At 39.9% G+C, this 72,089-nt stretch overlaps 1 protein-coding gene and 1 long non-coding RNA gene across 2 annotated transcripts; both read right to left on the bottom strand.

The window, feature by feature from the left end:
- Positions 1–28,212: 28,212 nt before the first annotated feature.
- On the bottom strand, positions 28,213–35,812 carry LOC131219106 (cysteine proteinase mucunain-like). Its single transcript, XM_058214104.1, has 5 exons — positions 35,175–35,812; positions 29,997–30,232; positions 29,738–29,878; positions 28,588–29,040; positions 28,213–28,474 (listed from the first exon to the last, which is right to left on the bottom strand). Exons 1-5 carry the CDS (start codon positions 35,632–35,634, stop codon positions 28,385–28,387), a joined length of 1,380 nt encoding a protein of 459 aa, XP_058070087.1. The 5' UTR covers positions 35,635–35,812; the 3' UTR covers positions 28,213–28,384.
- On the bottom strand, positions 33,526–35,168 carry LOC131219107 (uncharacterized). The gene is made up of 2 exons (XR_009157996.1): positions 34,454–35,168; positions 33,526–34,019 (listed from the first exon to the last, which is right to left on the bottom strand). It is a non-coding gene; the product is annotated as an uncharacterized LOC131219107 (long non-coding RNA).
- Positions 35,813–72,089: the final 36,277 nt, after the last annotated feature.

Genomic DNA, 72,089 nt, shown 5'->3' with positions numbered 1-72,089 from the left:
AGCTAAAAAACATGGATGAGACTTTTAACGATGAAAATTTTCATCGCTAAAGGCTTTAAACAAATTTTCAAAAAAATCTAATGGTTTACTTTTAGCTATGAAAATTTTTTTAGCTAAAAAACGAATATGAGACTTTTTGCGATGAAAATTTTTGTCGCTAAAGGCTGTAAACAAATTTTCAAAAAAATCGAAAGGTTTACTTTTAGCTACAAAAATTTTCGTAGCTAAAAAACATGGATAAGACTTTTAGCGACGAAAACTTTCATCGCTAAAGGCTGTAAACAAATTTTTTTGTCAAAAGGTTAACTTTTAGCTACGAAAACTTTCGTAGCTAAAAAAAAACATGGATTAGACTTTTAGCGACGAAAATTTTCGTCGCTAAAGCCTTTAATCAAATTTACAAAAAAAATCTAATGGTTTACTTTTAGCTACGAAAATTTTCTTAGCTAAAAAACGTGGATGAGACTTTTAGTGACGAAAATTTTTGTCGCTAAAGGTTGTAAACAAATTTTCAAAAAAATCGAAAGGTTAACTTTTAGCTACGAAAACTTTCATAGCTAAAAAACATGCATGAGACTTTTAGCGACGAAAATTTTGGTCGCTAAAGGCTTTAAATAAATTTACAAAAAAATCTAATGGTTTACTTTTAGCTACAAAAATTTTCATAGCTAAAAATGTAACGCCTTGAAAATTGGGGGTTGTGCATACGCTCGGCTCCCAAGTTCCCGGGTGTCACTTATAACCAATTTTACTAATTTGCGTTTAATCATGCTTAAAATGCGCAGCGTGGAATTCCTTAGAACATGAAGTATAATCAAAACTAGTCTACTAAAATGAAAGAGGTCAACATATACAGGTCCAAAAGAATTTAAATGGGTCATTACAAAAATATGTCCAAAAAGAATGATAAGCTGAGTTCACCACTAAAAGATCCACAATAGGCTGCTAATCTATGGTGAACCGCCCATCAGCTAGAAGTAGAACAGCTCATCCTCCTCGAACTCATTGCTACCTACAACTACTAAAGATTCTGGTTGATGTTTTAAAACACCGTTCTAGAGTGGGAGTGAGTGATCAACTCAGTAGGTGTTATTAGTCTTAAGTCGTAACAAACATCAATTATATTATGAATTTAATGAAAGACACTCATCCAGAAACACCTAACTAATCTTGTTAATGCATATGCATGATAGATGATATGATGCATGCCCTCGCCACAATACTCCCTCGAGCGACTCCGTCTAACGATCGTGTATGACCAACACTCCCTTAGAGCGACCTCGACTGCCGAGTCGCCAACCTAGCTAGTGCGATGCAATGATCATGTTAACCAAGTTCTTAATTAATTCCATTCATCCAGCAGTTTGGGGAATCTGATACACCCTACGTATCAATGCCCTAAACTGGTTACAAGGTCAAGGCCCCCTAACATGTGAGGCCGAGACCCCATGATCCTTGATCCCGTTGGGTTTTCCCCATCCCTAACTTCAAACACATGGGGGGTGCTGAAATGTAGGATCGCTCATGGTCACTACGGGGAGACACGTCACCCCAGCGTAGGCCAACAGCTCAGACACAGTGTCCCATTCCACCATGCCTGGCTCATGAGACTGTAGATCAATATTTTATTCATTACCGATGGGCTACAACGGTGGTAGGGTGTTCCAGATTTCATACATAAGTGAGCAAACATGGTTAACAAATAGGGTTAGACAGTAAATAGGCTAGACCGCACGGGTCAACCGAGCACATGACGGACGACATCGAGTGCAAGAGGCTCATGTAGTCGAACTACTGCTGCCCATGCGCACCCGCCCAAACCCATGGGTTTAGCCCGAGGTAGCCCTACCAATAGGGTTGTCGTCTCTCCTCATGTTTCCTAACCACTCAAGGGTTTGAGAACGAATCATAACATGCCCTCCATCAAAGTTATCAACTAGCATAACAGTATCATGTTCACAGACATCTCAACATATGATTCAAACACTCCTAACAAGCAAGATACAACATCATGAACAAGGTGCATGTGGGTGGTGTGGATTAGGGAGAAAGTTAAGCACTTCCTACACCTCAACGAATCAAATACACGAGTAATGAATCATACACACTATGAAGCAACACATATGAGAAGAAATCAAATAAACATGAGCATGTAATCATCCATATACTAAATCATATGAGGGGCAAGATCAACATAAAATGAGAACTAAACATGTAATCCATACAATTCCAACAAGCATACCATTCTTAGGTTTGCTATAGATTCTTCATTTCAACATCTCAAACAAACAAAATCATTAAACTCCTACTATAATTGGTGCTAGGCCACCTAAGGTAATAGTCTGCACCTATGGATCATTGAAGACTTGAAAAACGACCCAGGAATGAGGAATTTGGGGTCGATCGGCCGGAATCCCTAAAGTACACATTTGCATGTTAGAAATTTATGCCAATCCCTTCTCAACACAAGGGTTTTAAGAAAAAAGGATAAGGAATCTTACCTAAACGATCAACGGAATGATTCTTGTGGTTGTGGTGTAGGGTTTTCCTTTGAAGAAGGGATAAGGAGTTGCAAGATTGAGTTCCCTTGGGCCCTATCTCGGTCTAGGGTCCACCTTTCTCACCTTCACTCTCTCTTTCTTCTCCTTTCTCCTCTTCCTCTTCTCCCTTTCTCTCTTTTCTCTCTTCTCTCTTTCCTTTCTCTAGGGCAAATTCGTATAGGGAGAGGGGTGCCCCAAAGAAGGCCCTTTTATAATGCTAGATTTGGTGCAAATGGCCCCAAGTGCTAGGTTTTTACTATACTAGACCTATGAGAGGGTCTTTCTAAGCTCTAGGGCCCACTATGGGGCGTAGGAATCGACACCCACCATTGGATAATTGGCCCTAATGATGATCTACGTATGTATATGATCGGCCCGCCATTTGGATGTGCCGATCGATAGATATGATTAAAAGTCAGTTCAATGGTCACCGATAGTCGGTCAGGGCTACACCTATATGGATATGAGCAGGGAAATATTCTTACTCCATGGGTAAAGTTTGGTCGCAAATCGACGGTCCGAAATCCTCAACTTTGTATAAGAGTGGACGACTTAATTCACTTAAGTTCCAACTCCTTCTTTTAGGGTATTTGCACTTCTCATACACTCATCCTTTGGCTCAAGTTGAGCGGTTCTGGATGGTACTCCGGTCCGACTCCCGTGATGGTCATCAAGCCCAGTAAGATGGACATTATTCTATAGTTTTGGAACTAGTGGCCCACCAACGAGCGGTCTAGAGCTTGTTTGGAGAATCAGGGCAGTTCTGGTGGCCCTCTAGCCATGAAACTTATAAGATAGGTGCTCCATGGCCCGATGAAGGGCCATGTAAAATTTAGGGATGATCAGATATGGGGTTTGGTCGCACGGGTCTGATTTGCGATCAACAGTCACTGTGCCATAATCGGGACCTAGATTTTGTGGGCGGGCGTAGACAAATACATTAGACCTTTACCGTAAATTTGAAAGAAATCTGACGGCTGAAATGTCTGAAATCCCAGTTTTATTTACCAGTGCCAGATTCTAATTCTGGCATTGGTGGGTTGCATTTGACAAATGCAGTTGGGACGGCCTGAATAGTTTATTTATAGGTGACCACTGGGTCCGTGGTCCATGATGGACTACAAGCCCAGTGAGATCTATGCTTTCTCAAATTTTTAGATTTTTCTGACCTTCCTCGACTGCTGCACGCCCTACTCAAGCTGTCGCTGAGTACAAACCGATCATCTGACTTGATGGCCTGCACACGGTCTGATCGTAACCAGACTGGACCACTCGTGTATAAGCTAACGTTGAGTGCTAACAATCAGTAAGTGATAATATAAGTTAATTAAAAAAATTTCAAGGATTTTGTAAAATCCAAAATAATGAAAATCCAGGATGCTACAATCTACCCCCCTTAAAAACAATTTCGTCCCTGAAATTGCCTTAGGGTAATAAATAAAGATATCATCGGTTCATGTGCTTAAGTTTTGTTGGTTTCAGGTTTATATATGTTTTAGGGTATATAATAAATACGCTACCCTAGCTCATTGTGATCTACCCCCCTTAAAACTTTTTCACCCTGATGGTTTACTAAATTTTATTTATTTACCTATTTTTTTTAAGATTTAGATTCATGGTGATAGCTTCCCTCTATCTAGAGTGAAATATTTATTTTCAATGTTAGACCAATACGGAGAGACGGTTGTAGTGGGCTTGAACCCGATACGTCGATCATCTACCTGACCAGGGTAAAAAGCTCATCGTATCCCTTCTTCGCCCTGGTGGATTTCGGTCTTCTGCTCGGTCAAAGCAGTGAGTCCATTGGTATTCGCCCAGGATTGAGAATTGGGTTAGGCCACGAATACTTCGCAAATATATGGTTCCATAATTCCATAGTCTGATTATTTTTAACATTTAGAAGATATTAAAATTTATTTAAAAGTTCAAGTTTCTCATTTATAATATTTTAGTGGGTGGTGAGTTTCCCACAATGCTTATGATCAAACGACTATCCTAGAAAGGTTTCCAGGAACTTAAGGTTCCTCTTGACATTACCATTTTGATTCTATGGTTAGTGAATTATGGGCAAATCACGCTTTGATTTCATAAATTTTAACAGGAAAGGAAGAATCGAAAGTTTTAAGGTATTCTGGTAGTTTAGAGTGCTAATGACGCTAATATGGACGTAGTAAGGCAACTATTCATAAAAGCATTTACAAGACAACGAGAAAATTCCAAAACAATCCATATATTCATATTAAATTCAAAATGTCATTAATATGGCCAGTTATATCCTACAGTATGGATTTACATATATTACTAAATACTCTAAACATAAAGAAAAAGCAGACAAATCAAGCAGGAGTTTTAACTATCTTCAATACATGGTAGTAGTCCTAACTAACTCAAAACAACTACTAGTTTCCATAAAGTTAAGCTATTATTCTTCTGGGTCGGATGAGGACGGGGGTGCCTCCTCCCCTTGCTACAGCAATTAAGGCCCAGGAAGTGATGAGGGTGATTTGGAGAGAGCTATTGGAGTCAATCAAGACTCAACTTCTACTATGTCTCTAATAGGACAACAAAGGTAACTTATCGGATGGAATACTTAGCCCAAGCTATTGAAGGATCAGCTCACACCATCCAGGTCAATGTTTTGGACCCTAGAGGCAACTTAAATCTTGTTGATTATGTGAAATACATAGCATCCTTAGCAGCTTTTTTTATTTGGAATGCTTTGGAGAATGGAAAGAAATTAAGGTTTGTGGCCACAAAACTCAAAGGGTGTGCTCGTTTAGAGGCAACAATACCAATTGACCTATGAAAGGAAAGGAATGGAAAAGATTAATAATTGAGCTAAAATGAAGTTGAAAATGAACAGTAAATTGTTGCCTCTTGATTATTATCAAACCTTATATAAAAATTTCCAATTGCAACAATCTAATGATCAATCTATGCCAAAGTATATAAAAATCAATTCTTTTACAAATCATTGGGTTTTGTCAATGAGCTTATGGGAGTGAATAAGTGGATGGTTTTGAATAGGTTTTGTTGAAGAGGAAGTGTTGAGAATGGATTTGGTGAATGGGTTTGAGATGGTGTTGAGAATGGATTTGGTGATGGGTTTGTGAAGAAGGAGAAGATAGGTTTAGAGATGTTGAGTGAGATGAATTTGGAAATGAGTTTAAGAAAATAGATTTGAGGGATGGAATTTGAGAAGTGATTAGGAATGACTTGAAGAAATGAGATTGAGAAAATTTTGGAAAGGGCTTGAGGGAATGAGGAGTGAGATGGGTTAGAGTGAAGAAGAAGATGGTGGGTTTGGGGATTGGGTTTTAATATTGGGAGAGTGAGAATTTTCTCTAGGGTTTAGAAGGGATGGTGGAGGGTAATGGGATTAGTAGAGATATGTTTTATGGACTCTAGATAGTCCTTAATAGCAAGGGAAATGGGCCCTACTTGTGTATACATTGAAAGGGAGGATGGGACCCATCTTGTAACGTTTCTTATATTTTTAGTAATTGGATTATTTTTAAAATTTTTATAATGATTTAAAATCAAGTTTTAAGTCATCTAACAAAATTTCATATCAATTGGAGTTGTAAATAATTTATTAAAATTCTACGAGCAACAACTACCTGAAATTAAAAAATTTTAGATAGTTGGTAAAACATCTTAATTTTAACTATATTGAGATTTTTATTTTTATTTTTTATTATTTTTATATAATACTAGACTCATCAAGCTTCAATCTGAATTTTGAATCACCTAAATCAGAGTTGTAACGAAGGAGATATGAATTTTTGAAGTGGACCCAAATTTACAGAAAATTCCAGCGGGGGCAACGTGGGTCGGCGGGGAACGCGAGCCGATGGGGGCCATGTGGGCCTCTGGCTTCCCGGGTGGTCGATATCTTCCAACAGGCATATCTCGCCAAATGAAATGAGTTATTTGATATGCCATATATGAATTTGGGGTAGGAGAAGCTGATCTACGCAATGAGCCTACTGGTTTTGTGAGATTCCCCCTGTTTAGCAGTAAAAATCTGATTTTTCTACATTTTTACTAATTTCAGTAAATTTTCATTCACCTCTATGTCTTCATCCCCGAATGTGTTGGAATGACCAATTTTGGTCCGGTATTAGCTCATTTGGACTTGGACAGTGGTCTTGACCGTTTAATCTTTCGATTTTCGGCTCGTTCCTAACAATGTACTGGAGAAGTTTAAGAATAAAGTGATGGCAGGTGAATATCTTAAGGAGATATTGGAAAGAGGGATTTCAATTTAGGCATGTTCGGCTAGTGGCATTAAGCTGTACTAAATGGGATTGCAATGCTAACCCCAACCCAAGATTTGGGAATGGCATGTCTGGAATGAGTGTGGGATGAGATTTAAAACTAATTTCATAGGCTTTGCAGAATAAGCCTTGTGTTGGAAGGTGTAATATGGGATTTCCAAATCCCATGATGATGAATTTCCAAGTGTAATTTGAAAGGAAACCCTAGGATTTACCTTTAATTGAATACATTCTAAACAGGTATTGTAAACCATGGGATACACTCATTCCAGGGGCGATACCATACACATGGATTTCTTATTACTCTTACAATTCATTTCACCCTAATCCCACATATTTCAGTTGGCCTAACGGGCCCTAGGAATTAGGTGGACTGGACTAGCTAAATTTTCTAATTAGTCAAATCGAGTCTTGCCTTATGTCTACGACTAACGATTCAGGGATTGGGGTGGTTCCTAGCATTTTGTGTTCTCTATCGCATTTCCTCTTAAGGCAGCGGACGCATTAGTGAGCTCATGACCCATGGCCTAATTGATTCTAAACTATTGCTCTGATACCATCTTGTAACGCCCTGAAAATTGGGGGTCGTGCATACGCTCAGCTCCCAAGTTCTCGGGTGTCACTTATAACTAATTTTACTAATTTCATTTAATCAGGCTTAAAATGTGCAGCATGAAATTCCTTGGAACATGAAGTATAATCATAACTAGTCTACTAAAATGAAAGAGGTCAACATATACAGGTCCAAAAGAATATAAATGGGTCGCACAAGGCGTTGCCCAACAGAATTACAAAAATATGTCCAAAAAGAATGATAAGCTGAGTTCACCACTCAGTGATCCATAATAGGCTGCTAATTTATGGAAAACTGCCCATCAGCTGGAAGTAGAACAGCTCGTCCTCCTCGAACTCATCGCTACCTACAGCTACTAAAGAGTCAGGATGGTGTTTTAAAACACCGTCACAAAGTGGGAGTGAGTAATCAACTCAGTGGGTGCTATTAGTCTTAAGTCGTAACAAACATCAATTATATTATGAATTTAATGAAAGACAATCATTCAAAAACACCTAACTAATCTTGTTAATGCATATGCATGATAGATGATATGATGCATGCCCTTGCCACAACACTCTCTCGAGTGACTCCGTCTAACGATCGCGTATGACCAACACTCCCTCGGAGCGACCTCGACTGTCGAGTCGCCAACCTAGCTAGTGCGATCCAATGATCATGCTAGCCAAGTTCTTAGTTAATTCTATTCATCCAGCAGGTTGGGAAATCTGATACACCCAACGTATCAATGCCCTAAACTAGTTACGAGGCCAAGGCCCCCCAACATGTGAGGCCGGGATCCCATGATCCTTGATCCCGTCGGGTTTCCCCCATCCCTGACTTCAAACACATGGGGTTTGCTGAAATGTGGGATCGCTCGCGGTCACTACGAGGAGGCACGTCACCCCAGCGTAGGCTGACAGCTCGGACACATTGTCCCATTCCACCATGCCCGGCTCACGAGACTGTGAATCAATATTTTATTCGTTACCAATGGGCTACAATGGTGGTAGGGTGTTCCAGATTTCATACATAAGTGAGCAAACATGGTTAATAAACAGCGTTGGACAGTAAATAGGCTAGACCGCACGGGTCAAGCGAGCAAGTGACGGATGACATTAAGCGCAAGAGGCCCATGTAGTCAAACTACTGCCGCTCATGCGCACCCGCCCAAACCCATGGGTTTAGCCCGGGGTAGCCCTACCAATGGGGCTGTAGTCTCTCCTCATGTTTCCTAACCACCCAAGGGTTTGAGAACGAATCATAACATGCCCTCCATCAAAGTTATCAACTAGCATAATAGTATCATGTTCACAGACATCTCAACATATGATTCAAACACTCCTAACAAGCAAGATACAACATCATGAATAAGGTGCATGTGGGTGGTGTGGATTAGGGAGAAAGTTAAGCACTTCCTACACCTCAACGGATCAAATACACAAGAGTAATGAATCATGCACACTGTGAAGCAACACATATGAGAAGAAATCAAACAAACTTGAGCATGTAATCATCCATATAATAAATCATATGAGGGGCAAGATCAACATCAAATGGGAACTAAACATGTAATCCATACAATTCCAACAAACATACCATTCCTAGATTTATAATAGATTCTTCATTTCAACATCCCAAACAAACAAAATCATTAAACTCCTACTATAATTGGTGCTAGGCCACCTAAGGATAATAGTCCGTACCTATGGATCATTGAAGACTTGAAAAACGATCTAGGAATGAGGAATTTGGGGTCGATTGGCCGGAATCCCTAAAGCACACATTTGCATATTAGAAATCCATGCCAATCCCTTCTCAACACAAGGGTTTTAAGAAAAAAAGGATGAGGAATCTTACCTAAACGATCAACGGAATGATTCTTATGGTTGTGGTGTAGGGTTTTCCTTTGGAGAATGGATAAGGAGTTGCAAGATTGAGTTCCCTTGAGCCCTATCTCGGTCTAGGGTCCACCTTTCTCACCTTCACTCTCTCTTTCTTCTCCTTTCTCCTCTTCCTCTTCTCCCTTTCTCTCTTTTCTCTCTTCTCTCTTTCTTTTCTATAGGGCAAATTCGTATGGGGAGAGGGGTGCCCCAAAAAAGGCCCTTTTATAATGCTAGATTTGGTGCAAATGGCCCCAAGTGCTAGGTTTTTACTATACTAGACCTATGAGAGGGTCTTTCTAAGCTCTAGGGCCCACTATGGGGCGTAGGAGTCGACACCCACCATTGGATAATTAGCCCTAATGATGATCTACGTATGTATATGATCGGCCCGCCATTTGGAACCGCCGATAGATAGATATGATTAAAAGTCTGTTCAACGGTCATCGATAGTCGGTCAGGGCTGCGTCTATACGGATATGAGCAGGAAAATATTCTTACTCCATGGGTAAAGTTTGGTCGCAAACCGACGGTCCGAAATCCTCAACTTTGTATAAGAGTGGACGACTTAATTCACTTAAGTTCCAACTCCTTCCTTTAGGGTATTTGCACTTCTCATGCACTCATCCTTTGACTCAAGTTGAGCGGTTCTGGACAGCACTCCGGTCCGACTCCCGTGATGATCGTCAAGCCCAGTAAGATGGACATTATTCTATAGTTTTGGAACTAGTGGCCCACCAACGAGCGGTCTAGAGCTTGTTTGGAGAATCAGGGCAGTTCTAGTGGCCCTCTAGCCATAAAACTTATAGGATAGGTGCTCCATGGCCCGATGAAGGGCCATGCAAAATTTAGGGATGATCAGATATGGGGTTTGGTCGCACGGGTCTGATTTGCGATCAACGGTCACTGTGCCATAATCGGGACCTAGATTTTGTGGGCGGGCGTAGACAAATACATTAGACCGTTACCGTAAATTTGAAAGAAATCCGATGGCTAAAATGCCTGAATTCCAAATTTTTTTTACCAGTGCCAGATTCCAATTCTGGCATTGGTGGGTTGCATTTGGCAAGTGTTGTTCGGACGGCCTGAATAGTTTATTTATGGGTGTCCACTGGGTCCGTGGTCCGCGATGTACCACAAGCCCAGTGAGATCTATGCTTTTCCAAATTTTTAAATTTTTCTGACCTTCCTCGGCTGCTGCACGGCCTACACAAGTTGTTGCCCGAGTACAAACCAATCATCTGACTTGATGGCCTACACACGGTTTGATCTTAACCAGACTGGACCACTCGTGTATAAGCTAACGTTGAGTGCTAGCGATCAGTAAGTGATAATATAAGTTAATTTTAAAAAAATTCAAGGATTTTTGAAAATCCAAAACAGTGAAAATCCAGGATGTTACAAAAAAACATGGATGAGACTTTTAGCTACGAAAATTTTCGTCGCTAAAGGCTGTAAACAACTTTTCAAAAAAAATCAAAAGGTTAACTTTTAGATACGAAAACTTTCATAGCTAAAAAACGTGAATGAGACTTTCAGTGATGAAAAGTTTCGTCGTTAAAGGCTTTATACAAATTTACAAAAAAAAAAAAAAAAAAAAAACTAATGGTTTACTTTTAGCTACGAAAAGTTTTGTAGCTAAAAAACATGGTTGAGACTTTTAGCTACGAAAACTTTCGTCGCTAAAGGATGTAAACAATTTTTGAAAAAATCGAAAGGTTTATTTTTTTGGCCCACCGAGATGTGGTTCACAAATCCAGCCCATCCATTATGTGTATGTCTTATTTACCATGCTCATCCATTTTGCCAACTTATTTTAGCGAATGAGGCCAAAAATAGGGCAGATCCAAATCTCTGAAAAATTATGGAAACTTTTTGGGGCCACAGAAATTATGTATCATGCTGATATATGTGTTTTCCTTTCATCCACGCCTATGAAGTTATCAACGGGTTGGATGAGAAATAAACATTACAGTGGGCCATGGGAAGTTTTTAAATGTTGACGTTCGATCATCATTGTTTTCCTGTGGTGTGGTCCACTTGAGATTTTAATCTAACTCATTTTTACGCTTATGCCCTAACTTTATATAAAAAAATGGATGGACGATGTGGATAAAACACATACATCATCGTAGCCTATAAAGCTTTGACTTGTGGACTGCTGGTGTTGGGGTCACTTGCCAAACCGTGTGTAAATCCTACACCTCCACTCCGTCCATCTATTTTGACAGATAATTTTAGGTTATGATACCAAAAAGGAGGCAGATAGGAGACTTTGGTGGACCACACCACAGGAAACAGGGGTCACAACTGTAGTCATTTAGGTGGGGCCTATATAGTTCCATAATAATGTCCACCACAAAAATTCATCTATATAGATCATTTTAGGGCATGGGTCAAAGAATGAGGCAGATCAAAATCTCAAGTTGATCCACCACAAAAAAAAATGTGGGGATTGAATGCTTACTAATAAAAAATTTTAGAGGGCTACAGAAGTCTTGGATCAAGCTAATATTTGATTTTTCTCTTCATCCATGTCTTTTTTTTTAACTTATTAACAAGTTAGATCTCAAATAAACACCATAGTGGCCCTAGGAAAGTCTCAACGATGGGTGTCACTGTCCCTATTATTTTCGGTGGTGGGGCCACTTGAGATTTGGATCTGACTCATTCTTTTGATCATCCCATAAAATGATCTCTCCAAATGAATGGACGGTGTTGATATAATACATACATCATGGTGGGGCACACAGATCTGACTCCTTTTTTTGATTATCTGTTAAAATAATCTGTTAAAATGAATGGATAGAGTGGATAAATAACATACATCACAGTGGGCCCCACAAGACTTAAAAACTAAGAGACGGATTGGCTACTCCCCCTGACACCAGCCTCGTGGCAGGTGGTCGGTGCTCCGTGGGGCCCACCATGATGTATGTGTTTCATCCATTCCGTTCATCCATTTTTACAGATCATTTTAGTAATTTACAAAAAAAAAAAAAAATTATAGGGATATAAATCTTAGGTGGACCACACCACAGGAAAAAAAAAAAGATTGGATATCCACTATTAAAATCCTCCTAAGGCCTAATGTACTGTTTATTTGACATCCAATCTGTTGATTAGGTCATAAATACCCAGATGAAGGGAACAAATAAATATCAGCTTGATCCAAAACTTTTATGGCCCCCAAAACGTTTTTAATGGTCAATGTTCATTAAACACTGTTTCCTGTAATGTGGTCTGAGATTGAGATATAACTCATTTTTTTTCCATAGGAAGCCGTGGGAATAATGTTTCCACCATTAAAACCTTTCTATGGCCCACGGTGATGCTTATTTGTCATCCAACCTGTTCGTAATATCACAAAGACATGGATGAAATGAAAACACAAATATCAGATTGATCTAAAACTTTTGTGGCCCCCATGAAATTTTCAATGGTAGATGTTCAATTCACACTCTTTCCAGTAGTGTGGTCCATTTGAGCTTTGGATATGCTTCACAATGACACAGTGATGTAAGTGTTTTATCCACACTGTCAATCCATTTTTCCAGATCATTTTAGTGGTTGAGCCCAAAATTAAAGCATATCCAAAGCTCAAGTGGACCATACCACAGGAAACAGTGGGAATAATGATTTCCACCGTTGAAATCTTCCTATGGCCTACAGTGATTTTTATTTGTCATCCAACTTGTTCAATAGATCACAAATACATGGATGAAGGGAAAACTAAAATATCAACTTGATCCAAAACTTCAATGGCCTCCCAAAATTTTTCAATGGTAGACGTTTAGTTTATACTATTTCCTATGATGTGGTCCACTTCAGATTTTTATAGGCTTCAATTTTGAGCTTATGTAATAAAATTATATGTTAAAATGGATAGATGGAGTGGATAAAATGAATAAATCATGGTGGGCCCCACAGGATTTACTTAGTACGCTTGGGAACATATTGGCTACTCCCCCCGACACTAGCCAATGGCTGGTGGTTGGTGCTCTGTGGCCCCACCATCATGTATGTGTTTTATCCATGCCGTCCATATATTTTTACAGATAATTTTACAATATGAGACCACAAATGAGTTTTTTTCAAATCTCAAGTGGACCACATTATAGGAAATAGTGTTGAATGAGCGTCGACCATTAAAAACATTTTGGTAGCCATAAAAGTTTTGGATCAAGCTGATTTTTGCTTTTTCCCTTCATCTGGTCCCGTATGACCAAATCAACAGATTGGATGTCAAATAAACAGTACAATGGGCCTTAAGAGGATTTTAATGGTGGATATTTAATCACTATTGTTCTCATGTGGTGTGGACCACCTGAGATTTATATCCCTCTAATTTTTGGCATAAAGCTCTAAAATGATCTTTAAAAATTGATGAACAGGATGAAACACATACATCATGGTAGGGCCCACAGAGCACCGTCCATGGTCCCGCCCAAAATTGGGCACGCGCTTAAAACAGAGCCGCGCCCAATCTCTCCCCATTCTCTCACTTGCCGCCCTCTCTCTCTCTCTCTCTCTCTCTCTCTCTCTCTCTCTCTCTCACCCCTGCCCTCTGCCGTGTGTCGCCCTCAAAAACCACCGCTCCATGTATTACATCTCATTCCTATCATCTCTCTCGATCGATGTAGGTATCTACATCTCATTCCTATCATGAATCTCCCAAAACCCTTGTGACCTCTCGATTCTCTAGTTTTTTCTGGTCCAATTCTTCAATTCCCTTTTTAAAAATGAGTAGTATGAAGGAAGAGGAGAGGAACGAGAAGATCATCATAGGTCTTATGATACTGCCTCAAATCGGAGATGCATCAACTATAGTAGGGGTGTTTTTGCCCTAACCTTGGCTTGGATCTTGGGATGTTTATGGCTTAATGATGCCTTTTTTTTACCTTCATAGCTCTGATCTGGTCGAAATGTTAGGGTTTTAATTGTTGATTGTAGATCTGGTTTATGTGTTTTTTTTTCAACCAAAAGATTTGATTATAAGAAGACTAGAAACAGCGAATACCTTCATGAGCAGCTAGAAGATTTGATTGTAAGAAGATTTAAAATATGCACATTAACCATTTGAAGAAATGCTTCAACCAAGACCCCTTTCAATTCTTTTGAATATTTTAGCTAAGTTGTATATCAATCTTTTGCAGTATGCATGCCATTAGATACTATATTGGTAAATTGTACAAGTGTATGCATGTCTTCACTGGCTCAATCAGGGAATATCCCCTGTCCAATGTGACATGTGGATGCGATATCTGGTCACTCGTCTATTGCACCCCAACATTATATACCATGGGCTAATCCAGCCATCAGGTGGACCATTTACATATGAAAGAAGAAATGGACAACTAGAAAATAAAAATTAAAAAAGGATTAATGCACCCCATTGAACATCCATATGCAGCCCAATCAATGCCCCCACCAACATCATTTTCAAACCGCTGAGCATATTGATTGAAAACCCCCTGATGAATGGTCTAGATCTCTTGCAACAATGTCCCTTTTGGGACCAGCTGGACATTGATTGGTGGAGATAGAGAAGCAAAAGAGAGGGAAAAAAGGGGGGACCCACTTGGAACATTGGGCTTTAAGTCGATAGTGAGTTGTATGGGAATGAGTTGGTCTCTATTATCTCTGGTGCAAAGGATTGCACGGGAATTACCATGGGGTCAACCTTGATGTATGTATTGTTTGTCAATGCATACTGGTGTTCTTTGGTTTTTTATACCTGTAGCCCCCAACCCAACTACTCCATGGGCTTGTTTGGATTATGGCAAAGTTGTGTCACAACTAACAGTCTATTTGCTATTGGAAAACAAATACTCTTTGCATCCTCTTGCATTTGTCAGGGTTTGATGCAATTACAAATTATTTATGTGATATGGCATGGTTCTAAAATACAGTGTTTCGATTTGAAAAAAAAAAAAAAATCAATGGACTTATTTTAGTGGTTTTATTAAAATGTTTTAGCATTCTTTCGAACTACAATTTCTTCCAATCATCAAAGTCTAGTTGCCAAGGGAGGATTTAGTTGTAGTCTCTGCCCTCTTTTGTTTCATCTCTTGCACATCTTGTGGATTTGAGCTGATTTAAGGTTGGGAATTTACTTTTCTGGTTCCAAGTAGTTGAACAGGTCCAGGATTTGGTGTTTTCAACCAATTTGAGTTTATTTGTGGGGGTATTTGTGTTATATAATATTTTTGTTGCTCAGCCTAAATTAACAGGGTTTCAGTTCAGAATTGCATTCCACACAGGGACTTTGATTGATCTAGACGATTCAATCCCCATCTAACAACCTGTCCTTTTGTAAAGGCTTGCAAGTGGATGGCTAAAAAACAAATATTGCCAATTGTCCACATACAATTGGAAAAGCCTATCCAGTTTATGATTGAGATTTTATTTTTATTTTTTGCATGCGTGAGTCCATTATCTATGCACAATCAACTTGTTAGATGAACAATCTGGATTTTTTTTTAAAAATGTTTTATGACGTATTAATTATAATTCAAGATTGGGTTTCTCTATATGAATAATTTAGTATTGATTGGCTTGTTAGATTTGCCATGCTGAATTGGGAGATTTAATTAGTACAGTTTCTGGTTGATCGGCTGTGTTTGGGAAGAAGTGGTTTGGATGTTTTTTACGAATTTATAAAAGACAAGCTATTTATTTTGTTCTTCTTTTGTTTGAATCACAAGTTGTAAATTGTTTAAGCTGAAATCTATTTATAACAAAATTTCAAAATTCTAGCTGTTAGGCTGAAGTTCAGTTGCAGGTAAATGGAATCGGTTTTTTTTTTTTTTTCGCGCCTATTTTGATTAGTGGGGGATCAGAAGGGGGCTTATGGAAGTGCACAACATGAACTGCCATTTGGTGCAAAATGATTAAGGCATCAAAAACCCCTTTTAAGGGTGTGTCCAAATGGACCCTTAGCATTCATAAAGGGGAAGTAGCCCTCTAGTTGCAGTTACGTTTCTTTCAAATCCATCTTGAAAGAATTCATAATGGGTCCAAGCATATACTGGTAAACTCATATCCTATATTATTCTTTAATAAATTTGCTATTGTTGGCTAGTTTCATTTTCTTAAAAAAAAAAAAAAAAAAAAAAAAAAAAAAAAAAAAAAAACCATTGCCTTGTATTGTTTATGAATGTGGATTGCATTTTTTGCTTATGAAGTAAATAGAAGGTTATCTCATTGGCATTTCAAAACTACTTCTTGATGCTAGGAACTAGCGTAATCATTCCATCAATGCTTCTTTCTTTTTTTTCCATTAATGCTTGTTCCAACAATGAGAGGAACCAATGTAAGTTCAATATTTGTTTTCCAATAGCAAATTCTAGAAGATCTTGAGTTCCCTCTTGCATGAAATGATGGCCAATAGCTATGCGCATCATTGTCTAACCATTGACAATAGTTCATGTTATTGCTCAGGTTTTCATTGTTACTGGATTAAATTGGCAGTGCAGTGTGAGTGACGAGTGGCTTGCTATTTGAGATTCTCTAATTATAACAGTCCTTGGTCAAGTGATTAATCTCCTTGACTAGAATATTAGATAATTTTCTATACCATGAATGAACACAACTTTTAAGAATAGAGTGAGATTGTTGCATATACAACAAATATATTCCATGCATCCATGATCTGGGTACTCAGGCTTTGATTTTGTGGTGCTGAATAGTGTCAGTACCAAGCTTCTCAGCCTCTTGTGTGTGTTTCCAACAAGCATGGATTTGAATGAGAAGTGGCACCTAAAGTTTAAATTGATGTGCTGAATTAGTTTCTACTATTAGTTACGAATTAGAAATGTTGAATGTGTGAGTTAGGAACAATTAGTTCCATTTTATTGATTTAGTTTGAGTTGATGTATTAAATGAGTTTCTATTGTTTCAATGTTTTGATATGAATGCCTTTTGATGGTATTAGGTGCAAGAAATTCAAAATTTTGTATGTCCTTCTCAGATATTCAATCTCTCTCTCTCTCTCTCTCTCTCTCTCTCTCTCTCTCTCTCTCTCTCTCTCTCTCTCTCTCTCTCTTATGAATTAATGTTTTCATCCAAGAAATATAGTAACATATATTCTAGAACGATGTTTCACATTCATCCACTAATGTCCACAACGCCATCACCATGCTCCAAATAATCCAGACATGTCACATGTTCAAGTATATGTCTGGAAGCCATCCATGTGTCCATGTGTACCATTGTGCTGAATATGTATGGGAGACATAACTACCTAGGCATGTCTAAATATCAATCACTAGGGATTTTTGTCCATATTTATTTTTGTTATTGTTGATTGTCTCTTTTCTTAGTGTGATCCGGGTGAAATTCTAATATTGTGGTTTGCTAACATCAGTGCTAGGATGGAGTAATAAAAGTGACATACAAAAGATTAGGTGAATTTCTGATATTGTAGTTTTCTAAGTTTTCGTTTGATGCACTAGGTGGAATCTATTAATGAATTTAAATTGTCCCTTAGAACTCTGTTTTGATTACATGCCCTGCCCTTTTCCCTGTGAAATTCTGATTGTTGATATTATGGACCTCAACTTTGAGGGTGAAAGATATTTGGCACTAAGCTTTAAGAAGGATTCCAAACATGTGGGGCCTATAGTTTGTCAATTCAGATTATTCATATGATGATTTTGTCATGGAGGAGAAATTCCCCAAATGGGAAGATTCCAAACCTTCCATCTTTGGCCTATTTCCCATTGAATTTGCATGCCAAGTTTGATGGCGTGTGTGATTGCAAGTATATTCTTTTTGAAGACTTTCTTCTAAACTTCATTAACCATATAACATGAGAGAATCTCCAAACAATCAAGAACACATCAGCTGATTCACTATGTCTCTTTTGCAGAGTTGTGAATTTTGTATCAATGTTTTATATAAACACATCAGTAGTTCTTATGTTGTTGTGTTTTTTTTTTTTTAGCCAAAAGATTTGTTTTCATTCTTTTGAAAGTTCTTATGTTAAGTTCTGTCTGTGGTTTTTGTATTTGATATCATTAGCATGTTGTGTCCAATTGTGCACAGGAAATTCTTAATATTTGGAATATGAGGCTCATTCATGGATGGTTAAAATGAGACTTACAAGAACCACTAACTTCAAGTGGGAGAGTTTTGGACACAGGGCTGCCTACGTGGTAACCCTTTCTCAACCTCCTTTTGGATTTCATTATTTTCTTTTTTTCCTTTTTTAGGAGCCATAGATTTCAGGGAATCTCATGGACTGGTCAAAAGAATAGTACTTCAGCTATGTAGGCACACACATCAACATGATACATGTCTACATAAGACACACACATCTTTGGTATTCATGTTTAAATAGTTTTAAGATTTTCAATTCTAATTCCATGCTTTGTTGTTCTTAGTCTCACTAGTTGAAATTTGAGTAGCATACTCTTGCTTCAAATGCTCATCCTCTACTCATATTTTGTTATCGACACTTGAAGTTACTGAGCTTGATCAGATAATAAACCTTGTTCTTGAATTTGATGAACATATTATGTAATGTGCACATGATCAAAATGGAAACCATGCAGTGAAAAGTAAGGCATGCACGTTGAGTTTGGAGAAATGGCCTTCTTTTTCTCATAGAAGAGTGATCTTTTTTATATTGGTCCAAGTCACGTTCATATATAGTGCGAGCTACCTAATGAATGGTCTGGATGTCTGGCATGCATGCCATCCAACGATGGGGATGAGCCTTTGCATGATAGCTCTTATATATACGGCCTGCATTCTATCAAAACATATGGTATGTAATGAGATCATGTAGAAAAGAAACTCTTCATTAAAGGCAATCATATCAGTCTCAAACTTTATTTGGTTCAGGAGCTTGATCAAATGTTGCATGAACAAACACATGAATCCATAACATTTTCAAAAGACTTCCACTCTAGTTTCACATTAGCCAAAACACTAAAACTAGAAAACAAAAAGAAAGAACCAAAATTAAAGAGAAAAACGAAAAGAAAGCGTATGGATTAAAGCTAATTTTCATGAGTTGTACTTGAAGTTCTTGGAGAAAGTTAATTCAAGATTGCTGAATAAGGAGATTGTCAAAGCTACTTATGAGTACTAGGTAGCCTATTAATGAAAACAATGTCTCCGTCCATAATACGTCTGTTTATGATTTGGCCAACTTTCAAATATGTATATCCTTTTGAACCTTCCCTAATTGCACAAGTGGCTGAACCATCTCTGTATGTTACTCATAATTTGTCATCCACTAGTTTCTATAAATGAAAATAAGAGGATTGATCTTAACAGTATGGTCGTCATGCACATAGACAGAAAATGCTTGCAATGAATGTTTATGAGTACTTGGTAATTTTGGAGTCCTTGCTTAGGGTTTTGGCTGAAAGTACGAATGCTGGAGCCGACGCTTTCGGAGTCCGAACTCATTCTTTTGAAAAATAGAAAAATGGAAATTAGTAAATATGGATTTTCTTGTTAAAAAGAAAATGGAAGGTAAAGAAGAGACATAACTGAAACTTTACACCGCGAAAAGTAATATTAACCATCTTACTTTCCCCGTTGAACTTGACGTCTAGGAAATGGACCTTTTCCAGAACACCATGGATTTAAAACCATTAAATCCTTCTCAAAAATCTGAGTTTATTGAACTGAATTGAATTATTACAATTTAATTTTGTTGAATATCAAAACACAAGGTTTCCATGAATTAGGTAAATGAATTCATTCTAACCCATTTTGTTGAATATCTAAATGTAAGGATTTTTTATTTTTTTATTTATTATTATTATTTTATTTTTTTTGTGATATGCAATAGCTTTTCAAAATTCGTATGTAGGTGCATACTTGTGCTCATTCACATGGTCTTTGACTATCTTTCTTAAATTTCTTTGGTTTTTCTAATTTTTGTATCTAATTTTGAATTTCTAGGCCCTAAAACAAGATTCGAGGTGCCGTCAACAATGCTAACAGAATCCTCCAGGTCAGATTGTTGATTAGACCTAATTTTATTTAAATGAGCTTAATAATCCATTTTATTTAAATGAGCAGACCCGAATGTGCGTCGGAGCTATCCGGATGTTGAGCGGGGGTCCCTGGAATGTAGGAACCGCTGTTATAACTAGGATAAAGTTATCCATTTCATATGGATAACATTGGAGTGGCCTGACTATTTGGACAGGCTGTGTTTATATCTGTATTTGCTCAAAATTGATGGAGCAGACCCGGATGTGCGTCAAAGCTGTCCAGATGTTGAGCGGGGGTCCCTGAAAGGTGGGAACCGCTGTTATGACCATGATGAAGCTGTCCATTTTCTATGGATAACATTGGAGTGGCCTGGCCATTTGGACAGGCCGTGTTTATATCTGTATTTGCTCAAAATTGATGGAACAGACCCGAATGTGTGTCGAAGCTATCCGGATGTTGAGTGGGAGTCTCTAGAAGATGGGAACCGCTGTTATGACCATGATGAAGCTATCCATTTTCTATGGACAACATTGGAGTGGCCTGGCCATTTGGACAGGCCAAGTTTATATCTGTACTTGCAAGGACCACACCCTTAACCTATAACCTAAACCTATTCTTAAATCTCAAAACCTATAACTACAACCTAAATCTTAACCTAAACATATAGCCTATAACCTAAACTCAATTCCCTAAACTCTAACCTACAACCTAACCTAAACCAATACTTATAACCTAAACTTATTCTCAAATCCCAAAACCTATAACCTAAACTCAATTCCCTAAACCTTAACCTATAACCTAACCTAAGCCTATACTTATAACCTAAACTTATTCTCAAATTCCAAAACCTATAACTATAACCTAAACCTTAACCAAAAACCTATAACCTATAACCTAAACCTATAACCTAAACTCAATTCCCTAAACCTTAACCTATGCCCTAACCTAAACCTATACTCATAACCTAAACCTATTGTCAAATCCCAAAACCTATAACTTAAACTTAAACCTTAACCTAAACCTATAACCTATAACTTGAACCTATAACCTAAACTCAATTCCTTAAACCTTAACTTATAACTTAACCTAAACCTATACTTATAACCTAAACCTATTCTCAAATCCCAAAACCTATAACTATAACCTAAACTCAATTCCCTAAACCTTAACCTACACCCAAACCTATAACCTAAACTCAATTCCCTAAACCTTGACCTACACCCTAACCTAAACCTATACTTATAACCTAAACCTATTCTCAAATCCCAAAACCTATAAACCTAAACATTAACCTAAACCTAAACCTAAAACCTAATGCTATAACCTATAACCTAAACCTAAACCTACACTTATAACCTATAACCTAAACCTAAACCTAAAACCCAAACGTAAACCCGATCTCAAACTCGAACCTGATTTCCTAAACCTAAACCTTAATGTATTCTCAAATCTCTGAACCTAAACCTATAACCTAAACTCAATTTCCAAACCTTAACCTATAACCTAACCTAAACCTAAACATATAACCTTAACCTAAACATAAAAACCTAAACCTAAACCTATACTTATAACCTAAACCTATTCTTATAACCAAAACCTATTCTCAAATCCCAAAACCTATAACCTAAACCTAAACCTATAACCTATAACCTAAACCTAAACCTAAACCTACACTTATAACCTATAGCCTAAACTTAAACCTAAAACCCAAACGTAAACCCGATCTTGAACCCGAACCTGATTTCCTAAACCTAAACATTAACGTATTCTCAAATCCCTAAATCTAAACCTACACCTAATCCTAATCTCAACTCCCTAACCTAAACCTAAACCTAAAGTTGAAAACCCAAACCTAAACCCGATCCCGAACCCGAACCCGAACCCAAGTTCCTAAACCTAAACTTATAGGTTATAGGTTAGGTTTAAGTTAAGGTTTAGGTTTTAGGTTATAGGTTATAGGTTATAGGTTTAGGTTAAGGTTTAGGTTTAGGTTTAGGGTCTTTTTGTTTATGATGTTAAGCTTATATGTATTTATGCGTGAATGAATGTAATGTGGATAAGATTGTTTGTTTTTGGATGAATGTAGTTTATGTTTGGATGGATTTACTAGTTTGGGTTTAGATGGATGTGAATGTGAATATGATAAAATATATTATATAACAGTTGTATATCAGGATGAATATGATGAAATATATTGTAACAGGTGTATATCAGGAATTTTGTGCTAGAATATTTTTTTAAAAAAGAGACTTTTAGCGACGAAAATTTTCGTAACTAAAAGTTTTGTAAAATATTTTTAGCGACAAAAATTTTCATAGCTAAAAGTTATGCAAATATTTGTTAGCGACAAAAATTTTCGTAGCTAAAAGTTTTGCAAAATATTTTTAGCAATGAAAAGTTTCGTCGCTAAAAGTTTGCAAATATTTTTAACGACGAAAATTTTTGTAGCTAAAACTTTTACAAAATATTTTTAGCAATGGAAATTTTCGTAGCTAAAAGTTATGCAAATATTTTTTAGCAACGAAAATTTCCGTCACTAAAAGTTTTGCAAAATATTTTTAGCAACGAAAATTTTCGTAGCTAAAAGTTTAACAGTCATTTTTTAGCGACAAAAATATTCGTCACTAAAAGTTTTGCAAAAGTTTTTTTGCGATGAAAATTTGTCCCTAAAAGTTTTTTTAGCGATGAAAATTTTCGTCACTAAAAAGCTTCCCTTTGGCGACGATTAAAATTTTTCGTCACTAAAAACCATTTGCTTCAGTCTTTTAACAACGAATTTAGCGACGAAAAATTTCATTGCTAAAACCTTTTAGCTACGAAAATTTAGCTTTTAGCGATGAAAATTTTCGTCGCTAAAGGTGAGATTACTTGTAGTGTTCTGAATTTGTAAATAGAACAGTCCATCCAGTACAACATTAGCAGAGATGCTCCAGCAACAAATGTATCATCCACAACGGATTAAAGTTAACAAATCCAAACCAAGCCATGACAGACTCGTACAAAAAACAGTTAATACAGCAAACCATCCAAAAAAACACACATAAGCCAAATGTAAACAATCAAGTGATATAAACCATGTGCCCCATTCTCAATTCGTGCCACAACGAGGAAGTATCACTTTTTCTATCCATTCCTTCCTGCGTTCATGATCCATCTTTATAAAATACCCTACACTGACTACATCCGTTTGCAAGAACCTTACAGCATGGAGTTGGTCTTCATGTGAAAGACCATCCACCTCTTCCAGGATACCCAGCAACCGCTGAACACATGTCATGTTTTTTCCCTGACCCAATGTAATGGTCAAGTTGTTAACGGTTTTAGCCATTTCCCCTATCTTCTCGCTGATATGTTTAATCGGCTTGCACCTCCGCCCACAGCTTATCTCACTCCCCTCTATGCGGCTATGACGAGAACCTGAAGTGGCTTCCATTGGGCTTTTGTTAGCACGTTTTACCTGATTTGATAAGGATCCATCACCACCTTGAAATTGAGGAGGGGGCCTTCGATCGTCCTTATCAAAGAATGACAAATGTACTACCTAGGAAGCCCCCTCATTCGAGTCATCGTCAGAGTTGAACTCGTCACGGCCACACCGTTTCCCTAATATCGGAGAAGAATATGCCGTAGTAGCAAATTCACCGTAGGCACAATCATTGCCAAACATGAACGCAAGGTCGTCCCATCTTTTAATATGTTTACCTCGCACCCGTTCGGCGTAGGGGTGTGTCTGTACACACGAAGACAGAATGTTTTCATCAATTTTGTAAAATCAAACTGTACAAACTTTAAAAGCATTTATATGTGAAGATCATAGCGCGATGTATCCATCCCATACATCCTCTGTAGCAAGAACCATCTTGTTTTGTTCGTCCCATCCAAAGCCCGAGGCATTGAGCATGTCCTTTATTGCCCAGTACAGCCTCTTTAGGGTTCGCAAGCAATTAGAAATATGATAGTTCTCTAGTAAAATGCCACAAGTATCGTAGATTACTTTAATCGTGGCCTTGTACGCTTCAGGTTTAAACCCGATGTCACTTTTAAGTCCTAGGTTGACCTATTCCACTAACCCATCTACCAATGCGTTATCCATGTCGTCTATCCATTGAAGTCTACCAACTTTACGTGAACTGCCTACACTACACCCTAGCTAGGATACACATTTCGGGGATGGCCCTTTACGGGAGGGCGTATGCTTTTTCTTAGGAGTTCCAACTAATTCAGTTGGTGAACTCGGGCACTGGTTTAAAGCAACACCCTTCTTTAAAGGTGATGACTCCACATCTTTCTTTTTTGGGTTCTTGAAAGTGCTCCTTAAAAAATTTATAGAACCTACAAATAGAAAATGTAAATAGATATAACAGCTACAGTCAAGCAATGCATTATCGTAATGAGTCATAGGCAGATATAATGACATTCAACACGAAAATTAAACATAATATCCCAAACTTGGTGAAAATATGTGAAAATATTCCCGCTTTCGACTAAGCGGATTATTACATAAATCAGGAAACATAAGTCCGTTGTCTTCTGCGTGGAAGACTGTCATTCCACATTCTCTCAGCAATCTCGTCTCTCTTCCTTGTCCACTCATCACGTGCGCGATCCGTCAACCGAGTTAACGCTTACCCTTCATCTACTAAAGATACATCTACAGGGAATGGCGCAACATCCTCTGTATTATCCCCACTGTCCTCAACTACCTCAATCAGTCCATCATCACCACTGACACGAATAAAATTATGAAGGACACAGCAAGCTATAACAATTTTCACTTGCGTTATAAACTTGAACTGAGGAGGAGTACGTAGAATAGGAAAGTGGTTTTTTAAAAGGCCAAATGAACGCTCTATGACATTTCGCAACTATGTGTGACGATAATTGAAAACTTCCTTTTTATTGGCAAGCTTTCTTCCAGTACGAAACTCGTTCAAGTGATATCGCACACCTCGATAGGGTGTCATAAATCCAAGCGAATGTGCATATCCAACGTCAACAACATAATATTTTCCTACACAATTGCAAGATATGTTTTAGATTTCTATCACACATAATTACCTACAGAAAAAGCATTCACCACTTATACGCAATTACCATGTGGAATAAGAAAACAGTTAAGGCGACGAGTGAGTACATTTTGTAGCACACGAGCATCGGATGCGGACCATTCCAACTAGCAAGCACATATACAAATTTCATATCAAAAGTACATGTGGCCAAAACATTCTGTGATAGAAATCCTTTCCAATTTCTAAAAGTCGAGCTTTTTTCTTTTGGCAAATAAGCCGAGATATGGGTACCATCTAGGGCCCCGATGCAGTCCTACAATCAAAAGGGTGGCATATGATCAGTTCATCTATTAACTATCAACTTATAATTTAGAAATTTCTCTAACATATCTTCAACTTTACTTGAAAATTGAACTCCATAACGGATTGTCGAAAATTTCCTTACGTGTGTGTAAACCAGGAAACCTCATGTACTCGGGATATAGATAGATTATAGCATCCAGCACTCTACTAAAGTGTCTGCTCACAGTCTCACTACATCGTGTAAAACGATGACCAATCACACGATTACATACGTTATGTCTGACAGTATGAACAAACATTACAACCTGCTCCTCCATGCTCCATCTCCTGCTATCGGAAAGTAATTTTTGATCCTTCAACAGCAAACATAATTCAAAAAATTTGTCCCTACCCATCCTCAGCTGCGCAAGACACTCAGTATCGCTCTTACGTATAATTTAGCTTATGAACTTATCCCTCTCAATATGGCTTTAATTGAGTTTAGCCTTTATACAGTAACGGCGATAATATTCAGGCGCTCCCATTATAGTTACTGCAGCTGCAATGGTGGTTATGGCAGCGGCTATTTCACTCTCATGTCAATCACTGCCAGATGATCTATCATCGGAATATTCTGCACTTTCGAAAGCCATGACAATTTAAAGGGAACTCGAAAAATTGATCTGATTTACAATTAGAAGAAAATGTAAGTTTGACTTATATATAAACATGTATACATACTACATCAAACTTGTACAATTCAAAATAACTGATAATACACTTGTTTATTCAAGCAATTTTTTATTTTTATTTTTCTTCTTGTAGGCCTTTTTAAAAAAATATATATATTGCATAATAACTGATCAAAACATGCTGGTTCTCACTAGGATATGTATTATCGTCAGTGAAGAGATTGATACATCCCATATAATAACAGCAAAATTAGAAGATGTACAGGAAGATACAAATAACAGATTAAACACTTGTTTCTTACATCAATTATTTTTTTTAGGGAACAATTTTTTAACTTGCTGCTGAACAGATTGATACATCAAAATAGTACAAATCAATTTAACAAGATGTACACAAAGTTACAAAGAATACATGATCCACTTGATTCTTCAAACAGTTAATGATTATATTAGAATATAATATTTTAACATCAGATAAGTGAAAAATTATAAGATGTACACCAGAATTAAGAACACATCATATAGCAAAAAAAAATTTCTCGTTCTAACTCAGATTGATACGTGAAGCATATAAACATCAGAAAAAAACAGATGTACACAGAAATCATAATAACTGTTAAACCATATGTTTCAGGCTTATCAGTTATTTTTTTATCCTCTGAGATTTTTCTACTTTCTGCTGAACAGTATTGAGAAATGAAAACTGTTAACATCAAGTGATTCATGTACACAAAGTTAGAAAGAGTACATGAGTCATTTGGTTCTTCAATCAGTCAATGAAGATATTAAAAGAGATTCTTTTAACAGCAAATAATAGCAAAATTATAAAGAATACAGCAAAGTTAACAACAGATTATGCCTCTGAGAATTTTTTGTCGTTCTAACTCAGATTGATACGTGAAGCATGTAAACAGCATCAAAAGAAGATGTACACAGATTTCATAGTAACACCTAAACCACATGTTTCAGGCTTATGTGTTATTTTTTCTTTCATCTTACAATTTTTAACTTGGTGGTGAACATATTGATACATCAAAACTGTTAACATCATACTCGCAAGATATAAAACAAGTTACAAACAGTACAGAAATACCTTTATTTGAGATCAACCTAGACTGTGCAGTTCCATATGAGATAATGCTTACTCCCCAAAAATGAAAAGTTCGAAGACAAGAAATGTCATTCAGGAATGGTTTTGAAATCTCAAAAAAGGGTTTTATGTAATACAGGGCATATCCATCTGATGGAAAGATTCGTCGGTACAGACACCAACTGTACATGGCCTTTCGCAAACAGATGGCTGTCATGCACCCATCCTTTCCAGACTTCTAGTGTTCAATGGAATCTTTTATCAAAACCGATATTGGATTCGTCAGGAGAAGATTGCCCCACCATCGCTCATATACGTATAGAGATGTGAAATGGGGTCTATACGGTCAGGTTGTATACGCCTGACCATATAAAGAAAGAACACGATCTTGGTAAAGGTTGTTGGATGAATCCAAACCGATTTCCAGAGGAGAGAAGATCATACCTGAAGCAAGTGTACTGCACAATTGGACTGAGAAGCACGGACACCCGGTTTGCAAAGAGGAAAGTGGCAACAAGGTACTATAGTCACTGTAAGATGAAGTCTGTCTAAGAGAGGGAATAATCCGAGTTCATCTCTGACATGCAGGGTAAGGGAGATGATCTACGGAGACGAAGGAGTATAGCATCGTCCGTTCTCCCAATGAACAGATTGATATGGTGTATTTTCGACTTCTATCCCTCTTCGATGCGATACAGCGAAGAGATGGGACCGGACGCTAAATAGCCGTCAACAGGTACTCTACAATCGATGACGAAAACTAGTTCGACGCCATATTCGCTCGTGTGGAATGCGTCGCCCGGCCATTCGAAAACAAACAAAGGACATACACTCCCAAACGTGAATCCAAACACCCCCTAAGGATTAGCTAGCAAAGTTGGGAGGCAGTTGAAAAATGAGGACCGATTTACTGGGAGGAAAGCAGAGAGCAAATCCAAATAAATAATTTATGTATTTCACAAGTACATATTAAAGCAACTTATGTACAGTAATCCATCCCGTTCATCAATATAAATATTAAAATAAGTATAATCCATTCTTTCAAGGTTACTAACAATTAAACCCGAGGGGTCCCAAAGCAATGCAAGCAAACCTCTCAAGCACTCCGCGCTTCTCCAGAGTAAGCCCAGTAGGGTTTAGCAGGAGTGCGCTTCAGCATCTTCACTCCCAGTGGGTTCTTCTTGCTCTGTTGCATTCCAAAACAATCAATCATCTCATAAGAGGAGATAACACGTGAAAAGGCAATGAAAGGATGCAAGTGTACCAAGTCTCCAAAGGCAATGAAAATAGTTTTCTTACCGTCAGGCAAATCCCTTCTTTGACATTGCAAACCGGGAATTCTTGGGGGCAGCAGCTGTAGTGATCATCACAGCAAGTCGCCGACTCAAGAGGGCAGCAACCCCATGTGAAACAATAGCGTCCTAAGTCAAATATGCAGCAGCATGTGTTGCTCTCTGGGCAAGAGTAGTAACCATCACAAACAGCAGGGGGCTTCACTGGGGTGGGAGGGGAAGGTCCTGGGTTGGGGGGGTTCTGCCCCTTCTTGATAGGATATGATGCTTCCATGGCAATGCCACACTTACCAGTCGTGGTGTGAGCGAGATTCCGCTCCATCCTTATGTATCCTTTCTCTCCCCATTCAGTACCCCATGAGTTCTTAACAATCCAGTAATCCACACCATTTTCAGTGCCATAGCCTACTGCAGCTACACCATGATCCAGCTCAGTCCCACATCTCCCAGTGAAGATGCCCTATGGGAGAAACAGAAAACAATCCATCTCAGATACACAATAGTTGCTGGAAATAAAAGAGTCCTGATAGATTTCCAGTCTTAGTACAGGCCTTAAAGCCTACCTGTACAGTATTTGGAAATTGACAAAACGAAAGCCCATTTGAGGGAACTTGAGAGTAGCACCAGTTAGTAATATAAGATGAGGGAGTATCCTTTGATGGTTTCACGTGCAACAATGATAAAGAATCGTGCTAGGTAGGAGTGAGTGAGTATAAGTTGAAGGCTCTAATTAAAAGTGCAAGTGGGTGGAGTAAGTAAGAAAAGACTTGGAGACGCATGGTCTAACTGAAGTAATGACCCTTGATAAAGTAGAATGACAAAACAAGATTTATGTAGCTGGGCCCAATTAGTTGGGATAAGGTTTAGATGGTGACGATGATGATAAGAACCAAAGAGTTGTGAATTGTCATGAGATTGAACCCAACATGGTAATCTTGGTTAAAATGTATATAATCAAATTACTTGAAATACATTAAGACTGCATTTATAAGAATAAAATACGTGTAATTAACAAACAATCTATTACGCCAAGGGATTCACTCACATATGCATGTATATCCTTAGCATTAGACTCTCTACTGCAAGTGATTCATTCAACTAGTATTGCCAAAGGGTAATCAGCCAACAATTGAAGATAAGTAGAAATGGAATGTTACCGATTTGTAGAGTTGAAAAGCTGTTCCACCTCCTTCAATGGCAACAGTAACAGGTTGGTTTGCCACAGCTTTCTGGAGTGCTTTCTCATCATTCACTGGAACATCTTCATATCCATCAATACTAACAACACGAGCATTTTTCTGGATAGAGAAAAGTGAGCCACTTTTAAATTCATGCGATATAAAGCTGGGAGACGGAATAAAGGAGTGGATTTTTGTTTGGAAAGAACAAGCTCTACTAAATTATTTATTAACTGACCCTGGACTGATCGCATCTGTAATCGTAACCCTTGTAGGGGTAATCTTCCTCAGTGTCAATTCCACCATTGTTGATAATGAATTCAAAGGCATAATCCATGAGACCTCCATTGCAGCCCTCGTTGTAGGATGTGTCACAGTCGACCAGCTCTTGCTCCGAAAGGGAAATGAGGCCCTTGGTCACTATTTGGTTTATCCCTTCCACCGCAGCTATCGTTGAAAATGCCCAACAGCTCCCTGATTTTTTTATTTTTTTTTTTGTTTTTATTCCAAAAAAAAAAAAAAAGAAAAAGAAAGAAGAGAAAAACAGAAATATCAGCACCGCCCAATCATATTCACGCCTTTGTTTTTTTGTGTTTGTTTTTTTTTTTTTTTAACATGACTCACACCTCACACACGCTCACAGCCTCACACCACGATAGTTTTTCACGAACCCATGACCTCGTGTTGAAACTCCTCTGAGTCTACTAGTGAGGCCTGAGCAAGGACCCAATCATATTCATGTCTTTTTTATCGTCATTATCCCAGCCCTTTCTTTATTCATCATGTCTTGCCACAGTTCCTGTATCCACGGCCCCATCTTCTATAAGCATTATCCAGCTACTTGTTACAGGCTACAGCAAAAGGATATGCATTGATTTTGTGATTCTAATTGTAAGATTACTAGCATCCAAATGGATGGTCTGGATCATCCAAAGGAAAAGGTCTAGTCATCAGCTTGAATCCGTTGAGAAATTATTGATAATTCCAGAAATCAAAATCCAATAAAATGGAAAATAAGACCAGACTCAAAAGCAGAAGCACATATCAGATACGCTTTCCTTTACTCAGATACGCTTTCCTTCACTCACCCCTTCTTTGCAATATGAGATCGGTGTTGGGTTGCTATCAAACCACTTCTAGAATATAACAAGTTTTGGTGGATTTGAATGTAGCAATTACGAAGATACCACAACCGGAGTTCACTACGCAGTCACAATTCTTGCAGACTATGTTTTGTAAAAACAAAGAACCCACTCTGAGTACTTTATGAGAGAACAAAAAGGAAAAAAGAAATTTTGACTTTAGATAGAACAATGCAAGTTATGTTCAATTTTTGTTTTACACTGGATTTTATAGAGAATGAAGAGCCATGCATTTTTACAAAGAGACGTATTTGAAAGACGCATTCGTAACCATTTACAACAGTCATGTCGACTAAACTCAAAATGATTTTATGAAGAGATGCGACTTAACTCAAACGACCAAATTAATCATACATTCTCATGGCCAGAAGACGTAACAGTAATATACTGCTGGCCGAAACTTTGTAACGGCTGGCCTATTGGTGAAACAATTGATATTTTCCGATCGATTGGCATAACAGTTGGAATCAACTAGCATCTAACCAATCCGTCAGGTTTGCCTCACCATAAAATTTGGATGCCCAAAAGTCTAAGTAAATCCAACCATTATGTGGGCCACTACATGAATTTGGTTGTCCATTTTTTTTCATCATTAACACAAACAATGCAGTGATTTGTCACCTTTTCTATGCCTTTGATAGCCTAGCTATCCTATAGCCACTATTATCTGGCATTCTACTTATGGATGTGGATTCTTAGTGAACCCAACACCACGTGGCTACATGGTGTAAGGACTCTTTAAGTACATCCAATAGAGATTGCATGTCTACAGTTGAAAACTGCTAGGGGGGTTACAAAAGTTTTGGATCAGGTTGGTATCTGTGTTTTCTCTTCATCCAAGTTTGTATGACCTTATGAAGAGGTTGAATAATAAATAAACATTAAAGTGGGCCCTAGGAAGGTTTTAATGGTGGACGATGTTATCCCTGCTATTTTCTATGATGAGGTCAACTTGAGCTTGAGATATGCTTCAATTTTGGACTCATGCCTTAAAATGAGCTGTAAAAATGATCAGATGGGTAGTTAAAACAGATACAACAACGTGGGCCCCACAAAGTCCTTACAACATTACACCACGTAGCTACCTGGTCTTGGGTTCACCATGCAATCTGCAGAGAATCTAGATTCGGTGAATGGACCAACGACCAGCTAAAAATCTTCCGCATAGCATCTCTTGTTGCATATAAGCCTATTGAAGACTGAAAACACTCCGATTGGCATCCAACCCGAACAGTAGACCCCAATGAAATTATGGCATGCCCTAAAAGTCAAACCTATCTAATAATTAAGTGGGCTACATCACTTAAATTTGGAGATTTCTGGTGGGGTTTTACAGTTTTTCTTACGTATTGCTGGATCGGACTGCTTTTTCGGTCGTCTGACCATCATGGTGGGGTATACTCGTTGGACTTGTTGGATGCCATACACACATTACATAAGCCCCACAATAGTACCATGTGAGAACATCATTACTAAAGCCAATAATTTCTATGCCCGGAGATTTTCTTTTTCTTCATTTTTGCCTATAGAATATCACATATCTGGAATTTATGAATTAACAAACACTCTTTTTTAAAAATTCTCAAAAATGTCGGTCCAGATCAAGGTATTCCGTAACAGCAACGATGGCTGTAACTAGGGCAGTACACAAACCGGGCTAGCCCGGTTAACTCACTCAACTCGGCCCGACCCGGAACTGAGTTCAGGCCGGGACGGGCCATTTTCTTTAGCCTGAAACTAAGTTTGGGCCGAGTTCAAACATGTCCCAGTTCGGCCCGACTCGGCCGTTTATATATATATATAAACGCCGCCATCCCTTTGTAGATGAAGCAGGCCCGAAAGTGGCCCAAACTTGGCCCGAACTCGCCCGATTGCTGACCGAGCCGAGTTCGGGCTGGACATGTTGGCCCGTTGACCGGGCCTGCTGGGTTTGACAGGTGACCGAGCGGGGCCAGGTTGATCCCAGTTCGACTCGGTTCGGCCCGATGTACACCCTATCTATAATAGCCACCATTGTTACCTCTACAATACGAGCTATTATGGCCCCTGTAACTATTATGATCTCTCTCTCTCTCTCTCTCTCTCTCTCTCTCTCTTTTTCTATTAAAAAAAAACTCAAAAACCTATATCATTCCATGACCGACCATTACGGGTCCATTACAACCTTTATGGGGGACATAACGGGCTGTTACAGGAACTGTAACAGCCTTTAGGGGTCATTTTATCCGTAACAACGATTACGACCTTTATGACCCTATACTGTGTAACAGTTGCTACTGTTACCTTTACATAACGGCCTTTACGGCACACCATAGTCCATATTATAAACACCACTTGGCTTGAAAATCAAGTAGACACACTCATCTCATGGGTTGATAACAACCATATGACTCGACATGATGAGTGGAACTGCATGGTTTTTTATGCTAGTGGACCGTCACGATGGTTCCCATATGAGAACTTTACTCGAAGAAATCTTGAGCAACATTATGGAATATAACATGCTGGGACTTTATCCTTTAAATCTGGGCATCCAAATCACTCATATGGCAAATCTCACCTTGTATTGTGGTAAGTCAACAACTAAAAGCTTTTCACTAGATGATTGGCTCTTTAGCTTCCAATAAAAACCGAGACCATAACATTTATATAATTATACGGTTAAAATTTCAACTCGAGAGGGTTTTTTGGGTATCCCCTGCCCAACCAAGCAGAGCCATATTATAATTAAACAGTTAAATTTTCAACTCGGAGAGGATTTTTTTGGTTATCCCCTGTCCAACCAAGTAGAGCCATATCAAATGATTGGTCCACGTCATTAAGAAAAATAAAAATCCAACTGGTTAAATCCAGACTTATCATAGTAGGTCTGGATATATTCAACCAAAACTCCCTGCCTACCAAGCAGCAGGAAAGAAGACAGAAAAAAAGGGCCCCAGCAAATAAAATCTAAGGGCCCATTTAGGAGAAACCCTGAAAATAATTTCATGTAATTTTAGTCAATTATGATTATGATGTATTAAAGAATATATTTCCTTTCCTCGATGACTTATTAATAATAATCTTGATAACCAACAATCACAGTCTCTAATAAATAACTGAAATAACCCTCACATAAACTTACCAAACGCCCGATCAGGCTGAGTACATCAGTGTACCCGTCGAGGGCCCTTACAAGCCTGCTCACTACAGGTACTGGGAAGAAAAAGACAAATGGTGATTTTGTTTTCTGTTTCCGATTTCAGTTCGTTTTCCTTTTTCAAATGAAGTTTATTTTGGGAGAGTTTTTATTTGATGACAACCGTCCAACCAACGGGAAGTTAGGGAAAGCGGATTTTTCAATAAGATTAGGAGGGATTGGGGAAGGGGGAGTGATATTGTAATCAGGTGATGCTTGGGTTTGGAGCTGCATCTCAGCATAGCAAGAATTGTGGGATTAGAACTGGTTGGGGGAGTTCAATTTGAAATTATCCTTGTAATCTCTTATCCCATCAGCGTTTTTATTACAATTATCTTTTTCTTTTTTTTTCACTTTAAAAAAAAAAAAAAAAACCTTACCAAACGCCATTCCTAGATTTTGAAAATTTTGTCATATTATTGCAGACTTTGGATTAAATCATATTATTGCAGTAACATTGACAAATTTTCAAAATCTTGGAAGCTTTGACTTATTTGTTATTGCGATTTTAATGGAAAATTATTTAGCAATTTATAATAAATATTTTTAAATAATATATTTTCAGCTAGATTTTACTAATAAAATGGTGAGGAAAATGTCCAAATATGAAAATCTGCGGATAAATTGGCGTGCTGAAAAATTGCCAGGAACAAGATTTGTCAATACCCAAACACCACCCACCAAACATCATCTAATTACCAAAACACCCATAAGAATGTATAATTTACCAACGATATTTTAAGGCGCCTTTCTAATTACCAAAACGCCTTAAAAAGCCTTTTAAAAAAAATTCTATATATAATAACCAACGATATTATGGTATTTTACTAAGCCGGGCACGAACCTGAGAGATGGAAGGATAAGAATCACGTGAAAGTGTCATACTTTTGATGTGAAATCTGGGCCGTCCATCAAATGGAGTCCGGCCAAATATCAAGATGGTCCACTGGGACAGTGGATGGACAGTTAAAACAGATGAGAAATGGTCCATATTCACCAGAAGAGTTAGCCATCTTTAAATTTTGAGTCGGGGCCACCTGATGAGATGATCTGATACCCAGAATTTCTGAGAGAGAAAGAAAAAGGGAAGACTCACCGCAGCTGCCTTGGTCCTTGATCGGAACAACAGCCCCTTTCTCCCTCCAGTCAATGGAATCGGGCAACTCCTCCCCTTGGATGTAACTGTAGCGGTCGCTCTTGGCCTTAGAAAGCCTCAGCTTGGAGTCGATCTTGGCACCCAAGTAAAGAGATCTAAACTCCTCATTGGTGAGATCGGCGAACTTGTTCAGACCCAAAGTGTAGGTATGATTGCCAGCGTTATGTTCGTTGATGAAAAGCAGATTGTCCCTGAAAATCTCGAATCTCTTCTCCTTCTCGCCCAACGCGTTGTACGATTTTCCGTGCTTGGCTAGCCACTCTTCGTAGAGGCCCATCACTTCATCATCGCTCCTTCCACCGGAGCTTATGATAGACATGTCCATAGCAGAGGAGAGAGAGAAAATAGTGAAGAAGACAGTGACCAAGGCCACCACACCCACGTTCTTTGAGAAAGCCATGTCCAAAAAGATAGGGAAGAAATTTAATTTTTTTTTTATTTTTTTAAGTAAAAGAAAACCCAAGAGAAGGGAAGCTCAACAAGGATCCGGAAGAAGAAGATAACTGGTTCTACGAGATCCACATGGGCATGGATGAAAAAGCAAAAGAAGAGTGGAGGGATATACGAGCTAGAAAGGGAAAAGGGGAGCTCTTTATAAGAGAAAAAAGAGGAGGGTGTTGGGCCGAGTATGATGGATAATATACAGGTACTATCATTGTTTTACTGATTGACTGTCGGATTGGCAGACCTCTATTGGACGCATCTATTGGACGGTTAAAATGAAAACTATCCAACGGTCCTATTTCACAGACAACTGTCTACAAATCAGATGTGAGGATGGTTCAACCAATCTAGTTTTGGGATTGTAACTTGGCAACAGTATGATGCACACTGATGTCGGATTTTTTATTTTTTATTTTTTTAAAAGATTTTTCCATACGCGCTCTTGTTTTTTTGCTGTGGACCGAAAACCCTATGCTTTAAAACCATTTTTCACAACCCGCCTGGACATTTCAATTACTCCTACGGCCGCTCCTGCTAACAGAATCTAAATGGGTCAAGCCATTAACAGTAGAGTTGTCCCTCTTACCCCTGTTGAATAGAGGTATTACACAGGTATTACCGTCCAATCATTTTTCATGTTTTGACATTTTCCAAATGATAGCATTTCCCTCACTCATTGCCCTCACTTTCTTTCCCATTCGGGCGGGTTCAATTCCATGAATGTAATTGCCTACAAACGCATGAAGATATGTGGGGTCTGTGATGTTGTGGCTTATCCACACTGTCCATCTATCTTATCGTATCATTTTAGGGCATGAGTCCAAAATTGAAACATATCTAGTGTTAATGCAAAATCTGGTCCATACTATTTAGACCTTCGAATACCCACATAATAAAAAGATAAAGGAGACTCCGACTAGAGCAGGGACCCTCATATACCAAAGTCATGCTAGGAATTTGGGTCTGGTATTATCAAGGAGTTTTGTGTGAGAGATTCTGCATACCTTTCACCGTGTATACGCCCTCTATTTATATGGCAAGAGTTGATTACATGGGTGGAGACATTTCCTGAATTATAGGCGTGCGTTCATCAAATGTCTTTCAATCGTTTCACGTGATCTCCGGTCAAGATAAGATCAAGTGGCCAAACCCCAAAAAAGTTATAAGTGTTTATACTTAAACACATTTTAGTTTGTCAAATTTCGTAGTCCGGTTACGATCGTAAGCTTAACTGAAGACAAGCTATCAACTTGATCAAGCATTTGGAAAGAAGGCTCAACATCTCAAAGCAAGACATTCATGATTCGAGGTTTAGAACACTTCGTATGAGTCAACCTACAGGTGGTATAAACCTAGTTTGGCTATAGGTTAAGTGTATTTCACTCATGCATATTTAGAATTACATTTTATGTTGAATACACTCAAGTTAGTCCAACCCAAAGTCCTATTTGGCCAGCCTAACCTGTTGGGGCAACCTTATAATATTTGATTAAACAAATAGATCTCAAAAGATCTTTTTTGTTGTAGGTTCGGCCAACCCAAGGTAGTTTCGATCAAGTTTCTAACAATGGAACAAAGTCGGATCTTCGACTAGTTAGGCCAACCGAAGATGGGCTTAGGCCAGGCAAAAATTTGAAAGATTTTATCCCACAATTTTCAGATTATAATTGGAACGTAATCTTTAAAGTTCGGCTAGCCGAGCTGAAACTTAGGCCAGTCGAACTACACAAATCTTTGGCTATAAATAGAGGTTTTCTCTTACTCTTTAAACCACGAAAATTCATAGTCTTATATTATGTTGTAAAGAAAGATCCTTCAAGTCTCCTTAAGATATTTGTGTTGTAATTTATATTTTATTATTAACTTATTCTATTCTTCTTCTCAAAGTTAGATTAAACTATTTTTGATAGAGCAATCCATACTTTACTTCAAGAATACGAAAAATTGAATCTGCAGCAATATGGTTTCATTCATTTAATTGAAAATCTATTAGATCCATTTGTATCTTTTTGGGTTGAACTCGTACAACGGCTTCATCAATATCCCCAGAAGAAGATCAATGCATTCAAGTTATAATTATAACTTCAACTTGCCAAATCGAAGATAAGTACTATCTTTTATTTTATTTCAGTTTGGGTTTTTCTGAGATAGCCCGAAAATCTCAGAGGGTTTGTTTGTAGTGATTCTTTAAAATCATATAGTGGGTTTGATTGTGATAGCCCATGAAAATCATAATAACTATATAAGCTTGTTAAGGTAATCCTGGAAAACCTTGAAATAGTGAAAGCCAAAATTGCGAGGGTAGTAATTTTAGGAGTGGAGTAGGTTGCATTGAGGCACCGAACCACTATAATTCTTCTGTGCATTGTGGTGATTGGATTTTATTATTTGTATTATTGTGTTTTTCTTATTCTTTGCATTAGTTTGAGATTTTGATTTCAAAGACGTCGTGACATAAGGTTGTCCTACTTAAATCTTTTAGGTGTAAGGTTGTCCTACGAACTATTTGATATCAAGAATTCAATACTTTACAAAATTATGTTACATTGATTTATTATTCCGCATTATATTGAAATATTTGGCATTGTCCTATTCACTCCATTTTAGGACATCTATAGCTCATCTTTCCAAGTGGTATCAAAGCAAGGTTGCTCTTTTCGGATTAACTTCCTAGAGCTAGATATAGAGCCATTAGAATGTCAAATTTTGATAGTTTATCCATTTCCAAGCCACCACCCTTCGATGGCTCGTACTATTCCTACCGGAAAGATAGAATGAGGGTCTTCCTCAAATCTATTGATGAAAGTGTGTGGCAAGCTAACATGACCCAATGGGTCCCTCCAATATTGGAAGTAGTGGGTGAAAATGGAACCAAGTCCATGAAAGTACAAGTTTATAATCTATGGATTCTAGGTCAAAAAAGTGAAAGTAGTGCTAATGCAAAAGCACTTAATGCTATTACTTGTGCTTTATCACCAGACAAGTTCAAAAGAATCATCTCGTGTGATACAACAAAACAAGCTTTAGATATACTTGAAATGACACACAAAGGAACTAACATTGTCAAGAAATCTAATATTCAAATCCTTACAATAAGGTTTGAAGAAATCCATATGGAAAAAAAACCGAATCATTCATGGATTTCTTCACTAAACTAAATGACATTGTTAATTCTATGTAGGGTCTTAGAGAAAAAGTCCCTTAAAACAAAGTGTGTACAAAAATCCTACAATCGCTTCCTGACCGGTTCAATTTTAAAGTCACTACTATATAAGAATTGAGGGACGCTGATACAATGAAGGTAGAGGAATTAGTAAAATGTCTACAAACCTATAAGCTGAATTTTAAAGCTCCCAAAAGTAAATTCATAGCCTAAAATCCTCAAAATCTAAATCGAAAGATTCAGATAATAAAGAAAATGAGGATGACATGGCTATGTTTGTTAAAAAGTTTTATAGAATTTTAAAAAATAAAAATAGATCTGATTTTAAAAAACCGATTGACAAAAGAAAAGGAAATTAGAAATCTAAATCTAAAGACTCTCAATGTTTCAACTGTTCTGAATATGAGCATCTAGCTGCAAAATGTCCTAAGAAGGATAAATCTAAAAGAAGACGCATAATCGCCACATGGGATGAATTGTCTAAATCTAAATGCGATTCAGAAACTGATAAATCAGATCATGAAACTGAAAATGATCAAAAGGCATTTATGACCCTAGCTAGACTCACTTCCTCAAATGAAGATGAAACATCTGATTATGAAATGCGAGGAAGTGATGTTGAAAATGAAGAAGATCTTCAAGTAGCCTATGATGCCTCATATAAAGAAAGTTGTAAGATTGCAATAAAATTAAAAATTTAAAAGGATAAATTTGCAGATTTAAAATTAGAACTTGAAAAATCTGTTTTGGAGAAATCACATTTTTCTGATTGTTTTGAGAAAACCAAACTTGAACTCAATTTAAAAAATTCTGAAACTGAAGATCTCAAAACCAAAAATAAAAATTTACTATTAGAAATAACTTCTCTAAAAAATTCTAAAGAGACTTGGATGTATACCCAAGGTGACTCAAGACTTGAAAAACTATTATCTGCATCTCGTCGAAGTAACAAAAAATTCGGCTTGGGTTATATCAAGAGTCGTTCAAAAAAAATCTAAAAATACTACTCCTATATTTGTTAAAGGTGAAGCTTCAAAATTTAAAGAAGAAACTAAAAAGGAAGTAAAGAAAAAACCTTGTCAAAAACTTTTTTTATCAAAAAACTAAGTCCAACTATCAAAAGAAAAATTATAATCCTTCTCTTGAAATCCAACTCTAGAACTATGTGAGTAAATGAGAATAAGAAAAAATATTACTCTCAAACTAATCATGTTAAGATCCTCCTAAACTCAAAACCATATGGAAATGGGTTCCAAACAATAAGTGTCTTGTTATCCACACAACTTTCAAAACTAGTAGCCATTCAAAATGGTATCTGGACAGTGAATGCTCTAGACATATGACAGGTGATAAGGCAATACTTTTAAACATCAATCATATTGATGGAGGTTCAGTAACATTTGGGGATGACAGTAAATGCAAAATTAGCGGAATAGGTAATATAAAACTTCTCAATCTTCCTGTTTTTAAAGATGTTTTATATGTTGAAGGTTTGAAACACAATTTGCTAAGCATATCTCAAATCTGTGATAATAATCATAGTATTAAATTTTCGAATCACGGATGTAAAATACTTAATAATCAAGGTCATATAGTATTAAATGGTCAAAAAACCTCTAAAAATTGTTATATCATTGATGAATTATGCTCCTCAAGTCACTCTTACTATACGGTCCAAACAGACAAAACTGGATTATGGCATCAACGTCTTAGACATGTGAACTTTAGAGATCTATGCAAACTTAGCAAGAGAGATCATCTTCGAGGCTTACCCAAGTTTTTAAAAAAAAATGGAAAAGAAAGCATGTGGTACCTATCAAATAGGTAAACAAATCAGGAGTAGTTACAAGAATATAAACTCCTTAACCACATCTAGACCCCTCAAATTACTTTATATAGACCTCGTTGGACCAACCAAATAGAGAGTAAAGGAGGTAAAAAAAAAAAATTTACTTTGTAGTTGTAGTTGATGACTACACTAGATATTCATAAGTAGTCTTCTTAAGAGAAAAGTCAGATGCTTTTGACGAAGTCAAAAAATTATTTAAACGCATCCAGACGGAAAAAGAACTGCCTATGAAAAGGATAAGAAGTGATCATGGAACAGAATTTCAAAATAAAAATTTTGAGAAGTTTTGTGATGACCATGGAATATTACATGTATTTTCTGCTCCTAAAACTCCTCAACAAAATGGTATAGCTCAAAGGAAAAACAGAGTTATACAAGAAATGGAGATTGTTATGCTTAATAGTAAAAAATTAGCAAAAAATTTATGGGTTGAAGTTGTCAACACTAGTTGTATATGTAAGAGCATGTTTAACTATATCAGCTTATGAACTCTGGTCTAACAAAAAACCGTCAGTAAAATATTTCTATACTTTCGGAAGCAAATGTTTCAATTTACGAGATAGGGAACATCTGAAAAATTTTAAAGCAAAAAGTGATGAAGGTATTTTTCTAGGGTACGCTCTAAATAGTAGAGCATATCGTGTCTTAAATAAAAGGATCAGAGTGATACAAGAATCCATAAATGTAGTAATTGATGATCAAACTATCACTCTAGCTGATAAACATGATGATGAGGTTATTATATTCAATCAATCAACACCTTCATCAAAATCAGATACAACTGAGAATAGACTAGTCAAAGACCATCCAACTAATCAAATTCTTGGTAACCCTCACACTAATGTTCAAACCAGAAGATAAGTTGAAAACATTTGTAATCATGTATGCTTTGTCACGCCCCAAAATCGAAAACCGGGCTTACAAAATTCCTGATTGCTTAATCCGGTGTCGACGACCTCCGTAGTATCCCATTCTCGGCTCCAAGCGCCTATATGCCAAATTTCGATCCTGGGATCCTACAAGAAGGATTTTTCAATGTACATTTAACTCATAATAAGCATAACCACAAGTTTACCCAAATCACAAAGGCAACAGCATCATCACATATCCACTAATATAAACATTTGAATACAGTGCTGAAAGAAAAATACATATATAAAAAATCAAAGCTCCAGAAGATAGCTGCACGCTCCAAGCTCAACACTGCTGCGACCTAACGCCACCTGCATGCATCTATCGTGTATAAACTTATAGAAAACTTAGAGGGTAGTGTAAGTGTGTGTAATGCAAGCACCAAGTATATAAATATCAGAGTAAGCAGAAATACTAGCAATCCATAAATCTTACAATATCAGAGTAATTTGGAAACATGCTGGTAAGTCTATAAATACCATCAGCCTTATTCAGGCTATGTGATGCAAAATGTAATAAAACAATATCATATATTGAGGAAGTAACATAGATCAACTATGCAATGCAGAGACATAGTAAGCCAAATATCATATACTGAGAATATAATGCAATATGTAAATCCTGATGAGTCCACAAATACCGTCAGGATCATCTAAGCCATATAAATGTATAAACATAGTAACTCAAGATGTCATATGTTGTGGATGTAATGCAATATGCGGTGCAAATGAAATGACCAAGCTGGAGTGTGAGTCGGGATGATAGTACGTAGTATCACAGACTATGGGGTCCATCACAAGTTACTTCTATCCAAATCAATCTTATACCTAAATTTAGATAACCAGACTTAATGTGATAAACTTCTGATCTAAGGTTAGTCATGCGTCCCAACCGAAATCCTAGCCATTGCGAAGGTACACAATAATTAGTTACGCATCACCAGCCCGAGTGAATAGTGAATGAATGAATGAATGAGCAAAATGCTGGGTATATAAGTCCACATATTAGTATTGTACATCTCTGGGATCATCACCGGGGTCTAGTATACTCTACGTGCGATCGCTGCCCACTGGACGCACAACAATGCAAGTGGAAGAGACCTCACTATCCGCCTGGCTAGTAGTCACCAATATCTACCAGGCACGTCGATAGCAGACCCATTTACAAGCTAGTCAAACTCAGCCTAGCTATGCCCCCTACCCTCGAGCAGGTAAAGCCACACCCCTTTTCAACCGATCACGACAAAGTGGGAGACGCGGCCTACTAGTATTCGGCACTCAGACACTCATGTATCCACTCGGTCTAGACGTTGGAGCGTCCTCTGGTACCTAGAGGGTTTATGGACTTTCACCTAGGGATATCTATGACACCCCATGTAGAAAAATATTTCTACCATCCACGATATGCCTGTGGAGGCTACGGCCCTGATGTCGCTAGGGCGTATGGTGGTCATATCACAAAATGCGAGATGCATGAGTCACACAGTCCAATCATGCATCAATCCTGCACATACCGTGTGCTCATATTGGAAAACTCCGCCTATTAGGGAGTCACATAAACAATCAGCCCAATGACACATGCAATGGTTAATCACATCTCATAACAAACATGCAGATGATTCTTATGGGCATTTATCATGATATTATGCTGTCACATACTTATAATCGATATCGATAACTGGCACCGATAATCAATATCGATAATCAGCATCGATAATCGGTCTTGATAATCGGTACTAATAATCAGCATCGATAATCAGCCTAACAAAGGGCCTAAGGGATCAATGTGGACATTTAACTAACATTGCTCCCAAGGATTGACTCACATAGAGCCAAACGTATAGTGGGCCCATGGCCTCACACAAAGGCCTAATACACATCACTATGGGCCTCACTCATGGGCCTCATATACATCACAATGGGCCTCAGTACACGGGCCATAAATACATCACATCGAGCCTCACTCTTGGGCCGCATATACATCAAAATGGGCCTCGTCACATGGGCCATAAATACATCACATTGGGCTTCATCATCTGGGCCTCATATACAATGCATCGGGCCTCAACACATGGGCCATAAATACGTAACATCGGGCCTTACTCATAGGCCGCATATACATCACAATGGGCCTTTACACATGGGCCTCATATACAACACGTCGGGCCTCATATACATTAGATTGGGCCTCACATATGGGCCTCGACCTCATATACATCAAGTGGGCCACATCGCATGACATCATATACATCAATGGGCCGCATTGCATGGGCCTCATATACATCAGATTGGGCCTCACATATGGGCCTCGACCTCATATACATCAAGTGGGCCGCATCGCATGGGCCTTATATACATCAATGGCCGCATCGCATGGGCCTCATATACAATCTCAATGGGCCTCATATACAATCTCAATGGGCCTTACACTAGGGTCTCACTCTCTTATACAATCTCAATGGGTCAAATACATCACAATGGGCCTCACGCTTGGGCCCCAAATACATCAAGTTGGTCACATCACATAGGCATAATAGGGCCGCCATAATCCAGCAAAATAGATGGGCCACAAGTACAACATATACCTCAAGGTGGGCTTGTAAGATGGGCCTTAAATATGTCATATGTGGGGTCCATGGGCTAGACGGCGTTGATAAAATGTGTATATCACAGCGGGCCTCAAGGATGGACGGTGTGGATACAGAATACATGCATCTAGGTGGGCCGCACAAGCGGACCATATAGATGAAACACGCACAGCATCGTGGGCCTGTACAATGTAGGCGGGCCCATCACATGTAGTAAGTGGGCCCTGCACCAACAAAACGGGCAAACATCGTAGATATGAAATACATACATCGGGGTGCTGGATGGTGCGGATATACAGTACATTCATCATGGTGGGCCACGTCAATCACATGATGGACGGTGTGAATATAAAACACATCCTCAAAGTGGGCCCCACCCCAACAAATGGACGGTCAAGATTTAACGCATACCTCATGATCAGGCCGCACAACTGGTGACGTCCAAATAGATGGACGATTAGGATGAAACGCATACTTCATGTGGGATCCTCAGAGCTTGTTGACATCATTACAACAGCTATAGCTTCTGGGAGGGCTGCTGGCCCACCGTCTAGATAATGGACGACTGGGATATCACATACCTCGGGATCGGACCCACAGAACTTGTTGTCAAACAGCATCTAAATAGGTGGTCCCCACCATCCAAATGGAAGGTGGGATAAAGTACATAAATCATGGTGGTTTCATAGATGAACGGCTGTAACGTCCCGTATTTTTTTTGCCAACTCGGAGTTGGACATCGTTAAGCAATGGGTCTATCATAACACCTTATCGACTTAAGAGGAAGCGATCAAACTTAGTGACATTAGAGAACCCTAGGACCAAGCCATCCAGCTAATCTAAACACTGAAGTCTTAGCCTAGGGTTCAGCTATAGAAGGGACCCCTCTTTGCTCTCATGAATCACATAAAAGCCCTAGGGGCTTCACCTAGGGCCATTTCTACTTCATTTATACCCCATTTCTAGTCTGTTATACCCTTTTCACTCTCAAGTCATCACCCCGTTCTCTTCCCAAGCTCTCAAAACTCAATCCCTAAGTCTCAAATCCCCCTTTCAACCCATCTCCTTTGAAAATTTCACCTTCCACCACCTTATTCTTTAAATATTTCTAAGTACTTTCATATTAGACACAAAATCCTAAAGCTTAAATGTTGAAGAATAATAATTAAACTAAAATTTACTATAAATAGCAAAAATAAAAATAAAAATGAGTTTTTGAGCATTAACCTTATGGAATCTCATAAAATAACCAAGTTATTTGGATAGCTTAGCTTCTCCTACCTCAAAATCATATATTGCATGTCGAATAACTCATTCTGGATTGAGAGATACACAAATTTTTAAATATCAAGTGGCAGAGCCACCACCAAATACCACAGAGGATGGCGGGGCCACCGCCGGTGCACTGAATTTCAGCGGACCCTCGCTGAAATTTTCTGCGATTTTCTATCTTTTTAGATTAACTTCAAAAATTCATATCTCTCTCAATATAACTCCGATTGGGGTGCTTCAAAAGCCAGATTGAAGCTTGATATGTCTAGTTTCATATAAAAATAAATAAAAAATAAAATAAAAATTTTAATATAGTTAAATCTAGGATGATGTGACAACTATCAAAAAATTATTAGTTCAAACAGCTGGTACTTCCGGAATTTTTTGAATTTTTTTAGAATACAAAATGTAATGAAATTTGGTGGAGATAAAGTAGACTTAATGATGAATTATTAAAAAAAATTAAATTAATATACTAACTAAAAGTGCTAAAAACATTATATGAAATAGAGTTATTGAAACTGAAAATTTCCTACAACTACACATTGTCAATGGGCCACGCGTATCTTTTTCATTTTAGAATTTTTTATACCTGGCATCTTCTTAGAAATTTCTTCTAATCATACTAGGAATCATCTTATATGATTAAATTTAAATTTTATATTTTAGTATATTTTACTAAATCAGGTAATTTCAAGTATAGTTGAATTAGGGTTCTTGATTAGGGTGATTATGACCGAATCATCATTCTCACTAGTTACAAATAGTCTACACTATGAAATTAGCTAATTCAAATCCTAATCATTTCTCACAAGAAATCCTTCTACCCAATTTATTCCAGAAATGCCCCAATTACCCAAACAAGCTCTAGACCGCTCATTAGTGAGCCACTAGTTTCGAAATTGTAGAGTAATGTCCATCTCACTAGGCTTGATGTCTCACGTAGATACTAGACCCTGAAAGTGCCCATAAATAGTCAAATTGCATTGCCCAGCCGGCACTTGCAAATTATGAGTCGCCTAGCCTAATTTGGGGAAAGTTTGAAATTTACCTATTTAGCCCCATAACTGATGTTTCAATTGCGGGATTTTTGTTTGTCGAATCTTTGCCAAATTTACACAAAAGGCTAAAAATAAATTCAAGACCACGCCTACAAAATCTAGCCATTAATTGTGGAACGGTGACCGTTGATCGCAAATCGGGCCATTCCGGCAAAACCACGTGTCCATTTTCAATCAAACTTTACCCAGCCCTTCATCAGGCCATGGACCACCTATCCTATAAGTTTCATGGCCAGGAGGGCATCAGAGCAACCCCTATAATCCAAATCAGGCCCCATTTGGCCATTTTTGGGATTTTTCAGACCTTGAGGCCAACTGAAATAATCCCACCCATATAAGCTCCAACCCCTCTCTCTCTCAGCCGTTTCCAATAACTGAGAGAGAGAGTGAGAGAGAGAGAGAGGAGAGAGAAAGTGGGAGCCACCACCTTGCATGTACCCCGGTGGTCGGATTATGCCATCCAATCCCCGTGCTTGCCGAATTCGTGCAAGACCTCGTCTCTATTCCCGATCTCATGTCTTCCACGGATGAAATCCGAAGATTTTGGGTCGGATTCTCTACTCACTTGCTACGTAAGAGGTTTCCCTACATGTCTTTCTATTTTTTTCTTTCATTTCTTTTATTTTGAGCCATTAGGGTTAGAAACCCTTTTTTCTTTTTCTTTTTTGGTTTCCGTCGATTCTCGCAAACCCTAATGGCCTATTTGGGAGCGTGGATTCAAAACCCCTACGATTGAAAAACCCCTGGATTGGCAATCCTCCCAGTTTGTTTGGCACCCTGGAGTGTGAATCAACTTTAATTCAAAAATACCAATGCATGGTATATTTACAGGGGTTTGAATTTAATTACTAAATCAACTTTAATATCCCTAATTAGTGAGATATAGAATTTTTGACACTATGGTTGTGATAAGCCTGCTGAAATATATGTTTTTCCTGAAAATGATGAAATTCCAAGTCTCGGATGGATCGCAAGCACAAGATCATGTCTGAGTGACTGACCAACAATTTTTAATTGTTAATTAATATGGACAATGTTTGGACGGTACTGATTTACATGGAAAATGTTTGGACGGTGTTGATCATTATTAGTGGGCCATGTGCCCAATAGAATGATAGCGTATAGTGACATACATGTTACTCATGCAACTATTGAAATGATTTTAGGTGTAATCCAAGCTCTCACCGTAGATTCGAAACCCCCTCCAATCCCCTCCAATCAACGGTGTCAAACGACCCCTAATATTAGGATTGAGTATGTTAGGGCTTTAAGTCACAATTATCAATTAGAATAGTCCATACTCTTGCGGGAGCCGTAATCGGGCCCCATTCCATTACGGTTTAGGTTATGCACCGATTTCGAGTCCCTATTCGTCAAACTGAGTTGATGGACCAATCAAATTGAGTTAGTTAAGCCATAATTCATTGTGTAATATTTAATTATGAATAAATCCACACCATCAATGATAGTCTTTTACTTTAATTTAGGTTTGGGGCGTTTTCCCAAATTCCCAACGCTAGGGCCGCATTCGAGTACTAGATTTTAACTCAAAAGGTGAAGATCTGCCCCAAATTTCTACTTAACATTTTGAAATTATTAAATACATTTATTTACTTTTTGATTGATAACATGCTTGATGAAATACTTAGATAACATAAAACTCTTAATATTATAAAAATTCTTAAATGTTGAATGCTTAAAAATATTAGGATGATTGAATTATGTTGTTGCGATGTATCGGGCTTCGCAAATTATGTAAATATGTAGATATCCCTCTTTAGGGAAGCTATCCCGGGCTTATACGGCCGACTGGAGTTGAACACGGACGATCGATAGTAGTTGGAGCTACACGGGATGCTTTGCACCCAATGTCAGTTTGCCCGAGGTCCTCCGTAGTTGTTCATATCGGTTTAATGTAAGCTCGATCATTCTTGTGCTTAGTGATTGTATAACATTCAATAGAATCTGGGATACCACCATTACCATTGATTTAGTCTACTCATAACCGTTATTGATACGATCCCAAGACTCATGAGTCAGGCATGGTGGTATGGGACATCGTGTCCAAGCTGTCGGCCTATGTTGGGGTGATGAGCCTCCCCACAGTGACCATCGAGCACTAATGGAGGTGATAAGTCCTTGTTCGAATGGCCCTGTCAAATTATTCGGCCGATGATTCCATGCCAGAGTACCATTTGAACAACCCGGGCATGAATGGAATCGGATGACGAGCCCATTTCCTTTGTATTAATTTAGTTTAATGTGATAAGCCCGCACCTCGAAACTGAGCGAACATACTCGGTTTGGATGACGACCCACATCGGGTTGATTCTCATATATTTAGGTATTATACCATACCTTTGGAGTTGTTGATCTGTGAAATAAACGGGTGACACCTAAATTTGGATCAAGGGACACTGATAAGGAGTCGTTACATGCGGCAACGAGCCAGGTGATCCGGATAAGGACTCGTGATATAACGTCGGTATCTTAGCCTCGCTAATATGCTGGATTAATTAAACTCAATAATTACTCAGCTAACATAACCATGCATCACACTGTATTAGTTAGGATGTACCAAAAAGGCATTGGAGTTGCATCGTTTGAGGAATTGTTGTCATATGCAAAATAGGCTGTCGGAGTCGCGTATGAGGGAGTGTTGTTTGGAAAGGGCATGCATCATGTCATATCTTCATATGTACATTTAACAAGAGTATTTAAGAATTATTTGATTTCTTATTTATCATTAACTGAGCTGATTGTGTTGATAACATGTGTAACTTATTTAATAATTGTGCATTAAAGATAACATGCTTAAGTGTATAATATGTATTAATATATATTTGTTGTGAACCTGCTAATCACTAAAATGTCCTAAGTAACAATCTTGGGGATATTTCTTCACTATATTGGCGTTTGACGCCTTCTATTTGACATATGCAAATAACTCAACAATAGGACCATTCGGTGGTGTGCTTGGGACGCCCAGTAGATCTCTGGCTTCTTCCCACTTGGTAGTTGTTCTTCTATTTCTATTGTAATTATTGTGATTTGTATAATTCTCATTTGGGCGAACACCGTATTTTAATTGTATCTTTACTGTCGGCCCTATATTTATTTATTTTTGTTATCTCTACCTCGCTTTGGATCCACAAAAATTAAATTGCGCTAGTTTGATTGCTCATGTGTGGAACTGATGTGAATTTGAACAAGGCGACATGTACATTTTCATTTTGTTAACACCTGAAAACTCGGGATTAGAGTCTATGCACTCAGGTGCCAATTTTTGGGGTGTTACAACGGCGCTGATGAAGCACATACCACAAGGTAAGCCCCACTCGTCCAGATAACGGATGGACTGCGTGGATATACATGCATCACGGTGGCGTCCCACTATCCTAATCAAGTGGTCGGTGAGGATATAAAATACATTCATCAAGGTGGGCCCCATCACACGTGCAGCACATGTGGGATGTTAATATGAATGATATCTTTGCAAATATGGAAGAATCTAATGATACGAATGACTCTGACTTCCAGCCCTATTAGTTCTCAGAAAGGTTGGATAATTTAGAAAAGAAGGTAGATGACTTACACGTTTCTCAAAAACAACGGATGAAGTACATGAAAAAGTACTTTCATCGTTCTAACAGGAATCTGAGGATTAATGACCCTGATATGCCTACACCATCCTCTTCTAGTTCTGACTGATTCTAATTAAATACTCTTATTTTGTAATAACTTGATATATTTTTACTCTTGCTGACATACACATAGATATGACACTATGCTATGCTTATTTTATGCTACTTATTCTTATGTTATTTGCTTCTTATATCCATTATGCTTCATTGATTACCTTTTCCTTAGTCAACTTCCTACAAAAATGGGGAGAAATATGTTATATTTTTGTGATATGGATATGAGATCAATATCATCATTTCTCTCGTTTATGAGCACACATATATTTGCATGTACTCTATGAACTATATTTTTGCAGATATGACTAAGTGCTCAGAGGGAGTGATACAGATGCATGATCTTAGGGGGAGTAACAAGATTATAAGTGTCGACTCAAAAGATTTATGTTGTTTGACATGTTGTAATATATTATGCTGAGTTGTATTGTTGTCTAAGTGAGTTTTGTCATGAAATTGATAAAGGGGGAGATTGTAAGTGCTTACACTTAAAGCGCATTTTAGTTTGTCAAATTTCATAGTTTGGGTACAATCGCAAACTCAACTGAAGACAGGCTATCAACTCGATCAAGCATTTGGAAAGAAGGCTCAACATCTTAAAGCAAGACATTCATGATTCGAGGTTCAGAACACTTCATATGAGTCAACCTACAGGTGGTATAAACCTAGTTTGGCTATAGGTTAAGTGTATTTCACTCATGCATATTTCGAATCATATTTTATTTTAAATACACTCAAGTTAGGCCATCCCAAAGTCCGGTTCGGCCAGCCTAACCTGTTGGGCCAACCCTACAATATTTAGTAAAAAAGGTAGATCTCAAAAGATCTTTTTTGCGGTAGGTTCGGCCAACCTAAGGTGGTTTCGGTCAAGTTTCCAGTAATGAAACAAAATCGGATTTCGAACCAGTTAGGCTAGCCGAAGCTCCTGTTCAGCCAGCCAAATTGAAACTTAGGATAGCCGAACTACACAGATCCTTGACTATAAATAGAGGATTTCTCTTACTCTTTAAACCACGAAAAATCCATAATCTTATATTGTATTGTAAAGAAAAATTCTTCAAGCCTCCTTAAGCTATTTGTGTTGTAATTCATATTTTATTATTGGCTTATTCTATTCTCCTTCTCAAAGTTAGATTAAACTGTTTTTGATAGAGTAATATATACTCTACTTTGAGAATAGGAAAAATCGAATCTGCAGCAATATGGTTTTATTCATTTCATTAAAAATCTATTAGATCCCTTTTGTATCTTTTTGGGGTAAACTCATACAACGGCTTCATTTATATCCTAAGAAGAAGATTGCTACATTCAAGCTATAGATACGACTTCGACTTACCAAATTGAAGATAAGTACTGTCTTTTATTAAATTTTAGTTTGGGTTTGTCTGAGATATCCCAAAAATTTCAGCGGGCTTGTTTGTGGTGATCTTATAAAATCACAAAGCAGGTTTGATTGTGATAGCCCGTGAAAATAGCAATAACTGTATAAGGTTGTTAAGGTGATCTTGGAAAACATTAAAATAGTGAAAGCCAAAATTACGATGGTAGTACTTTTGGGAGTGGAGTAGGTTGCATTGAGGCATCAAACCCCTATAATTCTTTTGTGCATTATGGTGATTGGATTTTATTATTTGTGTTATTGTGCTTTTCTTATTCTTTGCATGAGTTTGAGATTTTGATTTCAAAGACGTCATGACATAAGGTTATCCTACCTAAATCTTTTAGATGTAAGGTTGTCATCAAACTATTTGATATCAAGATTTCAATACTTTGCAAAATTGTGTTACATTGATTTATTATTCCGCATTATATCGAAATATTTGACATTGTCTTATTCACCCCCCTCTAGAACATCTATAGCTTGTCTTTTCAAAAGTCGAGGCAGATGGCCGAGCCCGACCTCCGAGGTCGAGATCTATGGGCAAGGCCGACCTGATAAGGTCGAGGTCTATTGCCGAGGTCTATGAATGAGGTAGAGGTGGTCTTGGCTGACCTAACCTAGTGGTAGTATGCCGACCTGACCTGGTGGTCCGTGGTGGTCTTGGCCGACCTGGATACTCAGATGAGATTTGAACCTCCCCTTATAATTGGGTAAATGATCGACCTGCCAACCTGCCTTCATATGTAGTAGGTAACCGACTTCTCTTCCTTTGCCATTATGGAGATTATTGGTCATGACCGGCGCTAGCCGACCTCGTATTTCGCAGAGATGTCCGAGCTGACCTCTTCTCTTTAGTCAGTCCATTTTTACCCATAACAGTAAGCCCCCTGCTTTTAAGCTTGCGCAACAGGCTTGAGAAGTAAGTTGGTTTTGGTGAGGCTGGACATTTTAGCCAAGTAGGAGCATTGGGGTGAGCTCTTGAGCTCTTCCTTTTATTTGGAAAATTTTGATTTTGTCGAATAGATGGGTTAGCTACAATGACCCCTTCATGAGGCGCCGAGCAGTTTACTTAGGGGGATTATTTTCCTTTGCACTAAGAAATCATAATTGTAGATCATACGATTCAAGTTGCATTACCAATTAGTGGTCCAAACTCTTCTTTAAGGGTCGGGCGACTAGTTAATGACTGTTTTTCGCTTGCGCTAAGGGAAGTCCTCGTAGTCAGTCATGTAGTTCTAATAAGAGGGACTTTCTTCCCTTTGATTGAGGGAAGTCATAGTAGATTGGATTGTCTGTACATTTAAAAGAAATTTCATTCTCCCAACTGGGAGTTCTTTTATTGTAGAAATCATCGAACAGTAGAAAATGCAATGGTAGAATCATGAGCACCTTTTTCCCTTTTAAAAAGGGAGGTTGCTCTTAGTCGAGTAGGTCAGGGTTGGCCAACGAGTCTTATTACCGAGCTCGGTTGATTGGTTCAGCTCGGTTATCAAGTTTCCTTGCTCAGCTCAACTTCTTTTAGTACATGCTCCGGCTTAAGTGTACTAATGAAAGCGACTTTCTAGATGTCAGTTGGTATGATGGCCTCAGTCTTAGTTGTCCTCCTCCTTTCTTCTGACGTTAATGGCAGAATGTTTCCCTTTTTCCCTTCATTTCCTATCCTAAGTCGAGTTATTTCCTCTTCGAACAACTCTTCGTGAACTAAAGAGTTCATCAGCATTGAAATATTTTTTTAGCTCGGTTAAGTAAGTTGGCGAGGGTAGTCGGGGGTTCTTACTAATAGAGAAGAGGAACTTTTCTTGTTTGAGGTCGACCACCATCATAGTCGAAGCTATCTGGTCAGAATAATTGTTGACCTGGACAGGTTCGGCATTGAAACAGATGAGGTGGTCTCTTAATAGCTCATCCTCTCTTTGCTTGATCTTGAGAAGATGAGCTGATGACTATCTTTTGTATCTCCCACCAATGAACTGTGTAAGGAAGGCTTTGCTGAGCTGTGAGAAGGAACTGGTGGACCTTGGCTTCAGCTGCCTAAACCCCTACTAAGCAGCTCCTGATAAGGTCAAGGAGAATGCTCGGCATATTACGGGGCCCGAAGTACCATAAAGCTCCATCCAGGCTTTGAAGGACTCGAGGCGTTCGGTCGGATAGGCGGTTCTAGAGTAAGGGGTCATCAGCGGCATTCGGAACCTGAGTAGAAGCGGAGATGCCATAATATTGTCAGTGAATGATGGTTCGATTTCTCCCAATATGGCCTCTACTGAGGTCAGCATTGGGCATGCTAGGCTTGTCTGATGTCGCTGATTTTCCTTCAAATTTTTCTGATCTCTGCCTCCCATGGGTCCTTGTTCACAGCCATTGCTTCAAGGGCTTTTACATAGCTCTTCCTCTCTAGCATGGGGCGCAGGTCGGAGTCTAGAAGCGTGGCTGCTCCCAAAGTGTGGAAAATAGCTTGGGCTAGCAACTCAGTAGGTTGATTGTTTCTTTGCGAGTTAACCAGTGTCTAAGGTGGTGCAGTGGTAGCACCATCCTCTGCATCGCGACCGATGGGTGAATTCTGTCTCTCTAGGAGTTACATAAGTTGATCCATGTTTTTATTCAGGGCTTCGACTTGGTTCTCCAAGGAGACTAATCGACCACCCTGGGTGCGGGATCGAAGAGCGGGCACTGCAGGAGTAGAGTCGGCCTGCTGCTGGTAGGGCTGGGCACCTTGCTCGGCTGATGATTCAGGAAGAGTTGGGATGACTGTAGTAATGGTAGTTAGAGCTTTCTTATTTCCTTTCGCCATTGTAGTTTTCCGGTAAAGTAGGAACGACTTTGATGTCGTTCCCACAGACGGCGCCAAACTTTTGATACGAAAAGTATGGTCCACCCTTTTTAGACTTTCGAGTACCCACACAAGAAGAAGACAAAGGAGACCCTGACTAGAACATGGGACCCTCCGATGCCAAAGTTAGGATAGGAATCTTGGTCTGGTAATATCGAGGGGTTTTAGGTGAGAAATTCTGCATACCTTTCACCGTAGATAGGCCATCTATTTATAGGGCAAGAGTTGATTACATAGCTGGAGACATTTCTTAAATTATAGGTGTGCATTCAACGGACGTCTCTTAAACGTTTCACGTGATCTATGGTGAAGATAAGATTAAGTGGTCAAATCCTGAGAAAGTCGAGGCAAATGGCTGAGGCCGACCTCCGAGGCCGAGGTCTATGACCGAGGCTAACCTGCCGAGACCGATCAGATGAGGCCGAGGTGATCTTAGCTGACATGATCTGGGGGTAGTATGCCGACCTAACCTAGGGTCTGAGGTGATCTTGGCCGACCTGGATACTTGGATAAGCTTCGAGCCTTCCCTTATCATTAGGTAAATGGACAACTTATCAACCTGCCTTCATCTGTAGTAGGTAACTGACCTCTCTTCCTTAGCCATTGAGCTGAACGACCTTGTGTCTCGCAGAAATATCCGAATTGAACTCTTCTCTTTAGCCAATTCATTTTTACACATGACACCTAGGTAATGTCAAAGGAATCACCGTGGATAACGACGCCCACCATTGAAACCTCCACGGTGGACCCCAACCGAAATCTTCCTGTTCCTAAAGAGGGGTATGGGGCCGACGCAATCTGCTTCCATCGCCGAGGCAAGGCAACCAATGCCTAGCTATAGCCACGATAAAGAATGAGAGGAGTGGATTTAGGTACTTTGTGGAGTGTATTGATCTGTACACATGCACTTATCAAGCTGTATACATATCATGATTCTTGGATAATCCAACCCGTCCAAATCTTTTATTTAATCATGGATGGATAATAATAGGAAATTTCACTCACAGGGACTTGTGTCCCTTATTTCCAGATTTTCGCTAGTGGGCGCCGAAGGTTTTATGCATCCCATCTTTATACACATTTTGTACAATTCTCTTAACCAATGATCTCATGGTTGTTGCCGTGCACTGTTGATGGCAAAAAATGAGACAGATACAAAGATCAACTGAGCCACATGACGGGAAAACAGCGGGGATTGAACATCCGCAGTTTAAAAATTCAAGGGGCATGGGACGCTGGTGAGAAATTCACCTGGTCCATCGGTTTCGATAGAGGCCAACATCAAGGGCAACACGTAAGGGAATTGTGGGATTAATCGCTCATCGTTAAAATATTTTGGGCCATCATGGGGCTCATTTTGAGCATTGGATCTCTTTCACTTTTGGGCCCATCCACTAAAGTGAGCTAGCAAAATAAATGGATGGTATGGATTTCTCACAACCTCAAGGTAGGCCCCGCATAGTCAAGGTTAGGTTGGTACAACAATCAAGCGTCAATAAAGTTTTACATAGATGTTTTGGACATTTTAATTCCAGATAGGGAGGGTTCCCCTGCATTAGGTGAGACTCACCATGATGTTTGTGACAAATCCACTCTGTCCATTGCATTTTCCATATCATCTAGGACATGCACCCAAAACCATAAGGCCGACTCAAAGCTTAGGTAGCCAAACGAACAGGAAACGTGAGGATTGAATGCTTACTGTTGAAACATTTGCGAGGTCACATGTTAATCTATCCTATCCATTTGTATTTCCAGATCATTTTAGGCATGGGTGAAAAAATATGCAGATCCAAAACTTAAGTGCCCACATGGTGGGAAACATGCGATTGAACACCAGCTGTTGAAACACATTAGGGCCATCAAGGGGCCTATTTTGAACTATGGATGTGGGCCTTTTTCTTTTTTGGGCACTAGAAAAGCATATGAAAGGTAAGCGTAACAATCCACGTCAATCAATATGCCATCCAGAGGTTCGAGGAAATTCAAGTCAAGAGTGAGATTTGGTTGACCCTAAATGAGGCCAACAATCATGTTTGTGATAAATCCAATCTGTCCACCGGATTTTTCATCTTATTTTAGGGTATGAGTGCAAAAATGAGGCCAACCTAAAGCTCAGGTGGGATAAGGAACATGAAATAGTGGGGATTGAATGCCCACCTTTGAAACATTTGCCTGGCATGAAATGTTTACAACAACTCCACCGTGTTTATTTGTTTTTTCAGCTCATTTTACGGCATAGACCCAAAAACAAGGCCAATACCACCATCCAATGGGTTACGCAATAAGCTAAAGTGGGATTAAACTCCTGTTGAAACAAATTGAGTCCATCTTCGCGCATACAATGAGCTTTGGATGAGTCTCCTTTTTAGGCACATTTCTTAAAATGATACGGAGAAGAAGGTAAACTGAGTGAATCTGTCACGAACATCAAGATGAGCTCCACGTTTGTTCGGAGTTACGTGGGCACGAAATCCTATATTTAGGAGGGGATATTGCCGAATGCGGAATGGGATGGTAATTTCGGTAATAAAAAAATATAAAAACCCATTTGTATGGGTAGTTAACAAGGAGGTGGATTAGTGAGATCCAAATATGGAGTAGTTAACAAGGACGTGGATTAGTGAGATCCAAATATGGAGTGAACCCCAACACAGGAAAAAAGGAGAGACTGGCTCCCACCATCAAAAACTTCTAATGGCCACAAAAGTTTCCATCTAGCTGATCTTTGTGTTTTCCCCATATCTAATGTCTGTTTTAACTTAATGAACAGGTTGGATCTCAAATAAACATCCCGGTGTACCTCAGGGAGGTTTCAATGGTGGCAGCCGCCACTCTCTCTGCTGTTTTCTGTGGTGGGGTTCACTAAAGTTTTGGATCTGCCACAATCATGGCCCTTAGAAGATTTTGATGGTGGGCATCATTCTCTACATTGTTTTCTGTGGTGGGTCCACTCGAGATTTAGATCTCACTCATTCTTTGGCTCATGCCCTAACTTGGTCTCTTTGAATAAATGGACAGGGTAAATACAAAACATACATCATGTTGGGAGCCACATAACTTGGTGACGTTACTTCAATCGCGAGTCTCGCTACTCAACCTTAGTTAATCTGGCCGCATGCAATTAACAGCCGGTGGGGCAATGGGGCGCGGATTAGATTAGCTACTGACAGGTTGCACAGTGGGACTTGCTGCTGAAGTGATGTCACCAAGTTCAGTGGGCCCCACTGTAATGTCTTTTTTGTATCCACACCGTCCATCTATTTGGAGAGAACATTTCATGGCATGAGCCAAATAATGACTAAGATTCAAAGCTCCCATGGACCCTACCACAGAAACCAGTGGAGAGAGTGACGCCCGCCATTCAAAACTTATAAGGGCTACGAAAGTTTTCGATCAAGTTGATAATTTTTTTCCCTTTTATAATATATTTTTTAACTTATTAACAGATTGGATCTCAGATAAACATCATGGTGGACGTTAGGAAGGTTTCAACCGTGGTTGTCACTTTCTCTACTGTTTTCTGTAGTGGGGTCCATTACAGATTTTTATCTGCCTCATTATTTGACTTATGATCCTATAATGATCTGGCCAAATGGATGGACCGTGTGGATATAACACATTCATCATGGCAGGACCCACGTAGCTTGGTGACACGTCACTTCAGTAGCGATCTCGCTGCTCAACCTGTCAGTAGCAAAATAGTTTAGAGGCAAGAGGTCTTAGGTCTATAGGCTTAAACGTAAGCGTACATATGGAAAAAACCCCTTAGAAAGAGGTTTTTTTTTTTTTTTAATTTTATTTTGTGTTCTCGCCTGGCTTCCGTCTCCGTTGGTTTGGTCTTTGTTTTCAGTGGTCGTTGGCTACGCAGTTGCACGTTTTTACTATTTACTGGACTTTCCAAATGAAGATTCCGCATCAAATTGGGCCTTTACCATTTCTCTAGGCACATGGAATGAATTGCTTGCATGGCAGTAGCTTCTGTCGTGATTTAGTGACTCTTGACTCTGTAACATAAAAAAAAAAGAAAGAGTCGTGAAATATTATCCATGGGACGACCTGGTAGTGGCACCCACCCAAGAGAAGGAAGGAAATTAAAAAAGAGAAATTGTCCGCACTGACATCATAGTTTGAGCACATTACCTAAAAAGCTACGACATTCCATATATCCTAAGAGTGCCCTTTTGACGTGTTTTGGATATGTTTTCGGATGAAAATGCTCCTGTCTTTGGTTCAGTAGTTATACGGTCTTGGAGTGAATAAGAAATTACCTTCTTTTATAAAACCTGATAAGGTAACGGATTGGCTACTTCCCCTACCACCAGCCAATGGCTCATGCTCGGTGATCTATGGGCCCCATCACCATGTATGTGTTGCATCCATGCCGTCCATATATTTTTGCAGATCATTTTATGATATAAGTCCAAAATTTAGTATGTACTAATCTCAAGTTGACCACATTATAGGAAACAGTGTTGAATGAGTATAGTAGACCATTAAAAACTTTTTGGGAGCCATAAAAGTTCTGGATCAAGCTGATCTTTGTTTCTTCCCTTCATTTGTATCTGTATGACCTAATCAAAAGATTCGATGTCAAATAAACAGTACTGTAGCATTGATGGTGGATATCTTTGTGCATAGTCAATTAGCCTCCCTCTGTAGCATTGATGTTTTTGACTGTTCTAACGTCCATATGGCACGTATATCATAATACTATTTATAAGAGATCCATTCCATCTATCTCACAAGAAATCAATTTTTCACCGTGTATCCTAAATTTCATTTAAATATAATAGTCATTTGTATCACATCATAGGGAAAAGTGTGAAATCACTTATAAGGGTTGTGGTTGTCGTGATATATAAGTCATGGTTGTCATGTTACATGGGTCATGGTTATTTTCATTTTATAGGCCTTGGCCCTGAAATGAGAACCACGACCCATATAACATGATAACCACAACCCATTTAATATGACAACCATGATCCATCTATAATCACAACCACGACTCATATAACATGACAACCACGACTTACATAACATAACGACCACGACCCATTACAACCATGACCCATATCACATGATAACCACGACCCATATCACATGATAACTACAATCAATTACACCACGACCCATATAACATAACAACTACGACCCATATAACATGACAACCACGACCTATAGATTATGCCATCCATAATCCATGCCATCCATAATTCTTGCCGCCCATCCTTTTTGCCATCCATAATTCATGCTGTCCAGTATTACAACCACGACATATATAACATAACAATCATGACCCATATCACATGATAACCACGACCCACATCACATGAGAACTACGATTCATGACACTACGACTCATATAACATAACAACTACGACCCATATAACATGACAACCACGACCTATCGATTATGCCGCTCATCCTTTTTGCCGTCCATAATTCATGCCACCCATTTATGCCTTCCATAATTCATGCTCTCTATATAATATGCCAACTCATATTTGAAAAACGTCAGGCTAACTTTGGTACGGAAGGGCACATTACTTTTCTAACTTTGATGGACGGTAAGGATCTTATGTGCATATATGAGTTGTGGTTGTCCTGCAATCTGGGAACAGGAAATGAGAACCATGACCTATATAACATGATGCAATGTGGGAGTAGGAAATGAGAACCAGGACCCATATAACATGACAACCACGACGCATGCAAAATGGCAACTACGACCCATACAAATCACAACCCATATAACATGAGAACCACGACCTATATAACATGATATAATCTAGGAGCAGAAAATGAGAACCACAACCCATATAACATGATGCAATCTGGGAGTAGGAAATGAGAACCACGACCCATATAACATAATAACCACAAGGGTCGTGGTTGTAGTGTGACATGGGTCGTGGTTTTCATGTTACATGGGTCATAGTTGCTATTTCGTTTTTCCCAATCCACGATCCAACGTTGGATGACAACCACGATCTAACGTGGATAAAAACCACGATTCAATGTGCATGTTAACCATGATCACATGACAGGGTCGTGGTTGTTATACACACTGAGTCGTGGTAAGGGAACTACAACCCCACGTGTATGACAATCACGACCCATTGTTTGTCATATCCACGACCTTTTCCTTTGGAATCAGCGTAACCCTTCAGAATTAGTGTCATACTCTTTTTCAGGAAATCGTATTAATATCGCTACTTTCCTGTAATCTCTTTGGAATCAACACGATCCTTCAGAATGTTTGACCAGCTTATGAAAGTGGTACTTGGGTTTCAAATTACTTTCACAAGCCTATTGAGTCCTTTTTGCATTCTTCTTTTATGCGTGATCCATTCTCTTTCCTTAGGAATGTTGACGATCTTCCTGAAGATTAATGACTTGCATAAGAAATTCTAAAGACACCTTCCCAACAGAGTTTTTCAGCTCACAGGGTGCCCGTTAAAGAGAACGGTTCTTCATATTGTATTATAATTATGGTCGTGTTTGTTGGCGACTTTAGCTTCTCTTCTGGCAGTGACTATGTTATACGGGTCGTAGTTTGCATGGGTCATTGTAACGCCTTGAAATTCGGGGGTCGAGCATAACTCAGCTCCCGAGTTCCAAAACATCACTTATGCAACATATTTAATGATGAATGTATGTTGACTGTATTAGTGCATAAAACATGGAATAGATTAAGCCAAAACACAGATATGATTCAGGGACAAGTAAATAAAGCAAGCGGAAGACTTATAGTAAACTGTGTACAAGTGTAAATCCCTGAATTACATATACAACCAGATCGTGTAAAAGTATTATTTAACAAAATTATAAGTATCAAATTACATCATTTCAGTTCCCAAAATATAATCCCATAGATCCCGCGCAACAGACCGAGGCTCGCTAGAACCCGTCTGAAAACTGCATATAGGAGAAGGCAGCCTCGTCGTCATCCAGCTCCCGCTCTGCCTCAGACGTCGCATCCACATCTGCAACATCAGGGCCTAAGACAGAGTCTGGTGGGTGTGTAACACCGCCCCAGAAACGTGGGAGTGAGTGATCAACTCAGTGGAACAATAAGGCACTGGTTAACATGTTATCAGTTCAATCAAACAGTAATGATAAAGCAGGACAATTAAATAAATCCTAAGTACTCTTGTTAATGCAAGTATGAATGCGGTATGATGCGTGCCCTCACGCGTACACCCTCAGCGCCTTCATCTTACGTTACGCATGACATCGCCTCAAAGTGCGCCACATCTACAAAGCACATGCAAATGCGGTGCATGGATATGATTACCAAGTTGTTATTAGTCCATTTCACACAACAGGATTGGGAAGCTAAGATACCTTCCTCATGTCACCATCCAAACAGTGATCCATTCTAGGGTCGTCAATCCTAGACATTTCATACGATCATACATTTGAGGTCGTAGCAAAGGGCTCGTCACCAATCAATGCACGCCTTTCATGCCCTTACTACCATAGATCGGCTCGTCGCCCTAATGCAGTATCCAGGTATGCTCGAGGTTACTACAAAGGGCTCGTCACCAATCAATGTAGGCCGACAGCACGAATATAGTGTCCCATACCACCATAATCGGCTCACGAGTTTAGTTGCTCACTGGTCACTACGGGGAGGCTCGTCACCCCAGCGTAGGCCGACAGCTCGGCCACGGTGTCCCATACCACCATGTCCGGCTCATGAGTCTTAGCGGATCAGGTACCATGGTTAATAGGATTTCACTGGTAAGTTCGGTACCCTAGATTCAAGTAGTAGCGTCCATACATGGTTTACATACAACGGACAATCTGGTTACTTGACGAACTCGACTAGCACGAGCGCACGTTGAATTGAACGACATAGAGTGCGCAAACACTCCGCGTGGCCAAACCACTGCCGACAACTCTAATACGACTCGGGTTCGTCTAATACGTCCTACGTGGCGAAAGCAATCTCAACCACGAACGTAGGGTCGATTACCGATTTCCTGGACTAAGACATAGTCCCAAACATCTTACACTACTACAGATAATCATATGGAAGGTAAAACAGTAATGGAATGACAATTCAAATCATGGCACAAACGCATCTGAAGAATATCAACTTAACATAAATGTAAGCATAGGAGATGCTTGAATTTAAATAACTTGGAATGTAACTGCATAAAGGAAATCATGCGCATCAATAGGAGTATTGAGAATCACTTCTCAACGCCCACAATTAGTGTAATCAGTTACACTTAGATCATTCATGCATTTCTACAAACACTTAGCATACAAGGAACAACATACATAGCGTATGTTGGAATACATGCACTTAGACAATTCCTTTTACCAAGGAGTTGTCATACATGCATCTAGCATACATACATGACAAATAATCATGGCAAACACAAGTGCGTATTTTATACGTATACGGTACTTTATAAATACACTTAGAATACACAAATCTCAATATAGCACATGCATATCAGGAAAGCAATGTAAACATAACATTTGACATGTGAAATCTCATCCATAACAAGAATAAATCACTAACTGGGATTGAAAGCCTTGAAAACCATAACCTATACACTTAAAGTCCGCACCTTAAGCGAAGAAAGAACCGCCGAACTGATTTAGACGAGTTGTCTTCGTCAACGGCGCTAGAATACCCTAAAATAAGGATAGAAATGAGATACAACAATACCAAGTCTAATCTAAGCTCTAACACAGATTAGGGTTAGGTTAACTTACCCCAAAGGAACTCAGAATCGTCAGAAGAACGATTCAAAGTGAAGGTTCGAAGATGAAGAAGAACAAGGAAGAAATCAAGATGATTCACCAACTTATCTCTCTCACTTTCTCTCTTTTTTCCACTCTCTTTCCAAGCTAGGGTTAGAGAAAATTCGTATGGAAATGAGAGCTAGGGTTTAAGGACTATAAATAGGCCTTTTCTTGATGAAAATAACCCTAGGGACAAGGTATACTTAGGTTATAACCAAAGCACGCCTTTCTCGATCCAACGAAGCACTTCTGGTGGGCCTATAACCACGAACGGTCGGACTTAAGCTCATTGACCATGGATCCAGGTCAAGATGAGTTTTCATACCGACCGGCTCTTCAGATCAGCCATGGCGGACCACACTCAATTCAACGGTCACGGAAACTCGATCAGGTCCACAAGCACTAGGATATGCATGGGCCAACTATCCTGATCAGAGGGTGAAATTGGGTCAGAATCCAACGGTCAAAATGCTTAAAATCGTCGCGCAAGCGACGCGACTCAGATTTCATTAAAAGCTCAATAAATTCCAACCGTTCTCACACTCTTCACTCCGAACCCAATCAAATCGACCCAGAACATCAGATCGACTTGATTTTCGAGGTGAAGATCAAGCCCAACTCGGTGACCGCAACAGCCTAAGATCATCGCCATCGGACTTTCGACACGCGGTCCAGGTCCGATCCAGATCCTCCAAAAATTCTCCAGAATAACTGAATTTAGCGATGGATCCCAGATTTCAGAGTAACGTAGCGCTCACTAATCTACACGATTAAAGCCATGCAGATACAATTTAAAGTGATCGATGCGAATTTCACAAGCAATCGAGTAAAGCGCTAATTACCCCAAAACAACTACTTAAGGAAGGATTAGCACAGAAAATTCCAAGGTCGTTACAATCTACCCCCCTTAAAGAAAATTTCGTCCTCGAAATTCATACCTTCATATAATCCTCGAGGATCAGAGGGTAGGTCTTCCTGACCTCAGCTTCCGATTCCCAAGTAGCCTCTTCCACACAATGATGCGTCCATAGCACCTTCACAAGAGGGATAACCTTGCTACGCAACACATGCTCCTTCCTGTCGAGAATACGCGTCGGTCGCAGTACATAAGTGGCATCCTCACTTAACTGCACTTGCTCCCAACTGATAATATGCGAAGGATCAGGAACGTACTTCTTCAGCATAAAAACATGAAATACGTTATGCATGCCCGCAAGAGGTGTGGGCAAAGCAAGGCGGTATGCTACCGCTCCCACTCGATCCAGAACTTGAAATAGACCAATAAATCTCGGCGTCAGCTTCCCCTTCTTACCGAACCGCAAAACTCCCTTCATAGGAGAGACCTTCAGAAAAACATGATCTCCCACTACAAACTCAAGCGGTCGATGCCTCGTATCCGCATAACTCTTCTGCCTACTCTGCGCTGTTAAAAGTCGACGTCGAATGATGTCAACCTTCTCAGAAGTCACCTGCACCAACTCTGGGCCAAGCAAACTACACTCACCAATTTCCGCCCAACAATGTGGTGCTCTGCACGGGCGACCATACAACGCCTCATAGGGAGCCATACCGATACTCGTCTGGAAACTATTATTATACGCGAACTCTGCATACTAAAGACAATCATCCCAACTGTCTTTGAAATCCAAAACACAAGCTCGCAACATATCTTCCAGGACTTGATTCACGCGCTCCGTCTGCCCATCTGTTTGCGGATGAAACGCGGTGCTGAACTTCAGTTTCACACCCATTGCTTCCTGGATACGAGTCCAGAAGATAGATGTAAAACGCGTGTCTCTATCAGACACAATCTCCAGGGGAACTCCATGCAGACGTACTATCTCCTTGATATACAACCTAGCCAACTCGTCTGCAGAGTAAGTGACTCTGATCGGTAAGAAATGCGCCGACTTCGTTAATCGATCGACGATCACCCAAATAGAGTCAAATCCCTTTCTCGTCCTCGGCAACCCAGAAATAAAATCCATAGAGATGAAATCCCACTTCCATTCAGCTATGGGCATGGGCTGCAACAATCCAGGAGGTCGGCGATGCTCTGCCTTGACCTGCTGGCACGTGAGACAACGAGAAACAAATTCAATCGACCTTCATATTGTCCCACCAATAAGACCTCTTCATATCCCGATACATCTTCGTGCTACTGGATGCATCGCAAGCTTAGAACTATGGGCTAACTCGAGAACCTCACGTCTCAAGTCAGGGATGTCGGGAACACATAACCGGCCACGAAAACGTAGGCCCCCATCGAACTAACACTCCGGTCGGAGTTCTCATCTGTATCAACCCGCCGCCTCATCTTCACCAAAAGCTCATCATCTGCCCGAGCCGCAACGATCCTCTCGTCGATAGCGGGCCGTACACGAATGTGTGCGATAACCTCATACGGCTCAACCACCGTAAGCTTCGCTCAAAATCGCGCACGAACTCCAACATATCCCACTCTGCTATCATCGGAGCCGCAAACTCAATAGCCTTCTTGCGACTCAAAGCATCGCCACAAGGTTCGCCTTACCGGGATGGTAAGAAACATCGAACTTGAAGTCCTTCAATGTTTCCATCCATCTGCGCGCCTCATATTCAAATCACGCTGCGTGAAAATATACTTAAGGCTCTTGTGGTTGCAAAAGAGCTCGAACTCCTCACCATAGAGGTAATGTCTCCAAAGCTTTAATGCGAAGATGACATGTGTTATTCCAAGTCGTGCGTAGGGTAATTCTCTTCGTGTTTCCTTAATCGACGCGAAGCATAAGCAATCACCCTATCCTTCTGCAAAGGACACAAACCAGACCAACGCGAGAGGCGTCGGTATATATAATATACTTAACCCCTTGCTCGGCAATACTAGCACGGGCGGACGTCAACTTGTCCTTCGACTCTGAAAAGCTAACTCCGCCGCTCACTCCAAGCAAACTTCAAATCCTTCCGTGTCACCGCGACAACGGTCCGGCAATCTTCGAGAAGTCATGAATAAAGTGTCGATAATAGCCTGCAAGACCCGAAAAAACTCCTTACCTCAATAACCAAACCGGGCTGTCCTGCACTGCGGCTACCTTGGCAAGATCGACGGCTATCCCTTCCTTGGACACCACATGTCCCGGGAACTTGACTTCCTCTTTCCGAAATCACACTTCTTGAACGTGCGAAAAGCCGATGCTCCCTAAGAGTACCCAAAACCGCTCTTAAGTGCTCCTCGTGCTCTGCCGGCTCGTCGAATAAATCAAAATGTCATCAATAAAGACAATGACGAATCGAAGCAAAAACGGCGAAACACCCTGTTCATCGATCCATGAACACGGCCGGTGCGTTCGTCGACCGAACGACATCACAAGGAACTCATAATGACCGGAGCTGGTCCTAGCGGTCTTCTGCACGTCCCCATCCTTGGCGCGCAACTGATGATACCCCGACTGCAGATCAACCTTCGAAAAGTACCGTGCCCCCTTTAACGATCAAATAGATCATCAATCCCGGGCAAAGGGTACTTATTCTTCACGATTACCAGAAGTTCAACTGCGATAATCAATACACAATCGCAAGGAACCATCCTTCTTCTTCACAAAGAAAGACAGTGCTCCCCAAGGAGACACACTTGGGCGAATAAAACCCAATTCCAGCAAACCATCTATCTGCTTCCTCAACTCCTCCATTTCACTCGGAGGCATCCGATAGGTGGGTAAAGGAAATGGGCGCCGCACCAGGCATAAGATCGATAGCAAAATCAATCTCACGCCGAGGAGGTAATCCAGGAATCGACTCAAACACATCTTCAAACTCCTGAACTACCGGCGTACTAACCAACACCAATTCGGCCGAACTCTCCAACAGAGAAGAATAAAAATCAATACGAAGAGGGTAACTACCTGAACTGGGAAAGTAACAGTCTCGCCCTCAGGTACATGGATCGTCACTGATCTAGATTCACAATCAATCTCAGATCGCATCATCGTGAGCCAATCAATAACAATAATAACATCGTAGTGATAAAGCGGTGCGACTAGCAAATCAACACGGATCGATCCACTTCCCAGATCAACCAAACAATCCATACAACGCTTGCCCAAAGCAGAGGACATTCCCGTAGCGGTAGTAAGCGTCACTCCTTGCATAGGAACAGATCTCAAACCCAAACGCCTAACTGCCGCATAAGAAATAAGAGAAGTAGTGGACCCTGTATACACTAGCACAGAAACGTTAATACCTTCTATATGCTCTGTCACCTCAAAGGACCTCGGCACCAAGTCAGACATAGGCGCTTCGGCTGAAAGCGCATGAACACGAGCTGCTGCGACGATTCGGCGGAGGAACCATGGGCCGCCGAGGTGGCCTGAAACCAAACTGCAGGTTTGAAGGATGGATGAGCTGGCGCCGATCGAAGAGGAGGAGGAGAAATAACCGAGGCATCGGACGGCTAACCCTCTGCGGTGGAGTAAAACCACCGCCGCATACGGAGAAGAAAAAGCTGAAAGTGCCCAACCTTCCCACAATAAGAACATCTTAGATTAGCGGTGAACGCCTCGGAGGAGAATCTGCTCGCGGCCTCTTGCCGAGGAAAGGTGCACCCTGAAAGTCCGGTCGCGGCCTAGGAACCATCGGTGCTCGCATGCGGGACGCTCTATCCCAGTCTTGCTCTGCTCGCAAGGACATGCTCACCAGCTCCGCATACGAAGAAATGCTAGTACAGCAAATCTTCGATCGGATCTCAGGTCTCAATCTCTCAGAGAAACGTCGCATCCTCATCGGCTGATCACCCAGGATCAAAGGAACATACCGCCCTAACTCAGTAAACCGGTTCTCATACTCTGTCACCGACAACCCTCCCTGGCGGAGGTGAAGGAACTCACTCTCCTTCTCATGTCGGTACGTGACCGAGAAATACTTCTCATGGAAGCATGCCTCAAACGCCTGCCACGACCACTTAAAGCCTTCCTCGACAGTGCGAAGAACACTGTCCCACCACAGACTGGCCTCCTTCTCAAACATGAAGGTGGCAAGCTCAACCTGCTAGACCTTAGAGCAGTGCAGCGGTCTCAACATCTTAGAGATGCGGTCGATCCAATACTCGTCCTCCTCGGGTCTATGAGAACCCGCAAAAGTAGGAGGTCGCAAGCACTGAAATCGCTCGAATGTGCCGTTGCACTAACACTGGCACTGGCACTCCCGGATGGAGGCATAGGTGAAACAGTTGGAGTCGCCCCTCATCGACTGAGCAAAGATGCCGGCCATGGAGGAGAGGAACTCCTGCTGCTGCTCCTGCTACTACTGTGCTGAAACTGCGGCTGCTGCATCAACAACATCATCTGCTCAAACCTATCAACAGTGGAGGAGAAGAAGGTGCATGGCTCGGCTCGGGAACCGAGGGTGTGTCTGGAGGAGCCATAGGTGTCTGCCCAACACCGGCATGAGCCCGTCTGTGGATCTGACCGGCTATCGCTCAAGGGAGGAACCCCAGCAAGCGACTCAATCAGAGAGAGACGGGCCGAAGTCTTCGAACACTTAGGAGGCATCCCTACATTAAATCAAAGGATGCAACCTGTCAGATTCTAAGTCACATAATCCATCCACACAACAACACAGCACAGCACAACTCCAAAAACAAACAACATGCATTCCATTAACCAAAATCGTCGCAATACAAGTAGTGCAGCAATACATGAATCACGACTAGGAAAGCATAAAAACAACAACATCTAATACTTCAACAACCACAACAACTACAACCACTAACAGCTACAACAACTACAACAACTCCAACTACAAGCCAACAGCGGCTACACACAGAAAGAAAACACAAACAAAGCAAAAGACGGCCACGACGATGCTACTCGTCAGAATCAGGAGATGGAGGCGGAGCACCCTTATCTTGCAAGCAACACAGGATAGACTTCAAAGTCCGAGACATCTTCCTAAGCTTATGCTTAACAAAGCCTTGAAGATCCACCATCTCCTGGCGTAAAGCAGCTTGCCCTTCTTCAAGCCGTGTAAGATGGGCATCTCTGGCAATCTGTTCTGCGCCCAGCTCTGGCACCACAAGAGGAGAGCTATCACTCGAATCCTGTGCCTCTACCTCTTCCTCGTCTTGCTCTGCTTCTTCCCCAGACTCCGCACCGCCTTCAGCATAACTCTCATCATCACCACTCTGAGACTCCGCCTCACCCTCTGAGGCAAGCCGACCAGAACCAACCTCCATCAGCTTGAGAGTCCTCAAATTGATATGGCGAACAGGGACCGGCTTCTCAGCTCCAAGCCTATAGCCAAACTCATGTGTGATCTTGCAAATGAGGCGGCCAAAGGGAAGAGACTCGGTCCTTCTACTCGAACGAGCGATGAGAATAATCTGACACAGGACGTACGTCGGCACACACAACTTTGCATTCTGCCCCACCTGATATAGGAAATCTACCATCAGGCGCGTACACTCGCTGCGGTTGCTCCACCTTGGGTATACATTGAACGTAAAGATGTGGTGAAGCAAACGGAAGTCGTCCGTCATGAAAGAAGCCAGAAGACTCCTATTCGGCTGCCATTCAACCAGACGACCACACAAGAATCGGGTGCGACGATCCTTCTCGCGCACACTGTCCACATTCTTCTTGCTGGCATGCACTTCCCCAAGTGGCACCTTCAAGAGTCGGGATATCAAAGCAACATTGACAATACCAACTCGACCGCTACCACAGGGAATCTTGAACTGCAGAGGATCCAGCGAAGGCTCCAGAATGTTGGCATAGAAGGCCCGAACAGTGCTAGCATTCGCGCGATACTCGCCTTCGAACAAGGGACCCCAACCAGCCCCTTCTAGGCGCTCCAACAAGAAGAACTCACCAAAGAGCCGCGGATCAACATGAGCCTCAAAAAGGACTCTACGCCCTTCATAGACTCCATGCGACAATTCCGCCAACAAGGTCCTACTAACAGGAGCTCGAGGATCGAGGTCCCGCTTCGTCTGGAACTCGCGCGTGGCGGATGTGCTAGCGGCGGCACCTCTCGGCCTCCGTGCACGGGTTGGGCGGTTCGGCCCAGCTTCATCTACAGGCGCTCTCTTCTTCCCCATCAAGGAAAGAAGGGAAGAAATGAAAAAGATGGCCGTCACAATCTCAAAGAGGGCCATGAGAAATGAGAGAAAGAGAGAAATAGGAAGATGGTGAAGCTTCCACACAACTAGTAGCCAAATAGGGAAAGCAAGGGCTCAAATGAGAAGGAAAGAAGGAGAAATTAGCAATGGGAGGGAAGATTTGAAGATGGGGTGATGGGTTTGCACGAAAATGGGAAGAAGATGAAGATTTGGGAGAGATTTGAGAGAGTTTGGAGAGGTTTTTGGAGAAAAGGAGAGCTTGGGAGTGGGTTTTGTGAAGGAAGTAGGTAAAAGGAAGGGTTTTAAAATGAAAACCATGGAGGGGTGGGCCACATTAAGCCTAGGGACGATCGGCCCGCGTCGGCCCGGCCCGGCGACCGGCGATCCCTCGCCGAACCGGCGATGGCATCGCCGGTCTCTGGACATATCGGCGATGCTTCGCCGATTTGGCGAGGCCCTTCTAGTCCCCCTTGGTCCAAAATGAGTGGTTCCCCCCTGGGCCCCACTGGAAATGCCCCAAATGGCCCCTTGCGTAGTTTGAAGCCTATCGGGTCATTCTGACAGAAATTTGATTCAAATAGCGATTTCTGGAAGGTTTAAAGATGAAAAAAAGGGAAGATAGACCATCTACACTCATTAATAGAGGGTCTAGGAAAGGTTTCGGGTCGCTGTGTGTGATCAGGTAGGAGTACAGACTCGATCTCGGCAAAGGTTTCCAAGAAACTTTTGCCGATAGAAACTACGGAGCACAAACACAAAGCGATGATAGACCCACACCCAAATACACTAAAGTGGCGACAACGTGCAATGTGTGACCATAACCCAGGTCCGGTTTAATCCAGATCATGCTCTGATACCAACTTGTAACGCCCTGAAATTCGGGGGTCGAGCATAACTCAGCTCCCGAGTTCCAAAACATCACTTATGCAACATATTTAATGATGAATGTATGTTGACTGTATTAGTACATAAAACATGGAATAGATTAAGCCAAAACACAGATATGATTCAGAGACAAGTGAATAAAGCAAGCGGAAAACTTATAGTAAACTGTGTACAAGTGTAAATCCCTGAATTACATATACAACCAGATCGTGTAAAACTGTTATTTAACAAAATTATAAGTATCGAATTACATTATTTCAGTTCCCAAAATATAATCCCATAGATCCCGCGCAACAGACCGAGGCTCGCTAGAACCCGTCTGAAAACTGCATATAGGAGAAGGCAGCCTCGTCGTCATCCAGCTCCCGCTCTGCCTCAGACGTCGCATCCACATCTGCAACATCAGGGCCTAAGACGTCCGGTGGGTGTGTAACACCGCCCGAAACGTGGGAGTGAGTGATCAAATCGGTGGAACAATACCGGCATTGGTTAACATGTTATTAGTTCAATCAAACAGTAATAATAAAGCATGACAATTAAATAAATCCTAAGTACTCTTGTTAATGCAAGTATGAATGCGGTATGATGCGTGCCCTCACATGTACACCCTCAGCGCCTTCATCTTACGTTACGCATGACATCGCCTCAAAGTGCGCCACATCTACAAAGCACATGCAAATGCAGTGCATGGATATGATTACCAAGTTGTTATTAGTTCATTTCACACAGCAGGATTGGGAAGCTAAGATATCTTCCTCATATCACCATTCAAACAGTGATCCATACTAGGGTCCTCAATCCTAGACATCTCATACGATCATATGTTTGAGGTCGTAGCAAAGGGCTCGTCACCAATCAATGCACGCCTTTCATGCCCTTACTACCACAGTTTGGCTCGTCACCTCCTTGCGGTA

The sequence above is a fragment of the Magnolia sinica genome, chromosome 11 (assembly GCF_029962835.1).
Source record: "Magnolia sinica isolate HGM2019 chromosome 11, MsV1, whole genome shotgun sequence".
In the NCBI taxonomy this organism is placed as follows: Eukaryota; Viridiplantae; Streptophyta; class Magnoliopsida; order Magnoliales; family Magnoliaceae; genus Magnolia; species Magnolia sinica.
This window is presented reverse-complemented; position numbering and strand designations above follow the sequence as displayed.

What these genes read in the sequence shown, in the direction of transcription:
- LOC131219106 (XM_058214104.1), bottom strand. Translation starts at nt 35,634, where the DNA reads ATGGCTTTCTCAAAGAACGTGGGTGTGGTGGCCTTGGTCACTGTCTTC. An exon ending in CTTTTCAACTCTACAAATCG is followed by an intron (nt 29,041 to 29,737) that starts GTAACATTCCAT and finishes TTTCTCCCATAG; the next exon opens with GGCATCTTCACTGGGAGATG. An exon ending in AAGAAGGGATTTGCCTGACG is followed by an intron (nt 28,475 to 28,587) that starts GTAAGAAAACTA and finishes GGAATGCAACAG; the next exon opens with AGCAAGAAGAACCCACTGGG.